We start from the raw sequence: 69,411 nt of genomic DNA, 5'->3' as shown, positions 1-69,411 counted from the left end.
AAAATAACTAGTGTGAAATAGCCTTACCGATTTCTGCTTCTAACAAACATTGTTGAGATAATAAATAAGCAATTTCATTGCTTTACTTCTGCCTGATTGAAATTGCATGCACCACTGTGGTGTGGTGATTAGCACAGCAAGAAGGTCCAGAGTTCGATTCCACCATCAGGCCAGGGCCTTTTTGTGTGAGAGTGAGTTCTCTGTTCTCTGCATGTCTGCATGGGTTCTGTCCAGGTACTCCAGCTTCCTACCATAGTCCAAAGACATGCAGTTAGTGGGGTTAGGTTAGTTGGTAATTCTAAATTGCCCTTAGGTGTGAATGTGTCTGTCTGGCAACCTGTCAAGGGTGTAGCTTGCCAGCAATCCTGAGCCAAAAAATAAATAAATACAAGAAAAATGGTGGCACACTACCAAGAACATGCTTGGTAGCTGGAAAACTCCTGAACCCAATAAAGTAACTCTGGAAAATCCTCAAAATACCTTTCATAGGCAACCTAGTTGAGCAATTTCTACAAAAGCCAGCTAAAAGAACAGTGTGCCAAGCTTGAATGATGAAGCTTGAAGCTGTCATTGCCTTCAAAAGTACTTAAATAAGTAATAATTTTTCTTGCATAAGAAAATTAGGTATTTTATATCTGTCTATTTGTTTTATTCATTTGGTTTGAATTGGAACAAGTCCCACTTTATCAACAAATTATTTTTTTAGATTAAGAATGAAAATGAAATGAAAATACTGCACGAATTTACTGTGTCAGTAAGGAAATTTGGCATATAAAATCCTACTAAATAGAATGTACTGATTACAGATTCAGACACCGATTATAATATGCTAATATGAATTCCAATTTGTCACACATTTTTCCGAAGCAAATGTTGAGCTATTCCTCTAACTGCCAAAACTGCTACCTATTTATGCTTCACAACGTGAATGGGCAATCGAATGGAATATAACGTTTGAGAGCCAAAATGACATGAATACACCATACATGTATTAGAAATTAAGAAACCCTTCATGAAATACTAAAAAAGTGAAATCTATTAATTTGTGTTGTTGGACAGGAAATTGTCTCCTTTCTTTGATTTGCATGAACAGACCAGGTGGATGAGTTATTTTGCTCCTCACATCATCAACCACAGATTGAGACCCACAATGAACCAAGAAGTTTTACACTTTATTACATTACTTATTATTTTTTTTACATTACGTAGTTTGCATTTAGGTTCATTTTTGTTCTTTGTTTGCTTTGGTGTTGAATCCAGTCCTTGGTTACAACAGATAAAACCTTTTTTCAAAGCTCTCTGTTTTCATGATTCTGGATTCAATTTTATTTATACAGCACCAAATCACCAAATCACAACAACAGTCATCTCTGTACCTTATAATGTAAGGTAAAGACCCTACAAAAATACAGAGAAAATCCCAACAATCAGATGACCCCCTATAGACAAGCACTTGGCAAGAGTGGAAAGGAAAAACTACTTTTTAACATGAAGAAACCTTCAGCAAAACCAGGTTAAGAAGAGGTAGTGATCCGTCACAACTGGTTTTGGGTGGGAGGAGGAAGACAATACAAAAAATACACACTGCAATTGAACCATATGGTAATAATAACTAATGATTAAATGCAAAGTGGTGTATAAATACATAATGAGTAAAAAAAGTGAGTGAAGAAGAATCAGTGAGTGCATCATGGGAAGCTGCCACCACCCTAGGTCCTTTACAGCATAAATAAACAAGGTTTTTAGGATCACCTGATCAAGATTAAAATAATCAGTTGTCATAACTGCCCAAGTATTTGAAAAAATCCTATTACAATAATTTGTTGGTAGTTTCCAAATGCCTTCAGAGTTGAATTCTAAAGACTTTCATTGTGATTGGTAGTAATTTATAGTGAAAGTTACCTTAGAACATGTGTTACTGCTGATTTTAATAAATGAAAGATAGTTCCATAGTTTAGGTAAATAAAGAGTTGAAAGACATGACACACTTACTCCACACCACCATAAGTACAAGTATAAGTACATAGGTATAAGTAAAACTGCAACAGCAAACTCATTTTTCTATTCTGGGTACTGTGGGCAACAAAACTATGGATGTTAAACTATTTGAATGTCATGATAAAAACAAGTCCAATAGCCATATGTTATACAGATACAATTGTGTACTTTGATCATTTGATCAAAAATACCAACCCTTTGGAAAAGAGTTTGGCAGTGTCCACATGTAAACTCTGCAAAGCATGACATCTGTAAAAAGTCCAGTGATGAAGCTGAAATCAAAGACAATAAGAAAATCTCATTGTCATGCGTGGTCACAAATGATGCTATTTATCCTTGCATGGGAAATATGCACTCAATAATATATCTGCACAGGACGTTCTTCGTTTTTTTCTGCATAACATGTGTTTCTGATGAGGCCCGCATCAACCATGTAGTACAACACTTGCCACTGTAGTCAGTCACTATCTGAATATATGTGAGTAATATGTGATTATAAAGTGAGTAAGAGTGAGTGACTGAATGTATGATCAATGACAATGAGAAATACAATGATGTCCATATACTGTAAAAACATTTAGTTATGCTAGCTTAGCCTGCAAGGGGACTTCACATGATGCACTAAGCATTTTTCTTTTCTCACCTCTTTTACTCAGTATGTATTTACACACCACCTCCCTCACCACCAACTGGTCACGGCAGAAAGACTTTCCCACATTTTAAGTCTGGTCTGCTTCCAGGATGAGGCAACAAACATCCTTGAGTACATCAGGAAAATGTCCATAACTGACCGTGTGCTTAGTGAATACCTCAGGCAGCAGTAATCATGGCAGCACAGGAGCTCTGAGTTCTAGCACAAGAGGTGCAGACTGTGCAAAGACGCCCCAAGACAATCCAGCACATAACAGCAGGATGCAAGATGCTAGCAGGCACAACATACATGGAACAACATAACCAAGTGGCTGGCATAGTATACAGGAACATCTGTGTCGAGTATGGCCTGAAAGTCCCAAGGTAATGCGATACGGCCCCCCGGGTGATTAAGAATGACCGAGCTAAGATCTTCTCTGACTTTCAGATATAGACAGACAAACTGGTGATGACTAACGAACTGGACATAGTATCTTAGAGCATAGAAGCTTGAGAAATATCAAGAGCTGAGAGAGAAGCTCCAGAAGATGTGGAGAGGGAGGGAGGCTAGCTCATGTAGTCTGCAAATGCAAGAGAGATTATAGGACTCTTTTTAAGAAATAATTTTGTAAAATTTACATTTAATTTATCACTGTCAAAAGATCCCTTAAGGTCTATTTGGTACTGGTACAGGTCCACACCACATAAAAAAGCAACAATAACACCTTGAGAACATTTCATACAAAGTATGTTTCAGAACCTGGGCTGAGTTGTGAATCAATTTGTTATGTGTGTGTACTAGAGGACAACACACACATTTTCTGTAAATTTTCAAGACATTTTAGCAACAAGAACAGCATAGTTACATATGTTTGGCACATGCAGATTAAATGCAACATGTGCATTGTTCCTCAAATATGGATCCAGTGAAGAAAACCGTGTCTGAGTGTTTGATCAATTACACAGATTGGGATAATTCATTGTTCCAAGCCCCAGACTTCCAAGTTATTCCAAGTTCCAAGTTATTCAGCTGTATTAGCACATTATCAGCCTGTACTTCAGCCAGTTGGCTGTCACTGAAACACACACAACATATACATACATATGCATACATACATACATACACACACATATATGTATATATATATATATATATATATATATATATGTGTGTGTGTGTGTGTGTGTGTGTGTATATGTATAGATAGATAGATAGATGAGTATGAACAGGACAATTCTGTGATGTTGAATGTTGAAAAGCACTTCAGTGGCTCTCCCTATTTCCCAGGAGGTCGCCACAGTAGATGGATCATCATGTTTGTATTTGTATTGATCAACATGTTTGTATTTGTATCTGATGGAAGCCATCATTCATCCAGACTAGAGACCGGCACTAGGAATGCACTAGTTTGTAAATCCCTAAGGCTGGATTTGTGCCTCTACCTGTTCTTTTGTATTTAAAGTAAATATGTTTGCCATTGTTGACACGAGGTCCGCAGACCGTCACGAGAGAAAGAGATAGCGATTTGCAGAGTGTTTTTCAAACCTAGGTAAGCGACTGATGTTGTAACTGATGTCAGACGCCGGAGATTTTGGCGGAAAATTAAAGCGAATGGTAGTTTACATTTGAACAAATCCCTTTAAGCTTCAGTATTACCAAATACACTTATCAATTGTCTTATAACTAACAACATTTGTCTAAATCATCTCCAACACCCTGGAGAACAACAGGGAGAGTTTAGAGGCTCTCCAACATTACATTGATCAGTGCTTCCAGGATCTCGTGATGAAGAAGGCCCAGAGTGCAGCTTCCCCCAAACCTGACACGCCGTCGTCGAAAAGACTTCGCCCGGCAGATTCCCCCGGCACAACATCGCCAGCCGGCAAAGATATTGTCGACATACTGGAGTCAATCGACCAACGATTGTCCAGTTTTGATGCAAGGCTGTCCTTGGTGGAGATTCTTCACCGGGAATTTAAATCCTTGCGAGAATCCCTGGAGTTCAGCCAGCAGCAGGTGGAAACGCTCGCTGCTGAAAATGCCACGCTAAAGGAGTCGGTGAAATGTCTCACAGACAATGTTACCCAGCTAAATAGAGAAAATAAAAAAATAAAAGAAACAGTTATTGATCTACAAGCTCGTGGCATGCGTGATAATCTTGTATTTTCTGGTATTCCAGAAGACGCTGGAGAAGACGCAGAGACTACGGTAAAAAGCTTAATCAAAACCCACCTAAAGCTGCCGGAGGACACGGTGAAGAACATCGCCTTTGATAGGGTGCATCGCATCGGCCCCATGCGGGCTGCGACCGGGAGACCACGTCCTATTGTGGCCAAATTCGGCCACTTCAAACAAAAGGAACAGGTGAAAAGCCGCGGTAGGGAATTAAAAGGAACGGACTTCAGCGTGAACGACCAGTTCCCCAAAGAGATCCTGGAACGATGCAGGGTCCTCTTCCCAATCCGACGCGGCTTCATCCAGAAGGGCTCCCGCACTGTCATTGCTATGGACCGGCTGTACGTGGACGGACAGCTTCACCGCGACCCCGACATCACTCCGTGGCTGTATTAACTTCACACCTATCCACTCACACTAACTTGCATTAACATCTGTTTAACTTACAGTATCAAATCGCATCTTAAGCAACTCAAAAAACTACGGGCAGATGTTGTCCTTTTACAGGAGACCCACAGACCTCTTAGAGGTTCGAATGAACTTAAAACACCTGAGTTTCCTAATGTGTTCTCAGCTTGTTATAATTCTAGACAAAGGGGAGTAGCAATTTTAATACATAAAAATATTAATTTCACAGTACTCGATAGTTATAGATCCAGAGGGCAGATTCTTAATCATTAAACTATCTATACGTGAGAAAAAGCTATGTATTGTAAGTGTATATGGTCCAAATGTTGATGATCCCTCATTCTTTCACGTTTTTTTCAGTGCACTCTCTGAACACTTAGATGGCACACTTGTTCTTGGAGGCGACCTCAACCTTCGACTAAATGAAGAAATGGATAGGCTCAACACAGCAGGAACTCAGCGCAATTGGCAATCCACAAATATAATCAAACAGTATATGAGCGACTTTGGTCTTTGCGATGCATGGCGCTCCCTTCACCCCAACAGTAAGGAATATACTTTTTTCTCACATGTTCATCACTCCTACTCTCGTCTGGATTATTTTTTGGTGAGCAGCTTACTGCTGAGTGGCATTTCAGACACTGAGATTCACCCTATAGCTGTCAGCGATCATGCTCCTGTATCTTTAATACTAATGCACAGGAATAATACTACGCCAAGTAAAAACTGGAGATTTAATACATCACTGCTTAAAGATGAAGACTTTATTAAATATTTTAAAAAAGAATGGACTTCATATTTAGACTATAATGACACTCCCGGAACTTCAGCATCTGTTCTATGGGAAGCAGGGAAAGCTGTGATGAGAGGTAAAATAATTTCTTTCTCATCACATAAAAAGAAAGAAGAAAACAAAAATATTCAGAAATTAGAAAAAACCATTAAATCACTAGAAGAAGCCTACGCATCCCACCAAGATCAGGAAACATTGAACAAAATACGCAAAACAAAACTAGAATTAAATGAGATAATTGATTAAAAAAAACAAAATTCTTAGTACAAAGACTACGCTTACAAAATTATGAACATGGTAATAAATCCGGTCAATTTCTAGCAAACCAGCTAAAAATAAATAAAGAAAAAACAACTATATGTGCTGTTCAAGATTCATCTGGGAACACAGTATATTACCCGAAACAAATAAACAACATTTTCAGGGATTTCTATAAAAGATTGTATTCACCACAAATAAACCCGTCTAAAAAGGAAATTGATCAGTTTTTAGACAACATAACTCTTCCAAAATGATTAGACACTCAAGCAATGGCACTGGATTTGCCACTGACATCAGGTGAACTCCAGGAAGCCCTGATAAGTATGCCCAATAATAAGGCTCCAGGTTCAGACGGCTTTCCTGCAGAATTCTACAAAGAATTCTGGACGATTCTAGCACCAGTTTTTTACAGAACGTTGTTGGAAATCAAAGAAAAGGGCAGACTTCCATCAAATATGAATTCTGCAAACATTAATCTCCTGCTAAAACCAGGCAAAGACCCTGTATATCCCTCAAGCTATCATCCAATATCCCTTATAAATGTAGACCTTAAAATAATCTGCAAAGCTCTCTCAAAGAGACTAGAGAAAATAACCCCCCTCTTAATTCATCCTGACCAAACTGGTTTCATAAAAGGTAGGCACTCATCAACAAATACACGTAGGTTACTTAATTTGATAGACTACTCATACAGTAAAAACCTTGAAACTACAATATTTTCTTTAGATGCAGAAAAAGCATTTGACAGAGTAAATTTCTATTTGCAACTTTACACAAATTTGGTTTTGGATCCTCTTTCATTAACTGGTTAAAAATATTATATAATTCCCCAACAGCTTGTATCAGAACAAATGACCAAACATCCTCCAGCTTCTGTCTCCTGAGGGGCACCAGGCAGGGATGCCCACTCTCCCCTTCACTGTTTGCAATTTTTATTGACACACTAGCAGCAGCAATTAGACAGAATTCAGTAATTAAGGGCATAAAATGCAAGAACGTGGAACATAAAATCAGCCTTTATGCGGATGATGTGTTACTTTTTCTCCAAAACTCACAAACCAATATATCTGGGGTGACTGAATTGATAAACTCTTTTGCAAGAATATCAGATTACTCAATTAACTGGTCAAAATCTACAGTCCTTCCGATTAATTGCTCCTTCCATAATTTTTCTTCTACACCACTGCAATCGGGAAATATAAAATATTTAGGTATTAATGTTTCTCCCAAGCTTGCAGATCTAACTAAATTAAACCATATCCCACTTTTAAAGAAGGTAGAAGGCGATCTGGCTAGATGGAAATGTTTACCCATATCACTCATGGGAAGGGTTGCCGCTATAAAAATGATGGTCTTACCAAAAATAAATTATTTATTCTCAATGATCCCAACTAAACCGCCACAAGATTGGTTCAGATCTCTAGACTCATACATGTCCACATTCCTTTGGAAAGATAAACCCCCACGTATAAGCTTAAAAACACTACAAAAGACCAAGGATAAAGGAGGATTAGAACTACCTAACTTTCAGCACTACTTCTTAGCCAACAGGCTTCAGTTTATCTCAGGATGGCTAAAACATACCTTCATGGATGAACCTTGGCTAGATGTAGAACAAGCACTTTGCAATAATCTAGAGATTTCAGATCTACCATTTATCAGCTCAAACATCCAACGACATGAATGCTTCAAAAGCGTCAACATCAGCTCTTCTCTGACAGCATGGTGGGAGTTTCTAAGATTGACGGAGTCTTCATTAATCCCATGCAAACATACACCTATCTGGAACAACCCTGACATATTACAAAACAATAATATGTTCTAAACTTTTCAGATTGGAGTGGTAAAGGAATCAAATATTTAGAACATATATTAGAAGGAACAGAATTTATTTCATTTGACAGACTAGTTACACAATATGGGATCAACAAGAAAAGATTTTTAGAATATCAACAAATGAAATCCTAGGTAAGTAGGGTCAAGTTGAACTACAAACACCACCAAGTGTGGTTCAATTTCTTACTCTTAAAACCCCCAAATTACTTTCCAAAATATACAGAATGCTTTCTAAAACAGATGAATCAATATCACTTCCTATTGCAAAATGGGAAGCGGATTTATCAGTTAACTTAGACCAAAACTTCTGGTCTCAGATTTGCTTAAAAACCTTTCATCTAATTAGAAATCCCAGTCTTCAATTAATTCAATACAAAATACTACATAGCGTGCACTATACAGGTCATCGGATGTTAAAGATGGGCATTACGTCTACCAACAACTGCTCACACTGCCAAACCAATTCACCGGACAATTATATCCACGCAGGAGAGCAGGAGCTCTCCTCTCTTCAGGAACTCACTCTGCAGGAGGGGGAGATACAGAAGAGGTGGAGGAAGATCTCAGCCTGGGCGTCTATTGTCTTGTGTAGTCTGGAAGATGAGTGGATGACGGGGTGGGTGCAGTTTTCTCTGTGGTGGGGTCGGGTGGGCTGTCCCGGGCTCTGTGGGGCCGGGCGGCGCTGCTATGATGGGCCCCGGTCCGGATGGGCCTGGGCCCCCTTTCTCTGGCGGGTTGCAGAGTATGGGGGTGCCTACTGGCCCCAGGGAGGGGTCACTTGCCCCTCCCTTCCTTCCCTCCCCATCTCCAGCTGCCTCCCTCTTCCCGCTCCACCACAATCACCCACACATGCAGGGCCTTGGGGTAAAGGTGTGTCACCAGGGTGCAGGGGAGGCATCCCCTCCCCTCTGTCACCTTCTGGCTGCCTGTGCCTCAATTTTATCTCACAACTTAGACATTCACATTACTCACACTCTCATAACACATACATATAGGATCTTGGGGGTGGGCACGCTACACGGAATACAAAAGACCATCACGGGCACGTCACTGCAACCCCCCCTGGCTTCTGCTCCGCGGCTGCTGAGTGACCCCTCATCTGGGACTCTCCTCAGCTCTTTCTGGGATAGTGGTGCGGCTGCCCCTCTGTTGGTCTTCCTTGGTCTCTTGTGTTCTGAGAGCCTCTGGATGTCTGGAGTTTTGATCTCCTCCATACCTGCTTCATGCCCTGGTGGACGGGGCTGTGGTACCCCACACCCTCTAGCAGATCATTACATGAAGGAACCTTTTAAAAACAAGCGCGTTCATGCTCACAGGTGTACACACGGGTGCTCACACACACAAAAACGACACCCTTTTTGGCTCCTACCTCAAAGCACACTGTGCGCTATCGATCTTGCATGCTGCACAATAATGTTTAATATTTAGTATTTACTGTTATATTCCCATATATCATCGTGATGTTGTTTATTCTATTGCTCTCGTTTTCTTCTGCTTTCTTTCTCAACAGGTGATCCAGGTGATTGATATATGTATTTTTTTTGTCTGCTTATTTTGTTGGTTTTTGTTTTTTGCCCTTTATCCCCGTCCCTCTTCTCTGCTGTTTTTCAAACCTGATGAGCAGATTATTTCCAGGGCAGGCAGGAGGACAGGCAGGTTTTTCCCTGCTGATTCTTGCAAAATGCGGAACAGGTGAGTTAGAGTGGCCAGGATCTTCCCCAGGGGCGGATCTGAGAAAACACAGGAGGAGACAAACTGGAGTGCACAGATTTAATATAAGAGGTTGGGTGGATGCATAAAAGGAAGCTGGCAACTTTAAGTTTACTCCACTTTGTGAGGGCCAAGTTTGCGTATCAGTGACTTTAGGGAAAGCAGCGACCCATACCTTTTGTCCCGGTAGGTACCTGGGAGTGGGGGTTCTGATGCAGTCTGCATAACAACACTGGTGTGGCCTCCAGCTTCTAATTCATCCGTTCCATTTGTCCATTGGTCTGGGGTTGGTATCCTGAGCTGAGGCTGTCTTGGGCTCCTAATGCCAATCAGAAGAATCTCCAAACCTGAGATGTAAACTGAGGGCCACGATTAGATAAGCTCTCCATGACAGCAAAGTAATGATATTGTTCTTCTCACTCAGGGGTGACAGGAGAAATGGGAGGTATGTATCCAATGAAGCACTGTGTCATATGCAGAGGCGGGTACAAACTGTCGACCAGACGGGAATGTACCTGGGTTGGGTCCCTCCTGGAGGGCCTGCTGGATAGTCTCCTAAATTCCCCAGATCACTGCGCCCACCTTGCAGGAAGTGTTGAGAATGTTGGCGGGCTCTGGGGCACTGATGTCCATGCCAAATTGGCAAGAGCGGGCGTTTGGTTTGACATTACTGGAACTTGGGCAGTAGGAGATAGAGAAGTTAAATTATGCAAAAAATAGTGACCAGTGAGCTTGATGGGCATTTAACCTCTTGGCTGTCATCGGGTATGTTAAATTCTTGTGATCGGTCCAGATCACGAATGGATGTTCTGTCCCCTCTATTAAGTGCCGCCATTCTTCCAGGGCCAGTTTGATAGCCAACAACTCATGTTTCTCTGGGCTGGGGAGAGGCAGCAAGAGAAGAAAGTGCAGGGTCAGAATTGGAAACTCTTAGAAATATGGTATCTAACCAGACGCTTACTTTGCATGCCAATACCCTGGCCTCCAGTAACACTGTGAGGAATCTTAGTTCAGATATTGGTTCTTAATCAGGATGTGTCCTTCAATATTAAACAACTATGTAGGAATGCTTTCTTCCGTTTGTACAGAATCTCCAAAATTATAAACATCCTGTCTCAGAGTGATGCTTTTCTCTCTTTTCTTTGTATCACCGTAGAGTGTTTACCTTACAATATTAAGTGCCTTGAAGCAACTGTTGTAGTGATTTGGCGCTGTATAAATAGAATAGAATTGAATTGAATTGAACACCAACTTGGTATATTTTCCTTTTTGCATAATAAACATGGGTAATGGGTAGCATGAAAATACTGAGGAAGGCTCTGGTTTAGTGTGACTTAAAGTGTGTTGTACTGATGTCCCTGAGTGACAGTGCTGTGGTTGAGAAAGAAAGTCTTCTTTTAGCTCCAACTGTGGGATAAAATTAGTGAGAAGACTGCTGCTGGGATGTGAACTGAAGGATTGTCAAATATCGCAGCTAACCCTTTTGCCATTGCAGCACACTGATCAGTGTATTTATGGTGTATAGCTAGTTGCATTCTGATTGGCTGACCCCCTCCCACCCCCACCCTGTTGGAAAAGTCAAAGCGTTCAATGTGTGAATTTGTGACTTGAGAGGGCGCAGTAGAGTGCTCGCATTCACTACTTTGAGAAGTTGTAAGTATAGTTGTGGTTGTAAGTATTACTAATTAAATAAAGAAATAAATATGAGTAAAATCTGACTTGCAATTTTGCAGCTCAGTATAATATCAATCTACACATTGTGGTCTGTAACTGTAAATTTAAAACACGAATGTGCCAAAAAGATTAAAAGTTAAAATGTAAAAATCCAGTTTCAGATTTCGCACAATTTGCAACATATTTATCTTACCCTCCCTAGCATCTGAGAGTCTCTGACCTCCGCCGCTGATATTTATTATCATAATAAATGAATTAATCGGCGATTAGCCAAGATTGGAATGTTTGGTTTATTTTTCTCAGGAAAGATAAAGCTTTTTTTCTTTGTTATTTCAATACAGAGAGTAATATGCGTATTACAGTTTCATATGCTGGTATATGAAACTGCAGCTGTGCGTATCTGTGTTAAAAGTGTTTATGGAATATTGTGATGTTTCAAGCAACTAAATCAAAACTGCATCTTTAACACCAATAGTTGATATTATCTATAGTAATAATCTATTTCCAGTGTGCCACCTTGGCCAATTTGGAGCCATTAGGCCTGTAATGATTTACTTCCAAACACAGAAACATCAAACGCTGGAGAACAATGAGGGTCTGGCTGCTGTCTCTTCTCTTTAATTCTCCATAACAAAAGTACAAAGGCTGAGACGGAGAACAAAGGGTTTAACCCTAAACACCGTTAACACCTCTCCGGGCCGCGGCGCCTCCGCGAGCCGACGCACACGCCGGCGCCCGTCTGGAGCGCCTGGGATAAGGGAGGAGAGGAGCGCTGCCCCGGGGATCATAGATGTTCTGCGGTGGGTGAGGGGTGGGGCAGATGAGACGACTGAAACACCTCATCATCTAGCTCTATCTAAACAGACCTGTGTGTAAGTGTGGTTTCGGGCTGCAAGTAGCATTTGTTGCTAGGGTTGATCTGAAGGAGCACCTAAAGAGATTTTTATTTTACACGGTGAACAAAACAACAACCGATGCGTAAGTAACTTCCCTTTAAAATAGATTTAAAAATTATATATCCATAATTTAACACTTGGTTTTACTTCGTTACACCCAAACTGTACTTTTAAGATGATAACAATTGCAAAACTTCCTCGTTAAATAGTTTTCTATATACCTGACCGAACTCTGCATGCAGGAGTCAAAGGATCGCGTGTTTAGGTCAGTTAGACTTCAGACAGTTCGACCTTCCTTAAGAGCTTTTAGGATAAATGTGGTTAGTAAATATTGTTTATTATGCTTGGCAGATGGAGTTCACGCCCTAATCAGAATGTGGGATTCACCGAAACCATATCAGCCCAAAAAGAGGTTATCAGTAATTCTCATAAAAGCACGAGAAGTCCGTGTTAATTATTACAAGCAAATAAGTTAATAATTCTGTCTCTGAGCTTTTAAAAGGAGACTGGGTTTTCCAGGACCCCTAAAACAAAGAAAGTTAACGGTGAGGGTTCTGCGGCGATTTATTAGACCCATTTGGGAATTAACAGGTAAGTTATTACTATCCTTACTGTAAAGTGTCCGACTGTGCGTCTGTATCTAAATGTCTCATTTCAGTAGCACAGGGCAGACAGAATCCGGTGGCTGGTACTGCGGTAGTGCACAGTTCCACCGGTAAAGAGCAGCAAGACTCACAGAGCATCCTGCTGGACCAAAGCCGACGGCATCGGACGGCGTTCACGCGGGAGCAGCTGTCTCGTCTGGAGCAGGAATATGGCAAGGAAAACTATGTATCCAGACCCCGGCGCTGCGAACTGGCTACTGCGCTCAATTTACCGGAGACTACAATAAAGGTACCGTGTTTAACTGCAGTCAGTGAAAATAAAGGGCCATGCCAAAGCCATATTTAACAAATAAGCTGTCTTTTTGTTCGGTCTATGCTACAGTTGTATAACAGAAATAAACTAAAAATATGGGGAATCTTACTTTTCCTAAGAAAATTAAACACGTTATGAAAGGTGAATGTAAATTATATAACAAACAGATTAATGGCTGTTAATCCAGCTGTTGGTGGCTATAGAGTGACATCACAGACCTAGCTATACGTTTATACCGGAAATAAATTTGCAAGTGCAATTAACCACTGGTGCTCAAAGATGTTTCAGGTCCACTGGGTGGCTCAAAAGTACTCTTTAGACTGGTTTGTATTGTGAAACAGGATATCCTTTTTTATCTGGCTTCAATTATCTTAACATTGACAATCTAGTTAAACAGTCACAAGAAGGTGGCTATTAACACTATATTTCATCAGAGGTATATTCTCGGGTTATAAGGGCAGCCGTGGGCCCTAAACAAGATCCTGGGGTGGTTATGTATTGAATGAACTGTTTTGCAAACTGGTGAAAGAAAATTTTAAACTGTTTACTTAAGGTAAAGCGATAATACTATTTCAGTAATTGTACTAAACCTTTTGCATCAATATATACTTACAAATTCGGAAAGTAAAAGTGCCCATTATGTAGAATCTTATGTGATTAGTGTATTATTGGGTCATTATTATTGATTACACTCATGTGGCTATTACTTGAATGTTGCCACCTAGGATGGTATCATTGGACACACCTTGGAAAGGACATTGGTTGTTATGGTAGATTGAGTAGTGATAAGTTTAGGGCCTCTACATTTAATGGAGATGTTCACTGCACCCAAGGCAGCACATATAATACACAATAAATACACTAACCTTTTGCCAACCAGTAGCAGTCTTTCTTAAAGAAAGATCAGGAATATAAGAAAAAGCCTTAAAATTTCACAGGCATCTGACATTTTAGAAGCACAGCCTTCTGCAATATTCTATGGGCTGGTAAAATAGTTGAGAACTGGACAGTGTCTAAGGCAGGGGTGGGCAATCTCAGTCCACTAGGGCCGGTGTCCCTGCAGGTTTTAGATGTGTCCTCGAACCAACACAGCTGATTTAAATGGCTAAATTATCTCCTCAACATGTCCTGAAGTTCTCCAGAGGCCTGGTAACGAACTAATCATGTGATTCAGGTGTGTTGACCCAAGGTGAGATCTAAAACCTGCAGGGACACCGGCCCTCGTGGACTGAGATTGCCCACCCCTGGTCTAAAGTAACTTGTCATTCTGAGCTTTGAAATAGAGAAAAGTAGTAATTAAAAGAAAATTAAGTGATGTGTTATGTAATCTGATTCAAAGTGTTAGTGAGACCCCTGCATTTATATTTTCATGTTTATAGAAATTGTAGCAGCTCCTCTCTAGGTATAGAAATGTTGTGATCCATTGGCTTTACCTTTAGTGTCACAGGCAAGCTGTGAAATGTCTCAAATTTTTTTTAGATGTTTTTGTTAAACCTTAATGTTTTTTAAACGAAAAGAAGGGATGCACAGTTGTTCCTCCCAGGGCCCTCTCTTAATTTTTCTAGTCTTTACAAAAAGTTCTTTGAGAGAAGTATTGTTGTGAAAAAGCACCATATAAATAAAATGTAATTGAACTGAATAATTCACTTCATCCTTCTAGGTATGGTTCCAAAACAGGAGAATGAAGGATAAACGCCAAAGACACTCCTTGCCTTGGCCTCACCCATTTATTGACCCGCTGGGGGGGCTTCTGATGGGCAGCACATCTCCTTCCTCCATCTTACCATACACCTTCATCCAAACCCAACTCCCACACCTCCCGCTCCACCCCTATGCTCCCCTGGCTCTCTCTTCGACTACATCATCTCACAGCCCATACAGTGCACCAATGAGTTCAGCAGATGCATTCCATCTCTCCCAATTCAACAAAAGGCCTGGGGAGCTGCCTCCAACAACAGTAGCACTCTACCCCTCTGTAAGCATAATGCACCACCCTACTTCATGCCCCTGTCCACTGTGCCTGCAGTGGGACCCAGAACAACTGTACAAAGCAAGAATGGATGCACTGGGACTGGGCCGGCCCCGCACTCTGAAGGCTAACACTCATTCTGCTAGTGTAGGGAAGACACAAGAGATGGTGTAAAACTAGATGAAAACATCATCAAACAAATGTTACTGCAAGAAAATTATACCATTTCTAGTGTCTTCTGTTAACACTAGAAGCTTGCCAAGCATCACCTGCAGCAGATGATTAAGCTCTCATATTTTTGTGTAAATCTTAATAGAAATAAAAAAAACTCTGCATCTTTACAATAGAAACCTAAAACACTGGCCTTGTTTAAAATAATGCAAATCACATTTGCAATTAACTGAAGGCATTGGGTTATTCTGTTTTGTTTTGATGTATTATATTTTTGTTGCTGTTGTTACATAATTATTTCAAGTAAGTTAAAAAACTATTCAGTAGTAAGGCCACATTTATGCCTATCAAAGCACACCAAATGAAAGCCTTAACCTTTTCTTTGTATTATTTTTAAAAGAGCACACTATTAATTGTACAGTCTGGTTACTGTTCATTAACTATTGCATATCCAGCCTCAATATTAAAACAACCTCTATTTCAAACTTGTTTTGGTGCATTTCAGCAGTTTGGACCAGAGCACTGCATTGTGACATCTATCTTATAGATTTCTTCAGCTGTCAGTGGTTTAAACATCATATTGCTGAGTGTATACTGAGCATACACCAAAATTAAGCTACTTAGAGCTGCCACAAGTGGTTAACACAGTGGGTAGCTCTATATGTTTAATTTGGGAGAATTGTAATCCGGATGGCCTTCATGACACAAACACAACAGGAATTTGTGTCTCCAAATGGAAATCAACCGCTATGCTATGGAGCACCCATAGTATCCAAATGAAAAAATTAAAATACTTGTCAAAACAAAGTAACTTCATTAAAAGTTTTAACGGGACATAGCACTATTATAAGGTGTAGATTAGGAAAAGTCAAGCAACTGATTTATTGTTTGGTTTACCGAAATTCAGAGTTCAGAAAGATTTAAGCCAAGCGAAATATCATCATGTTGTTTTACCTGATTGACAGAATTGGTATAGTTTTGCAAATGTGAGACAAGGAAGATTGTTACACTGGCTTTCTCTTTTATATTATACAGTTTATGACACTTTTGAGTTATTGTGACAGAGCCTTCCCCACTTCTGTAGTTATTACACAGAATTTGAAATGTTAAATTAGTTTCAATTCCAATGAGTTTAAGTTCCTCGGCTAATTAGATTAAATCCACATCCACCTCCTACTCTAACCTCTACATCTCTTTCATTTTCTGCTCATACACATAAGGCATGCACTATTTCCCAGTTTAACTCCTGAATACTACTTTGGGATTATATTGACTGGCATCAAATCTTCCCTTTCATATATTCCAAATACCTTCTTAATGTTAAAGGCATGTTTGCCTTATGATTGGAAGGCCAGGAGTTCAAATCCACCAAACAGTAGCTGCCCACTGCTTCAATGAGTGAATGGGTTAAATGTAGAGGATAAAGTATGTAGGTTTACCATTAAAATTTATCTCCACACTCTCCTGACCTCTAAGATTATTTAATCCTTGAATTAAACTTTTAAGGCTGATGTATTTTTGAAAGCTACTATTATCTTGGAGCAGAGACACAAAAGGTACATATTAGTTTGTGTCAGTTGGACTGATTTGATTCAGATTTAGCTTAGGTGAAGAAGTGACAGTATACTGGAGCTAAAAAACACACTGTAACATTCCAGAATCATAATTTGCCATATAATAATTAAAAAAAATATTGTTGTGGATATCTTAAATGTACCTAAATGTAATTAGTCAAGAAATAGTTTTAGTATTTAGGTCCTATTCAAATAACAACAAAGTTTTCTGGTTCTGTATAATTATACTTTAGAGGGGGTTAGGGTAAGCCTTTCACCCGCCGTCAGTCTTTACTAGAGATGGCACGATACCACTTTTTTATGTCCGATACCGATACCGATATCATAAATTTGGATATCTGCCGATACCGATATGAATCCGATATAGTGTGTTTTTAATCAATAAAACTTATTTTTTAATATCTTGCTGCTTTTTGTATAAGTTCATACTCAAGTTAAAAAACAAAACAAAACACTAAAGCTATTCTGTTATACCTGTATGCAAAAAATACACTGCACCCAAAATATTTCATAGTTCAGCAAAACTGATCAATCTAATAAACTTAAACCTGCACCATCCTCCCTATTCTGGTATTTTAAAGAGTAAGCAACCTAACTAATAGGGCTCTAAAACTCCCAGCATCTTTCTGGCATGAAGTGGGCCAAAAACAAAGAAGAGAGACGGACTCGCGACAGAAAAGCCGATCAGCTGATCATTGATCAGTTTCACGATTTAAGTAGCAGCAGGAGAGAGAGAGAGAGGCAGTCGCTCCATATATCGGTTGTTAAGCTTAATGCGGGAATGCTTTACAAACATTCAGAGATGAACTTACACACTTGCTTTACTTCTCTCTGGGATCACTTCCTCAGAGATGAAATGCGGGATTGCTAGCAAGGCTACAAATACACACAGCCGCTCTATCACGTGACACATACTGCTGCAACGTGCTACGGTTATGAGCCGAGTTACACCATGTAGCAATTTTTGTGAGGTTCTTTTCTGATATTTAATGGATCGGATTACATTTTTTATTTCCCTCCGATATCCGATCCAGTAATTTACGTCAGTATCGGACCGACACCGATACGTAATATCGGATCGGTCCATCTCTAGTCTTTACATTGACCAAAGCTAACACAAATGGTATTCCACCTGTGCTAAAAAATTAAGTCAGTGTTTCTTGAGTAACGACAGTGGCCACTTGAGGTCAGCTCCAAAAGCATGTTAAAGCACCCAACTTAATAGCAATAATGTTTCTCTGGTAACAACTGTGCAATGGTTATTTATTTATTTTAAAATTCAACTTCCACTTCTACAGTTTATTTATGGTTACATTTTTTTTTATCTTTATGCTCACTTTGATTTATAGGCATTCCAGCATATGAAACTATAGTCAATAGCTGTCAGCTAGGCCTCACTTCCTCTTATTCAACTTTTTGAACTAGACGTTTCTACTGTGACTATACTGAAGGTGCCTTGTGAAAACATTTAATTTAATTATCTGACTTGTATGGTTTGCTATGTGGTACTGAAGCCGTATGTGCTTCAGTTTATTAAGCTGTATGGTTTGTGGTTTATGGACTAGTGATGGGTCAGTCGCGAACGAAATGGCTCTTAGAGCCGGATCTTTGAAGTGAACGATGCGAGCCGGCTCCTTATTGGGAGTCATGTTTTTTTTTTCTTTCTCCTGCCATGTCTTTCACTTTTTTTCGCTTCACGCTGCAAGTAACGTATTTGCGCTGAGCAGAGACCAAACAGAGCCTTGCGTTTGCGCCCCTCCCCCCTCTGCTCAGCGCTGAGCTGAGGGGGCTGGGCGGTAGTTACACTCGCAACAGTAGTAGCACACAACAAGAGCAGGAGGGAGAGGGAAAAAAAGAGAGCCGGGAGCAACAACAAGAGACAACATCGTCACATTGGAAAGGTACAGTAAAGAAAATGAGTGACACCAAGAAAAGAAGCAAAGTCTGGAACCATTTCAATCTTATTGACAAAACAAAGGCAGAGTGTAGAGTCTACAAGAAAAGGATATCATATAGAGCCGGCTCCACAAACAACATGCACAGGCACCTAAGAACTGTCCACCCATCAGTGCAATGGGAAGATAAAACGCAGTCAGCTGAGTGTGATATTAATATTTCTAAAAAAAATTTAATTAAGGGAAAGGTATTTCCAAACTTTCCCTTAATTAAAAATCTGGGCGTTCTTTTTTTCCCCCTTTTCCCCCATATTTTAAGTTATATTTTATTGTGTTGTGGTTTGCAGTGTTTTGTGTTGTTTCACTTTAAATTTGTTTAAAAGGAAAAAGCTGAAAATTTAAGTAGTTAAAAGTTGAAATGTATGAAATGTAAATAGTTGGTTTTTGTATTTTATAATTTATTTATTACATTTTATGTGGAGTGAATAAATAAAAGTATATTTACAGTGGCCCCTAGAGACAAAGCACATACACACTCCAAAACATGTACAAACTCCGGAGCACGAACAAACTCCAAAACACAACGGAAGTGTTCCAGGATGCTAGGGGCTGTGTTGAGCTTTTGTTACCTAGTGGCTACACAAGCCAGGAAGTACCAACAATCGGATTGGGTGTATGGTAGTAACAGGTAAATGAAGTTTTTTTTATTATTATTATTATTTGAATATATATATATGAGTGTTTGTGTATTAATACAAAAACAATAGAAATATGAATTCGACTGTGTAATTTAAGTGATCTAGGTTGCTCTGTTTTGGAAGTTCAGTTAACGCTAGAATTGTGTTTGTACGTGCTTTGGAGTTTGTAAGTGTTTCGTCTCTAGGGGCCCCCATAAATATTTATATATGTAAACATACATAAAGAAACGTTTTTTTACATTATTAATTCCTTTTGTGCATAATTTTATATTGTTGTTGATAATTAATTAATTAAAGCAACAAAACAACCTGAAAGAGCCGGTTCAGAGCCGAAAGAGCCGGCTCTTTTTAGTGAGCCGAGCCGAAAGAGCCGGTTCTCTAAAAAGAGCCGGAAATCCCATCACTATTATGGACGACGCTGCTCTCTTGTCTACATATAATCAGTTCTGGCTCCAAAAAGGCTAAACCAGTGTTAGCCATTATTCTGCCTGACCTGAGTTATATTTTGCTCAGTATCACTGATTTGTTGTTTTACTTTTTCTGTGGTCTGAAAAATACACAAACTGCAGCTGGAGTAATACAGTTATTTAATTACTTAAAATTTAGTGTTATTGCTTTTGAAATATAGAACAATAAACACAGAGACTCTTGGAAAGTGTTTGAAATAAGACCTTAAATTAATACCTTACCTTAAATTAGTCATTATTTTGAATTCTGTGCATGTATGCATAACTGTGTCTTTTTGTACGTGCCCAGCTTTCTGTGTGTGCTTTGTGGTTGTAATTTTATATAACTTAGTGTAGCAAATAAATTCAGATGCTATTAAAGGTTTGTACAGAGAAGTCAGTCAGCCTGTTTGCTGGTGATTTTTTATAAAACTGGAAAAGCAGACATGTACACTGCTACTTAAAGTCTATCAACACTCTTCTTCTTTTTGACCAGATCTGCACTGATATGGGGGATTGCACTTTCAGAGCAGTCTTTTAGTGTCCTAGCTTTGTGTCCATCTGATCGAAAACACAAGCACATAAAGCTTGGGATCATAACATCATCAAAGAAATCAGAGCTGATCATTGACTAAAGGGAGGTAAGTACTTTGAGCTTTAAAGTTCAATTGTTGATGTTACAAACGTATCACAAGGGTGAGATTAGGTCGTTCTTACTTTACTTACTGTACTTACACAAACATACATGTGACCAGAATGGAAGCCCTTTATGGAACTGAGTAAGATTTTCATGTGGAGAAAAAAACCCCACCATAAACAACATTTTAAAAAAAGACGTGATCTGTAGCTGGTTGTTGCTACATGGTAGGATAACTAAAATCCAACAAATCTTTATGCTTTTGTTTTTTAAAAAAAGACAGTGATCTTTAGTGGATGCTATTGTTACACCTCTGGCACACAAGTGATGTGTCAGTCGCGAACGAAACAGCTCTTAGAGCTGGATCTTTGAAGTGAACGATGCGAGCCGGCTCCTTATTGGGAGCCGTGGGGTTTCTTTTTCTTTCTCTCACCCTCTCTCTCGCACTCTTTTTCCGCTTCACTCCGCACGCGAGCCTTGTGCTTTGCACTGGGAAGAGGGGGGAGGGGCGGTAGTTACACTCTCAGTACCACAGGAACAGAGCCGGAGGGAAAGAGAGAGAAAGAGAGCCAGGGACAACAACGTCACATTAGAAAGGTATAGTAATCATCCACAACTTCATCATTTAGCCTGGAGAAATAGTTTGCTGCTTTATAAGAAAGCCCTCCGCAAAGCCAGAACATCTTACTATTCATCACTGATTGAAGAAAATAAGAACAACCCCAGGTTTCTCTTCAGCACTGTAGCCAGGCTGACAAACAGTCAGAGCTCTGTTGAGCCAACCATCCCTTTAACGTTAACTAGTAATGACTTCATGAACTTCTTCACAAATAAAATTTTTATCATTAGAGAAAAAATTACCAGTAATCATCCCACAGATGTAATATTATCTACAGCTACTCTTAGTACCATTGATGTTAAGTTAGACTCTTTTTCTCCAATTGATCTTTCTGAGTTAACTTCAATAATTACTTCCTCCAAACCATCAACGTGTCTTTTAGACCCCATTCCTACAAAACTGCTCAAAGAAGTCCTGCCATTAATTAATTCTTCGATCTTAAATATGATCAACCTATCTCTAATAATCGGCTATGTACCACAGGCCTTCAAGCTGGCTGTAGTTAAACCTTTACTCAAAAAGCCATCTCTAGACCCAGCAGTCTTAGCTAATTATAGGCCAATCTCCAACCTTCCTTTCATATCAAAAATCCTTGAAAGAGTAGTTGTCAAACAGCTAACAGATCATCTGCAGAGGAATGGTTTATTTGAAGAGTTTCAGTCAGGTTTCAGAGCTCATCACAGCACAGAAACAGCTTTAGTGAAGGTTACAAATGATCTTCTTATGGCCTCTGACAGTGGACTCATCTCTGTGCTTGTCCTGCTAGACCTCAGTGCAGCGTTCGATACTGTTGACCATAATATCCTATTAGAGCGATTAGAACATGCTGTAGGTATTACAGGTACTGCACTGCAGTGGTTTGTATCATATCTATCTAATAGACTCCAATTTGTGCATGTAAATGGAGAGTCCTCTTCACACACTGAGGTTAATTATGGAGTTCCACAGGGTTCAGTGCTAGGACCAATTCTGTTTACATTATACATGCTTCCCTTAGGCAGCATCATTAGAAGACATAGCATACATTTTCACTGCTATGCCGATGACACCCAGCTCTATCTGTCCATGAAGCCAGATAACACACACCAATTAGTTAAACTGCAGGAATGTCTTAAAGACATAAAGACCTGGATGGCTGCTAACTTTCTGCTTCTTAATTCAGATAAAACTGAGGTTATTGTACTCGGCCCTGAAAATCTTAGAAATATGGTATCTAACCAGATTCATACTCTGGATGGCATTACCTTGGCCTCCAGTAACGCTGTGAGGAGCCTTGGAGTCATTTTTGACCAGGACATGTCCTTCAACGCACATATTAAACAAATATGTAAGACTGCTTTCTTCCATTTGCGCAACATCTCTAAAATTAGAAATATCCTGTCTCAGAGTGATGCTGAAAAACTAGTTCATGCATTTATTACTTCCAGGCTGGACTACTGTAATTCATTATTATCAGGATGTCCAAAAAACTCACTTAAAAGCCTTCAGCTAATCCAAAATGCTGCAGCAAGAGTACTGACAGGGACTAGAAAGAGAGAGCATATTTCTCCTGTTTCGGCTTCCCTTCATTGGCTTCCTGTTAAGTCCAGAATTGAATTCAAAATCCTGCTCCTCACATACAAGGTCTTAAATAATCAGGCCCCATCTTATCTTAATGACCTTGTAGTACCATATCACCCTATTAGAGCACTTCGCTCTCGCTCTGCAGGCCTACTTGTTGTTCCTAGAGTATTTAAAAGTAGAATGGGAGGCAGAGCCTTCAGTTTTCAGGCCCCTCTTCTGTGGAACCAGCTTCCAGTTTGGATTCGGGAGACAGACACTATCTCTACTTTTAAGATTAGGCTTAAAACTTTCCTTTTTGCTAAAGCATATAGTTAGGGCTGGACCAGGTGACCCTGAATCCTCCCTTAGTTATGCTGCAATAGACGTAGGCTGCCGGGGGATTCCCATGATGCATTGAGTTTTTCCTTTCCAGTCACCTTTCTCACTCACTATGTATTAATAGACCTCTCTGCATTGAATCATATCTGTTATTAACCTCTGTCTCTCTTCCACAGCATGTCTTTTATCCTGTCTTCCTTCTCTCACCCCAACCGGTCGCAGCAGATGGCCGCCCCTCCCTGAGCCTGGTTCTGCCGGAGGTTTCTTCCTGTTAAAAGGGAGTTTTTCCTTCCCACTGTCGCCAAAGTGCTTGCTCATAGGGGGTCATATGATTGTTGGGTTTTTCTCTGTATCTATGAAGCGCCTTGAGGCGACTTTTGTTGTGATTTGGCGCTATATAAATAAAATTGAATTGAATTGAATTGAACTATTTTCAGTTGCAGATGATAAAGGATTCAGAAAGTTTAGTCATGCAGGCCCATATGACAGAGAATATGCATCTTCTTTTGTTTTCATATTTTAATTTATATTTAATTGTGTTGTGGTTTACAGTGTTTTGTGTTGTTTCACTTTAAATTTGTTTAAAAGGAAAAAGCTGAAAATTTAAATAGTTAAAAGTTGAAATGTGAATAGTTAGTTTTTGTATTACATGATTTATTACATTTTATGTGGAGTGAATAAATAAAAGTATATTTACGGTGGCCCCTAGAGACAAAGCACGTACAAACTCCAAAACACGTATGAACTCCAAAACACGTACAAACTCCGAAGCATGTACAAAACACAACAGAAGTGCTCCAGAATGCTAGGCGCAGTGTTGAGCTTTTGTTACCTAGTGGCTCACATCACAGAAAACAGTGTGGGAATAGAATAGAATGGAACAGAACAGAATAGAGCATGGTGAGGTGAGGCTAAGGGGAACAACTGGCAGTTGTCAGTATTTTTATACTTACAAGCAAGTATCTCAAATAAGAAAAGCTTCAAATACAAACAAAGTTCTGGGTATTAGCAGTGTCACCCGTAACCAATGAAAGGAGTCAATTTCACATGTATAAGTGCTGTCAAAACCATAACATCTTCCATGGCCGTGGTATGGAACTGATGCGAGTGTGTCCTCATCTCCCAAGTCCAAGTTGTTGACTACAAACCTATGCATACAAAAATCTATTGGAAATGTGAACATCAGTGTTACGGCCCTGGCCATATTTTGAATCAAGGTGTCTGGATATTGTTCTATATGTGTGTTCTGTGCCTTTAAGTGTCTCTGCGGGTCCTATTTCTGATTGGAGAGCTGGCAGCTGCTGATTGGTTCCCATCATCAAGTGCCCCCTTTAAATACTCTATCTCTAGCAGTTGTTCCCTAGCAGCAACTGACAGCAGCAGCAGATTTGTCCTTGGCCTCCAAACCCTCATTGACAAATTTTCGTGTGTGCCTTCAGAGAACTGTTACATTTAGTATATAGTGTTGTAGATACTCTTTTCTTCTTTTAAATAAGCACTGAAGCAAAAGGGGGGAAACTGCCTTATCGTTTTCTGCACTTTTTCTCTCGGTTATCAAATTAGGGAGTTAAGGATTGCACTTGTCTTTTGTTTGGTTATTGTTTCACGCAGGGCTTAGGTAGCACCTTTCTTATTGGAATAGCTTGTTTTGTTTATTATTTTAGCCTTTTTTCACCCCGGAGTTAATGCTTTCAGTTTTTGGTAGCAATAAAACCACCTTAAACAGCAAAATGGCTATCCCTTCTTTAAGTGATGATGTAAATAGTAAATGGCCTGTATTTGTATAGCGCTTTTACTAGTCCCGCCTAGGGACCCCAAAGCGCTTTACACACCCAGTCATCCACCCATTCACACACTGGTGGAGGCAAGCTACAGTTGTAGCCACAGCTGCCCTGGGGCAGACTGACAGAAGCGAGGCTGCCATATCGCGCCATCGGCCCTTCTGGCCAACACCAGCAGGCGGGTGTCTTGCCCAAGGACACAACGACCGAGACTGTCCGAGCCGGGGCTCGAACCGGCAACCTTCCGATTACAAGGCAAACTCCCAACTCTTGAGCAACGTGACGCATTTTCCTTCCGGGCCCAAACTACTCTGCGTTTGACAAGGCTGTTGTCTTTTTAACAAATTTTAATGCTTTGTATCTTGTTCTATTTAATCTCCGCAAGCCCTAAAAACAGTCAAACCGCTCTCGGTTTTTCTTACTGCTACTCATTTTAAGACTCCGTTTTTAAAACCTTAAGATGTAACTACAGCCCAGCCTGCAGCATTATATTAATGACTAACCTTGTATTGTCGATGGATTATCTCAGTTGTTCTCCTGACTGAAGCTTCGTCCATTTACAGCACCCTGCCATGTGATTGCATTTATCCCTAACCATCAGGACCCCTCACGTTAACTTTTATGTAAAAAATTTACCGTTCATCCTCCAGCTTCACTGTGTTTATTTTATGCTAACATAGTGTCGCTAGTGATCACGTAGCACACATGTGTCAAACTCAAGGCCTGTGGGCCACATCTGGCGTACATTTATATCCGACTTGCGAGATAATTTTATATAGATTTATTATTATTGTTATGCATGGCCCGGCGATATGAGGTGCTAATAACACACAAAGCATGCGTCAATCAAGTCAAACTTCTGTTATTGCGAAGCTAGCCCCTCACAATGGCGAAGAGAAAAGTTGATTCTGAAAACAGAGCCTTTCAGCACAGGTGGGAGACTGAATATATGTTTACAGACATTGCTGGTAAACCCTTGTGTCTTATTTGTGGAGCTAATGTGGCTGTAATTAAGGAATTTAATTTAAGACGGCACTATGAGACAAAACATCAGGATAAGCTGAAAAACTTAAATGCAGAGCAGCAACTACAGAAGGTAGAAGAACTAAAGAAGAATCTAACATTTCAGCAGACCTTTTTCACCAGAGCAAAATCACAAAGCTGTTTTGTGAAAGCAAGTTTTATTGCAGCAGATGAGATAGTCAAATCAGCTTAGTCATTTACAACTCTGAAGAGCTGCATGATGAAGGTGTGCGACATCTTGTGTCCCGACAAAATGCAGATTTTGGCAAATGTGAGCCTGAGGAGAAATACGATTGCTGATCGGGTTTGTGAAATGGCCACTGATTTAAGAACACAGTTGTGTGAAAGAAACAAAAACTTTATTGCATACTCTCTTGCTGTGGATGAAAGTACAGACATGATGGACATTGCCATCTTCATCCGTGGAGTGGAAATATTGGACATTAAATTGATGCATGGGACAGCGACAGGAAAAGACATTTTTGAAAACGTATTTGACAAGTGTAACCGGCTTGAAACGGCCCTGGGACAAACTTGTTGGGCTTACAATAGATGGAGTGCCGGTGTTGTGCGGTGAAAAAAAAGTGGACTAGTTGGCAGGATGCGAGTAAAGATGCAGGAGGAGAACTGTACCGGTGAGTTAACAGCATATCACTCACTGCATCATACACCAGGAAACGCTTCGCGATAAAGTCCTAAAAATGGAGCATGTAATGATCACCATAACGCAAACCGTGAATTTTATCTGTGCTAAAGATTAAACTCTATTGGCTCTATCGTGGCCATTTTTGGCCAGTTGAAACCCATTATAACCACCTTTTTTGATTCCTTGTTATTGACAGTAGTAAATCATGCAATTTAGGTATAACTGCTTTAATTCTAAACTTAACACATGAAAATTGAAGTTTTTAATGTTTTTTACCAAATTACATCATTTACCCATTTTTGGCCAAATGCAGGTGCAGACAGTGCAACTGCTGTAAGTAATTTATTCTGGTAATATGGCAAGAAGGTCATCACTGCTTCAAGCACTGTCTATATGATCTAGTCAGAGAGCAAGGACAGCAAGCAGTCCTCTGACTGCTCTACAATCCAGTGCCCACTTGTATCAAACCAGGGCTCACCCTGTATGCAGTTTCCTGCATTAGCAGCCTGAGATCTACTTTTGACTTTTTTATAACAAAGGAGATCTTTTAGCTGCTGTGCACCCTTACAAACCTGCACAAGAGGCAAAAGTGTGAGGATTGGAGGATTATAAATAAAGTAGAGATGTGAGCCTACACCAGAATAAAGCAATACATAGCATGTTGGATGACAACACTGAGAGTTCTCAGGAAGTAAAAAAGGGCAAGGGGTTCAGACTCCAACTGACAGAGGAGCCCCAAGGACAACATCTTTACTTTGGTCACCTGGGCAGAGGAACTCCTCAGATGAAAACTGGCACAGGGGAAACAACCCAGAGCTATCTCCCCAGCTCCTCCAGTTGCAACAGAGGAAGATTTTGTTGTCTGTCCTTGGCTTCACCAAAACTACCACGGCGATATCCCACATGCCAAAGCAACGGAGGAATGTTCTTTTTTTGACACAACACACAGGGAACTAGCACTCAGTGATGGGGAATAGAGGAAGCCTGGAAGCAAGAAGCAATCCTGGACTACAGTGGGCACAAATACAGTTTGAATAACTTAGAGAGGATGTTGGCACCTCAAGTTGTTGAAGGAAAACTAACTGATGGCAGCTCGTTTTTTTCTCCAATTTCCTGGATGTCTTGGGATACAATGCCTTTGTCGGAATCAACTTCACTAAAGTTGGGGCGTCCTCTACAATCTGCAAATGAAGAGTGATCCTGGAAGAGCTGGGGCACATGCTGGTGACCTCAACAATTGCAAGACGGCCTTGTCCTCGATTCTCAGCTAGTTCTCCCATTGATCTCAAGATACAGCAGTTTGAACCAGAGTGTGACCCACATCCCACCAACAAAATGAGAAGAAGGAGCAAAAGGCGCACCTCCAGGATTGGAACAGCAGCCCCATGCACCAGGTGTAGAAAGTGTGCCTACAAAAACCCCTCTACTGTGGTTAGTACATCCTGCTGCTAATGAGGATGCACACAGAAGCACACACAGTGAAATATACATTTTGATCATTCTAGTGGTCATTTCACTGGTTATTTAGTCATTAAATTGCCTTTCTGGCCACTAACACACAATGTGTGATTTTCTTTTTGGCCATTTTATGCTTTTATCCCTATGTAAATCATTAAAATTATGTTATTCAACTGGTATTTAAAGGGTTAAAATTCTGAATTTCAATGAAATGTTGGTCTTTATGAACAGCACTGATGCAAATTAAAAAAATCAAGTCAATGAAAGTGGAAATTCTTCTTAATATACAGGGTGGGCCATTTACATGGATACACCGTAATAACATGGGAATGGTTGGTGATATTAAAGTCCTGTTTATGGCACATTAGTATATGTGAGGGGGCAAACTCCTCAAGATGGGTGGTGACCATGGTGGCCATTTAGAAGTCGGCCATCTTGGATACAACTTTTGTTTTTTCAATAGGAAGAGGGCCACGTGACACATCAAACTTATTGGTAATGTCACAAGAAAAACAATGGTGTGCTTGGTTTCAACGTAACTTTATTCTTTCATGAGTTATTTACAAGTTTCTGACCACTTATAAAATGTGTTCAATGTGCTGCCCATTGTGTTGGATTGTCAATTCAACCCTCTTCTCCCACTCTTCACACACTGATAGCAACACCGCAGGAGAAATGCCAGCACAGGCATCCAGTATCCGTAGTTTCAGGTGCTGCACGTCTCGTATCTTCACACCATAGACAATTGCCTTCAGATGACCCCAAAGATAAAAGTCTAAGGGGGTCAGATCGGGAGACCTCGGGGGCCATTCAACTGGCCCACGACGAACAATCCACTTTCCAGGAAACTGTTCATCTAGGAATGCTCGGACCTGGCACCCATAATGTGGTGGTGCACCATCTTGCTGGAAAAACTCAGGGAACGTGCCAGCTTCAGTGCATAAAGAGGGAAACACATCATCATGTAGCAATTTCAAATATCCAGTGGCCTTGAGGTTTCCATTGATGAAGAATGGACCCACTATTGTTGTACCCCACATAGCACACCAAACCATCACTTTTGTTGTTCCAACAGTCTTGGAGGGATCCATCAAATGTGGGTTAGTGTCAGACCAATAGCGGTGGTTTTGTTTGTTAACTTCACCATTCACATAAAAGTTTGCCTCATCACTGAACAAAATCTTCTGCGTGAACTGAGGGTCCTGTTCCAATTTTTGTTTTGCCCATTCTGCAAATTCTGTGCGCCGATCTGGGTGATCCTCGTTGAGATGCTGCAGTAGCTGGAGTTTGTAAGGGTGCCATTTGTGAGTAGCTAATGTCCGCTGAAGGGATGTTCGACTAACGCCACTCTCCAGTGACATGCGGCGAGTGCTATGCTGTGGGCTCTTGCTGAATGAAGCTAGGACAGCCACTGATGTTTCTTCATTAGTGACAGTTTTCTTGCATCCACATTTTGGCAAATCCAACACTGAACCAGTTTCATGGAACTTAGCAAGCAGTTTGCTAACTGTAGCATGGGAGATGGGTGGTCTCATAGGGTGTCTTGCATTGAAATCTGCTGCAATGACCCGGTTACTGCGTTCACCAGATATCAACACAATTTCGATCCGCTCCTCACGTGTTAACCTGTTCGACATGTCAATTGCTTTGAACAAAGAGAAACTTGTAAATAACTCATGAAAGAATAAAGTTACGTTGAAACCAAGCACACCATTGTTTTTCTTGTGACATTCCCAATAAGTTTGATGTGTCATATGGCCCTCTTGCTATTGGAAAAACAAAAGTTGTATCCAAGATGGCCGACTTCTAAATGGCCACCATGGTCACCACCCATCTTGAGGAGTTTGCCCCTTCACATATATTAATGTGCCACAAACAGGACTTTAATATCACCAACCATTCCCATGTTATTACGGTGTATCCATATAAATGGCCCACCCTGTATATTAGTTTTATAGCATTTTGGAAACGTAAACAAGGGGTGGCCATTTTTGGCCACGAACAAGCTGAGAGAGAGTTTTTATGTTTTTGCTCTCCCTGCACAAAAATAACAATGCATTATAATCAATATTGATGTGAATCAATTACTTGTCCCAGACTCTACTATTAATAATACAAGAAATTCCAGTAGTACTGCAATTATATAAAATTGTGAGATTTGAGGTTGTCTTCCAGCTAGTGCAGTGGACAAACAAACTGGTGTTTAAAGGGTTAAAATTTTTTAGAGTAATAACTATTTTATATTTATGAAAAGAACTGAAGTTAGTTAAAAGTTTTATGCAGAAAAAATGGCAAAAAAACATAAAAATAATACAATTTACAGACCTAATCTCTTGGTGGCCACTTTTGGCCACAAACAAGCTGAAAGGATAGTAATTTTGAACAAACCCAGAGGGTTAAATCACCGTCAATTTCAGTCTTTTATGTGGGAAATAGGTTGAGAGTTTGCCGACATTCCTTATACAGAGGTCCGTTGGCTGAGTTGGGGAAAAGTTCTCAATAGTTTTTGAGCTCAGCAAGGAAATCCGTCAGTTCATGGACATGGCATGTATGATGCGGTGAAGGCATTTCAAGTGAAGCTGTCATAAATGCACCAGTGTAACTTGCCTCACTATCCCTGTTGCCAAGTAATTTTGAACCAAGTCGGCGCAGTTTGCTGATAAACTGAGCGCAGTGCGCACTGAGTTTTCACGCCGCTTTGGTAACTTTGAAGCACAAGCTCCGTCTACATGCGGCTCAAACCTTGTGTATGCTTTAATTTGTTTTTTGGGGGTTTTTTTTGGCAGAATGTTCATGTTTCTAACTTGCATAATTTGGACAGGATATATTTTTATGAAGAGCAAAATATTTAAAGTTAAAGTTTATTTTTTAAGTTTATTTATTCTGGAATAATATTCCTGTCTGTTTTTATTCATAGTCTGTTCAATAAATGGTTTTCTTGTGGTCCCCTGTGCAATTGAGTTTGACACCCCTGAATTAAAATTCTGTCTGGGTCATTGGTTGATTAATAAGCTGGAGTGGAATATTGCTGCCACACCTCCTCCTCAGTCTGTCCTCAAGAATTCGGACAATTAGCATGTCTTGAGGGTGTTGATTCAATAAAACTAAGATATTCATCCTGCTGTAACCAGGTTTTTGTAAGCCATAAAAAACCAATGTGTTGATCGCTTATTAAAATGTACTAACAGGGACAGAAGAGATACACCTAATATTTAATAATCCATTTTTCACAGTTTTATTCTTTGGTGCAGTTGTGGATACAAGATTGTTCTTTCGTTGTGATATTTAAATTGTTTTCTGGTTGATTGATTTTTGGTTGTTTGGGGGCTGACACAGTCTCTAGGGGCATTGAGTTTTGGGGGGACAACAGGAGGAGAGAAGCTGCAGAGAGTTATGTAAGACTTCAACTCTGCTCCCTGGTCCCAACTCTGGATAGTCACAATTGGGTGTTTTTTTAATAAATTTGGTTAGATTTCTGAAAATGAGAGCTGCTCTATCCACATGTCACTCCTGGCCCGGTTGCGGAGGGGACCAGAGAAAACTGCTGAGTCCGACATTGTTTTGGCAAAGTTACACACTGATTCAACTTAAATTTTTGTGACCTCCGCTTTTGTGACGTAACTGGGTGTCATTACTGCCGATGTGAATTATAATGTTACTGAATTTATGTTTGCCCTTAGCCAGCAGTTTTAAATATCCCGCTTCACATGTCTTAGAACAGAATCAGCAATTACCAGAGTTTGATCCCCGGCAGATGTGCTGCCAAGTGGGGAAAACTGACAGTGAAGACATATGAACAGGTTGTTATTGCACTTGGGTTCCATCCAAACTATAATACAAAAATTACAATAAAAATTCTCAATAAAACCTGGTGAAAATATAAATAATATGTAAACAACTTAACAATCCCCAAAGCGTCTAAGTCACGTCATGTGACAGCGCAACATCTGAACACAAGAGGGGGGAGGGGAGCAAAGTGTGCCAGTCTGCGCTGACACAGAAGCAGCGAAACCAGCGACCTGGCTGCTTTGTCTTTGCCGAAAGCACAGCATTGCAAACAAGAGTGGAACTTAAAGTAAAGAATCTATCTCACCAGGCTAGTATCGATCCAATACCGATGCCGACTTGGTATCGATACAATTGATATTTGGATCGATCCACCCACCACTAACTCACATGTCACGGCCTGGGTCTGTGACCCAGCATTTTAACGTTATTATATTTGGGTTTCTAGGCATATTGTAGCATATTGTAAGGAGGTTTAGTTCTTGTATTATCAGGCTTCTTTGAGTTATAGATTTAGTTTAGGTTACTCTATGCATTCTGAGTATGTATCTGTTCCTGTTCACTACATGTTCTCCTCCTCAGTGTCCTACTCTCAGCTATGCCTGTGGTAGGTTCCCCTTGTTTTTTAGTTTGTCTACCTGTCGTGTTTCAGTGTCTGTTGTGTGTTTTCTTGTCGTCAAGTTCATGTCATGTCTGCGTTCCTGTTTTATTTTGAAAGAGTTTGGTGGTCTCTGCTTATTGCATTTGTTTTACTAAATGTGTTGTCATTATGTTTTTATGTTTGTCATTATGTTTCCTTCTAGTCAGCGGTGTCCTCATGTGTCTCCACATGAGGACACCTTGTGCTCTCACAAGGTGATTAGGGGAAGCCCTAATTACCTTGTGAGAGCACATTGTGGAGAAAAGTAAAAAGGTTCTTAATATCATGAGGTGTCTAGCAAGGTTGTCATGGGGCGCCAGTTCTGAAGCAGTGGTGTATGGGGCAGCAGCTAAAACTTGGTTAAAGAAACTGGATGTTATCCAAGCTCGTGCGTTGAGGATTTGTTTAGGGGCGGTTAAAACAACGCCAGTATGTTCTCTTCAGGTGGAAGCAGGAGAAATCCTCTGCATATTAGAAGCCAGCAGTTCATGGCTAACTATTGGGTTAATTTGAAAGGTCACAACGACAATGTTAAGAAGGTGTTGGAAAATTGTTGGAAAAGAGGTAAGGAATTCAAAAATAGTTTTGGATGGGTTGGGGATGATAGGGCAAGAGCGGTTAAGGTATATGACAAAGAATTCAGTCAGACAGTGTTGTGGCCTTTAATGAAATCCCATGCCCAAGTGGGCCTTAAAGTGGATAGAAAGTTGGTGGATATCAAAAAGAGGGACAACACAATAGATCTTTGTCAAGAATTTTATAGTACAGGGTGGGCCATTTATAAGGATACACCGTAATAAAATGGGAGTGGTTGATGATATTAAAGTCCTGTTTGTGGGACATTAGTATATGTGAGAGGGCAAACTCCTCAAGATGGGTGGTGACCATGGTGGCCAATTAGAAGTCGGCCACCTTGGATGCAACTTTTGTTTCTTCAATAGGAAGAGGGCCATGTGACATATCAAACTTATTGGTAATGTCACAAGAAAAACAATGTTGTGCTTGGTTTCAACGTAACTTTATTCTTTCATGAGTTATTTACACGTTTCTCTTTGTTCAAAGCAATTGACATGTCGAACAGGTTAACACGTGAGGAGTGGATCAAAATTGTGTTGATATCTGGTGAATGCAGTAACTGGGTCACTGCAGCAGATTTCAATGCAAGACACCCTACGAGACCACCTATCTCCCATGCTACAGTTAGCAAACTGCTTGCTAAGTTCCGTGAAACTGGTTCAGTGTTGGATTTGCCAAAATGTTTATGCAAGAAAACTGTCACTAATGAAGAAACATCAGTGGCTGTCCTAGCTTCATTCAGCAAGAGCCCACAGCGTAGTGCTCGCCACATGTCACTGGAGAGTGGCATTAGTCAAACATCCCTTCAACAGATATTAGCTACTCACAAATGGCACCCTTACAAACTCCAGCTACTGCAGCATCTCAACGAGGATCACCCAGATCGGCGCACAGAATTTGCAGAATGGGCAAAACAAAAATTGGAACAGGACCCTCTGTTCACGCAGAAGATTTTGTTCAGTGATGAGGCAAACTTTTATGTGAATGGTGAAGTTAACAAACAAAACCACTGCTATTGGTCTGACACTAACCCACATTTGATGGATCCCTCCAAGACTGTTGGAACAACAAAAGTGATGGTTTGGTGTGCTATGTGGGGTACAACAATAGTGGGTCCATTCTTCATCAATGGAAACCTCAAGGCCACTGGATATTTGAAATTGCTACATGATGATGCGTTTCCCTCTTTATGCACTGAAGCTGGCACGTTCCCTGAGTTTTTCCAGCAAGATGGTACACCACCACATTATGGGTGCCAGGTCCGAGCATTCCTAGATGAACAGTTTCCTGGAAAGTGGATTGGTCGTCGTGGGCCAGTTGAATGGCCCCCGAGGTCTCCCGATCTGACCCCCTTAGACTTTTATCTTTGGGGTCATCTGAAGGCAATTGTCTATGGTGTGAAGATACGAGATGTGCAGCACCTGAAACTACAGATACTGGATGCCTGTGCTGGCATTTCTCCTGCGGTGTTGCTATCAGTGTGTGAAGAGTGGGAGAAGAGGGTTGAATTGACAATCCAACACAATGGACAGCACATTGAACACGTTACAAGTAGTCAGAAACTTGTAAATAACTCATGACGAATAATGTTACGTTGAAACCAAGCACACCATTGTTTTTCTTGTGACATTACCAATAAGTTTGATGTGTCACATGGCCCTCTTCCTATTGAAAAACAAAAGTTGTATCCAAGATAGCCGACTTCTAAATGGCCACCATGGTCACCACCCATCTTGAGGAGTTTGCCCCCTCACATATACTAATGTGCCACAAACAGGACTTTAATATCACCAACCATTCCCATTTTATTACGGTGTATCCATATAAATGACCCACCCTGTAGATTAGAGGGCAAGTACAGTGGCTATGTTGGGTTTACACAGATGGATTGAAAGATCAAGTGGTTTGGCAGTGGTAGTTCCGGAATTAAATGTTAAGTTTGGGAAAAGAACATCAAACTTTCTGAGTGTTTATGCAGTAGAGCTGTATGCTATATTGATGGCCTTAGATTGAGTGGAAGACAGCAGAGTTCTGAAAGTAATAATATGCACTGATTCATTGTTAGCTGTGTGAAGTATGGAAAATGGGAATACAAGTAATTATCAGAACATTCTGTATGAAGTTATGTTTGCTCACTATAGAGTGTGTGAACAGGGCAAAAGTGTAGTAATAGTGTGGACACCAGCTCATATAGGCATTATGGGTAATGAAAGAGGAGATAGAATGGCTAAGGAAGTTATTAAAAGAGTAGAAGTAGAGGTACAGATACCATTTTCTAAATCTGAAGGAAAGTGTATAATTTGGAATGAAAGTAAGAAGTTATGGAAAATGGCGTGGGATAATGAAACTAGAGGGAGACAATTGTATAGGGTACAAAATATAGTAGAAGTTAAAAGAAATAAAGGAATGAATAGGCAGGAGGAGATTGTTATGTGCAGAATAAGAACAGGGCATTGTTACCTGAATCGCACTCTTTTTAGGATGGGGAAACATCCTAACAGCCCTTATCAGGGCTATGTAACTGGTGTGGTGTTATGGAAACAACTGAGCATGTATTTATTAACTGCAGAAGGTATGGTAACTATAGGAGATGAGGGTAGTAGTGATGGGATTTCCAGCTCTTTTTAGAGAACCGGCTCTTTCGGCTCAGCTCACTAAAAAGAGCTGGCTCTTTCGGCTTTGAACCGGCTCTTCAGGTTGTTTTGTTGCTTTAATTAATTTATTATTAACAATAATATAAAATTATGCACAAAAGGAATTACTAATGTAAAAAAAAGTGGTTTTATTTATATATGTTTATATATAAATATATACAGTGGCCCCTAGAGACAAAGCACGTACAAACTCCAAAACACATTTCTAGCGTTAACTGAACTTCCAAAACAGAGCTACCTAGATCACTTAAATTACACAATTGAAAGCATATGTGTATTGTTTGTGTATTTATACACAAGCACTCATATATATTAAAATAATTAAAAAAAATGTTCATTTACCTATTACTACCACACACCAAATCCGGTCGTTGGTACTTGCTGGCTTGTGTAGCCTCTAGGTAACAAAAGCTCAACGCTGGGCCTAGCATTCTGGAGCACTTCTGTTGTGTTTTGTATGTGTTTTGGAGTTTTTACGTGCTTCTGAGTTTTTACGTGTGTGTTTTAGTTTTTACGTGCTTCAGGGTTTGTACGTTTTGAAGTTTGTACGTGCTTTGTCTCTAGGGGCCACCGTAAATATACTTTTATTTATTCACTCCACATAAAATGTAATAAATAAATCATATAATACAAAAACCAACTAGTCACAGTTCAACTTTTAACTATTTAAATTTTCAGCTTTTTCCTTTTAAACAAATTTAAAATGAAACAACACAAAATGCTGCAAACCACAACACAATTAAATATAAATTAAAATATGAAAACAAAAAGAAGATGCACATTCTCTGTCATATAGGCCTGCATGACTAAACTTTCTGAATGCTTTATCATCCGCAACTGAAAATAGTTGTGGATGATTACTATACCTTTCTAATGTGACGTTGTTGTCCCTGACTCTCTTTCTCTCTCTCTCCCTCCTGCTCTGTTCCTGTGCTACTGCGAGTGTAACTACTGCCCCTCCCCCCTCTGCTTAGCGCAAAGCAGGTAAGAGAGGGTTAGAGAAGGAAAAAAAAACCCCACGGCTCGCGATAAGGAGCCGGCTCGCGTCGTTCACGTCAAAGATCCAGCTCTAAGAGCCATTTCATTTGCGACATCACTAGTCTCCATATTTACCCCCATGTTTTCCTCATCAAGGTTGTAGTTTAAAAAGTCATAGTTCAAAGTTGAATCTTGTTTGCCGTTTTCTTTGTTTATTCTTTCTTTCAGCCAAATAAAGGCTTGCTTTATCTTTGAAACTTTTGTCTCCACAATGTCTGCTTCTGGGTCCACCTCATCTTCTCACTGGCACACCCCACCGTGGCATCACATTAATGACTTTAATGACCTTGTAGTACGGTAACACCGTACATCAACACAGATGATGTAAAATTCCTACAGGAATGTATCGTAAACCCAAAAACACTTTTTTTTTTGTTTCAATCACAGTAAATTTTTTGCAAACTATTAAAAAGAATGTTTTTGTTGTAGTTACAACATCAATGTGATTATTTGATCATAATCAAATGTATTTGTTAAAACTACAAATATATGGAACAAAAACAGAGAAATACTGTAATACTATACCAATAACAAAACAATTGTGGTAATTTGGCATGCAAATATTGTAAAAACTATGGTTTTAGTCAGTTGTTTTTAAAAATACAAGAATTATATGTAAGTCACTTGACAAGTTTATACTGTAAATTGTATGTTGTACCGGACCTTCTTTTAACATGATATATGAAATGATGCAAATTCAGGTATAAGGCTAATAACAATGTTTTCACAGAATATGTCACTGTGAACCTGAGAGGTTGCCTCTCTATTTATTTATATAATGTACAATTATAATGACATTGTGTGTTCTTTTTAATCATTCAGGCTGGTTGCAGCCTATTGTACAGTAGCCTATTAGCAAAGGTGGAAAGTAATGAATTGCTTTACTTGCGTTACTTTACTTGAGTAGTTTTTTGTGTATTTGTACTTTTTAAAGTCGTTTTTCAAGTCTGTAATTTTAATTCTAAAGTATTGTACTTTGCTACGTTTTCAATCACACCCGTTACTGAGTAAAAAACAACAAAAAAGCCATTGCGCTTCGGAAAAACTGCAGTGAATGATGGGTAGTAGAACAAATTGGCGCTAAGGTCACGACAAAGATGGAGACGTAGTCTGACATCGGTAGTACGGATCCAGTGAAAAAAGAAACCCCGTCAAATTCTAATGACACTGAACTCGAAGAAAGCGATGTGAACCCCTGGCCGTATTTAAGGGACCATTTTGGATTCAAGTGCAAGAAGCTTTATTATGCAGTGTAAGCTGTGTTTGCCCAAGTTAGCGGCTTTTAAAAATTAGAGGTAAGGTAAATTGAACTTGTACCGTTGTGGTGGCAAAATGGCTGTGCTCACGTTTTTCACATTAAGTTAAGACATCTGTAAATGGCACAGCTAACGTTGGTTGGTACTAGCAACTTGCTATTGTCGGGCACGTTGTTGTCCACGCAACTTAAATTTTTCTTTACTGGATTGATAAATTGCCCAAAAAAATTTGTTTACTTACAGTTTTCCTCTTTGTTAATTATAATAATTAATTTAAAAAATAATGAAATTAACCTCCTAGGACCTGGCGTCCACATATGTGGACATCACATTTTGGGTTATTTAGACTAAAATACTCACTTCTGCTCTACATGGGCCTGATATCCACTTACGAGGACATTATGCTGCTACTGTTCTATCAAAATTTAAAACGAATATCCTCATATGTGGCTCTTATTTTTCTTAAAAACAAAAATAACGTAAAAAAAAATCTGGTAATTCTTTGTTTTTACATTCATCGGGCCCCAATATGCCCAAATATCAAAGAGAAATAAAAAATGCATGCCATGGAATAGTTTGGGTCTTAGGAGGTTAAAGAAAGAAACGGCTACTTTCTTACTTAACCCACATAAGTTCACACTGCAGGCAAAAATATAACAGAGCACTCATTTGCCTTAGATTAGTCAAAGACACCTGACTTCTGTTACTCGCCAGTAACCAGAGGTCTGTGGCCTGGTATAATGGCATCTAAGAGTATACCAAATCAAATTAAATCAAAATTTATTTATATAGCACATTTGAAAAACAACAGTTTTGATCAAAGTGTTTCACAAGTTAGGAAATAAATAAAATAAGACAAATTTACCAAACAACAACACAAGGCGAGACAAACATAGAAACCAACCAAATGATAATCAAACTATTTTACGTCAGAGGCAGAGTAAAAAGATGGGTCTTTAAACGAGATTTAAAAGACTGAACAGTCTCAGAAGGGCAAATGGCAATAGGGAGGTTGTTCCACAGTCTAGGAGCTGCAATAGCAAAGGCACGATCACCTCTGGTTTTCAACCTAGACTTAGGTTGCATTAAGAGCATCTGGTTAGAAGATCTTAGTGCTTTTTTAGGATTATACATTATAGCTAGGGGCAGTGTTATTTAAGATGTTATAAGTGAGTAAAATAATTTTAAATTCAATGCGAAATTTCACAGGAAGCCAGTGTAAGTTAGCTAAAACTGGAGTAATATGTTCATGCATTCTGGCACCCGATAAAAGGCGTGCAGCAGCGTTCTGTACTAATTGCAAACGGTAAAGAGAGGAGTGAGGGAGGCCTAAATAGAGGGAGTTACAATAGTCCAGTCTAGAGATAATGAATGCATGAATAAGCTTTTCAAGGTTGTAGAATATATATGTACTGGAAGTGCTGGGTATACAAGTCTGGCCTAAGTCTTCGGTCAGAAAGACTGCAGCAGTCCAGGAGTTTAGTTCTCCGTCTTTAATGAAGCTTCACAGAAGAACTGGTTACAGCAGGGCTTGCCATGATAAATCCAACTGTGATACAGCCAGATATGCACTTATAATTGTGGCAGATGCAGTATAGGTGACTATAAGCATGGTTGTCTGGAAACAGAAACAGGTAATACTATAATTAGCAGGGTCAAAGATAACTAAGCAACAATCAGAACACATCATCTGCTTAGACACAGCAATATTTTACAATGTCCACAAGGGGTCGCCGTAAGACCAGAAGTTGGCTAAATAGCACATATCTTCCCAGTTGCTAGTACTAAGGCAAGAATGTGGCAAGCTAACAACAGTTAAACTAAACAATAAACAACAGAAAAATCCTTTAACCGCGGGATGTAATCATTGGAGGAGATACTGGCCACTGGTATTAACTTAGTGCAAATTAATTAAATAATTAAATAAACCTACTAACGTGATATCAGTGTACCGGGGCATAACTTTAGCTTTAACATGCACAAACAACTATAACTATTATCATACCAGCTAAACTGTCAAAAGTAAGAACACTTACAGTTTCATTAACGCACATGGAATCACACAAACTGCGTTACAACTGCCATGCTCTGCCGCTGCCTTTCGCCTCTCACTCTCCCTCTGCGTGATGCGCACATGACCACTGATGCGCTCATTTGGGTGCGCTTGATTCTTGCCTCTAGACATCCTGAGGCCGCGTCAGCAGGGAATTTGCACAAAGGTCCTAGGGGGAGAGAAAAGGCTTAGCTTTAGAAATTTGACGTAGCTGATAGAAGCTGGATTTAACCACAGTAGATACTTGTTTCTCTAATTTGAAGGAGCTATCCAAGAGTACCCCAAGGTCTCTTACAATGTGGGAGAGGTAGCTAGCAAGTGGGCCAAGGGTAACGGTTAGTTGGTTCAAAGGGATATGGCTGTCAAAGACAATAACTTCAGTTTTACTGTCTTTCAAAGTAAGAGAGTTTTGAGCCAGGTTCTCACATCATGAAGACAGTTAAACAATTTATGCAATGGATCTGTGACATTCAAACTCAAAGGAAAATAAATTTGAATGTCATCGGCATAACAATGGAAAGAAATATTATATCTTTGGAAAATAGATCCCAAGGGCAACATGTACAGAGAGAATAACATAGGGCCCAAAACAGACCCCTGGGGCACACCACAGAAAAAGGAGCAGCAGAGGAGGAGGAGTATTGCCCCATAGCAGGGGCGATTCTAGGATCAGAGCTTTGGGGGTGCTGAGCACCCAGAGAGCTGCCCAGCAAGGCAAGATAAACCTGTCAGTCCCTGCATCCTTAAATGTTGTCCCGAGTTCTCTCTGACTGTCACTTTGGTGCATTTAAACCCCTGTTCCTCCCTGTCCTCATCGTCTGTTGTCTTCGTCTCTGTTATCAGTCATCATAATTTTACCATCTCTGTGCAAGTCTGCAAATTTCTTTATTAAATCACAAGAGTCTTAAATTCATCAAGTCTCTCTGTGCCTGGGTCCTCGTCACAAAACATGACATCACTGTTTTGTACATTTTAACACAATTTAATCCCCACATTTGTGAAAGAAAAGCAAAACACTTTTTTGAAAAGTCTGTAACAAAATCATCAAATCTGATCAAGGTTATTTAAACGCTGCAAAAGAAGAATGGATTGGAATAAAAAAAAATACATATCCTAACCTTAATTACTGGGGGAGAATAATGAATGATGCTCATAGTGAGTAAAAAGTAAACTGAGTGCATTTTTTGGACAGAGATGCACTTTTAATGTGTATGTATAATATAATAAAGATACATAAAAACACTCCCAAAACAGAATAAATTATTACAAATAAATTATTACAAAATATTTAAAAAAAAAGAATATAAAAATGGAGGCAACTTTGCCTGTGGTAGAATGTATACAATGTATGAAAAAATCTTTACTGCAGATACTAATTTTGTGTTGTAAGATTTATGAGTTTCATGCTTTCATAGTGGTACTTAGGAGAGCTTGACATTTTTCTCAGGTGGTACACACTGTAAAAAGTTTGAGAAACGCTGATAAGTGTGTGTGTGCTTTTGGAAAACATTTAAAGCTGCTGTACAGAATCTTTGAAACAAGCTTAAAACATTTTTAGAATATAAACAGAGCATCTGCTTCTCTTTACAGCTCCTCACTCCACCAGGGCACCGTTTGGCACTTTCGGATAGTGTGCAAATGTGATGTACGTACTGTGGCAGTCATACAGACAACTGGACGGTCCAAAAGTTGGCCTACCTATGACTGGCTCAGGTTTTAGTAGAGTTGTGGCTGAACCACATAAAAATATATCATTCATTTTAATCTCCCCAATCCATTATAATGTTATGTTGAAATGTTGTTAAAGAGGGTCAAAAATGTTTCAACCCAGTTTGTTTTGCAGATTCTTTATAGCAGCTTTAATATAGGGAGAACACAACTTCCAGATTGTGTGAGTAAAATCAGGTTTTTTCTCTTTGTCAGTTTAACAGTTTGTGTTGTGCCTGTCACTGTTCCCTGTCTGTTTTCTTACCTGGTTCTTCCTGACCTTGTACTTTCTCTTCACATTCCCTCTTTCCTCTCTCCCTCTTTGGACTGACAATCATACACAAATAGATTGTATTCAATTAGATGAAAAATTACATTAATATGAAAAAAATTCTATTAAGATTGCTAACAAAAAGTCCTCTCTCAGTGTACTTTCAACCAAAAGGCAAATAACCAAACCACATGAACAACCAATAAAAGATATAAACATTGAAACACTGATCCAACATTATTCTTGATTGATGGATCATTTGATTTTACACTTTTACCTGAATGTGGCTCCTTTTTTTGAAAAAACTTCCTTATATCCATTATGAACCTGGCTGTCTCTCTGTACACAAACACACACACACACACACACACACACACACACACACACACACACACACGCACACACACAACAGGAGTTATAAGGTTAATGGGCATCCAGTCAGTTAGCTAGTTAGTATCCATTTCAAACAGGACAGTGGTAACAACAGCAGGCTACGGACAATTTAAAGTTTTAGATTTTAAATAGGCTGTATACATTTCAATGGGAGCAACAGGACGGTCAGATGTCGCTGATTTTACTACAGAGCAGGACGGATTGTAGAGTAGCAAACATTGTCAGAAAACACGTTTTCAACACAGCAGGTTACCTGGTGTAATGTTTTTCAGCTAAAAAGAAACATGGTCTGACTCCTACCTAACTATATAAAGAGTAACTGAAGGTTAAATGCAGCTAATATGTCCTGTTTTAAGCCAGACACTAACACCTCCGCTCCGTTGCGTCTCAGCCACCATCCTAGAGCCAGAGCAGGGGAGAGGCGAGCTGGAACAAACCATTTTGGGAAGGGGGTTATCTATACTTTTGTTGTTAAAATGTTACGTCTCAAACAAGTACAGTACTGTATGCTTTTTATATTTTTAGTAGTGTGTCACACAAACAGCAAATATTGTCAAAAAAAAGTAAGAAATCTTTGGGGGTGCTTTGATTCATTTTAGGGGTGCTGAAGCTGAAGCACCCCCCAAAATGGGCTAAAATCGCCCCTGCCCCATAGTGATAGAGAATGACCTCTCTCACAGATAAGATTTAAACCATGATAAGGCTGTGCCCTTAAGACCAACTACTTGATCTAACCTTGATAATAGAATGTTATAATCTACTGTGTCAAACGCAGAAGTCAGATCCAGTAAGACTAGAACCACAGAGCAACCTGAGTCAGTGGTTAAAAGAAGATCATTAAAAACTCTTAACAAAGCTGTCTCAGTACTATGTTGAAGCCCGACTGGAATTTTTCAGTAATACCATTGGTATCTAAGAAGGTCTGAAGTTGTTTACAGACCACTTTTTCCAGGATCTTTGACATAAAGGGAAGCTTAGAAATCGGCCTATAATTTGAAAGAACACTAGAGTCAAGACTAGTCTTCTTAATAATGGGTTGAACAACAGCATGCTTGAAGGCAGACACAGCCTGAGGACAATGATGCATTCAATATTAATAAAATACAAGGCCCAATAGTATTCAACGCTTCCTTAAAAATACGGGCAGGAAGAATATCGTGTGAGGAATTAGAGATTGTTAAGTGGTCAATTATTTCCTTTACATCCAAAAGAGACACAGGCTCAAACTGCTGAAAGACAGCAGAGCATTTAGAAACTGGAACTTGATGTGGGACTACTGATAAAACGGGGCCCTTAAGGTAGTAATTTTTTTCAATAAAATACCTTAAAAAACTTTCACAAAGGGCCGGAGAAGCCTCCTTGTGTGCGGTAGCACGAGGATTAATCACAGAGTTAAAAATGTTAAAAAGAGCGTGGGGCTTGCGGCAGGTAGTCAAAAAAAGACCTGATAGGAAGGGAGATTTAGCAGCTTTCACAGGCTTCTGATATTTTGACAAACAATTATGGAGGATTTCCCCTGACACTTCGAGTTTGTCCTTTTTTCCACTACCTCTCGGCACAACGGCATTTGCACCTGAGAGCACGGGTAGTTTCATTCAGCCAGGGTTGGCATAACAACTTAGTACGCTTAGTCTTTGGTGGAGCCACAGTGTCCAGAATAGAGGAACATGTGGAATTAAAAAGGTTAGTAAGCTCATCAACCGATAAATCCACACGACAGACGAAGTCAGGGAGGGCAGAGTTGGTAAAAAGAGTAGAGAAGTTAGTAATGGTTTCAGAATTAATCGAGCGTATCTGGCGCAAGGGACCCTCGCCGTTAAGCTCCATATGTCGTAGCATAACATTAAGCATAACCACAGAATGATCAGAAATCCCAGACTCCTTGATACGAATATCCAGACCATAAGAAGTGAATGACCTTTTAAATGTGTTGGTTCACTTACCCACTGCGTAAGATTAAAAGTGTCAGTAAGGGCAAGGAAATCCTTTGTTAGTGTGCTTGCCTCACAACAGACATGTGTATTAAAATCACCAACAATTAAAACACAGTCGTAGCATAAAAACAGGCTCCCTAGTAGGTCAGCAAATCGAAAAGTAAAATCCTTAACAGATTTCGGGGGTCGATACACCACAGCACAAGGAATGGGGGGGGGGGGGAGGCAGTTCAGTTCTAGCAGCTGCACCTCGAAGTTAGTGTAAAAGACGGGTGGTAGGCTGTCATCTGCGCTTATGTGGCAGTTCAGAGTACCCAGCCTTCTTAGAGTCCCTGGGTGGGGTGCTGGAAGGTGCTCCACCTGGAGACTCTGTTGTCCTGTTGGGAGACTTCAATGCTCACGTGGGTAACGACAGCAAGACCTGGAGGGGGCGTGATTGGGAGGAACGGCCTCCTTGATCTGAACCCAAGTGGTGTTTTGTTATTGAACTTCTGTGCAAATCACAGTTTGGCCATAACGAACACCTTGTTCGAACATAAGAGTGTCCATAAGTGCACGTGGCACCAGGACGCTCTAGGCCACAGATCAATGATCGATTTTTTAATCGTATCACCAGACCTGCGACCATATGTTCTGGACACTCGGGTAAAGAGACGGGCTGAGCTGTCAACCGATCACCACCTGGTGGTGAGTTGGATCAGGTGGCCGGGGAGGACGCTGGACAGACCCGGTGAACCTAAACGCGTAGTGAGGGTGTGCTGGGAACATATAGCAGAGGCCCCAGTCTGCGAGATCTTCAACGCACACCTCCGGCAGAGCTTCAACAGCATTCCGAGGGAGACTGGGGACATTGAGTCCGAATGGACCATGTTCAGCGTCTCCATTGCCAAAGCTGGTGCATTGAGCTGCGGCCGCAAGGTGTTTGGTGCCTGCCGTGGTGGTAATCCCTGAACCAAATGGTGGACACCAGAGGTGAAGGGAGCCACCAGGCTGAAGAAGGAGTCCTATCGGGCTTGGTTAGCCTGTGGGACTCCGGAGGCAGCCAACAGGTATCGACAGGCCAAGCGGAATGCGGCTCGGGCAGTGGCTGAAGCAAAAACTCGGGTGTGGGAGGAGTTCGGAGAGGCCATGGAAAAAGACTTTCGGACTGCCTCGAAGAGATTCTGGCAAACCGTCAGGCATCTCAGGAGGGGAAAGCGGTGCTCTACCTGCACTGTGTATAGTGCTTCGAGGACCTCCTTAATCCCACTGACACGTCTTCCGAGGAGGAAGCAGAGTCTGGGGATGAGGGGAATGACCTGCCAATTTCCGGAGGCAAGGTCACTGAGGCAGTTAAATAACTCCTTGGTGGCAGAGCCCCTGGTGTTGATGAGGTCCACCCCGAGTTCCTCAAGGCTCTGGACATTGTAGGGCTGTCCTGGTTGACACGATTCTACAATGTTGCTTGGAGATCAGGGGCAGTACCCCTGGACTGGCAGACCGGGGTGGTGGTCCCCATCTTTAAGAAGGGAGACTGGAGGGTGTGTTCCAACTACAGGGGGTTCACTCTCCTCAGCCTCCCTGGGAAAGTCTATGCCAGGGTGCTGTAAAGGAGAGTTCGTCCGCAAGTCGAACCTTGGATACAGGAGGAACAATGCGGTTTTCGTCCTGGTCGCGGAACACTGGACCAGCTCTTTATCCTCTCAAGGATACTTGAGGGTGCATGGGAGTTTGCCCAACCAGTCTACATGTGTTTTGTGGACTTGGAGAAGGCATTCGACCGTGTCCCTCGGGGTGTCCTGTGGGAGGTGCTGCGGGAGTATGGGGTGTCTGGCCCTTTGCTACGGGCCATTCGATCCCTATACAACCGTTGCAAGATCTTGGTTCGCATTGCCGGCAAGAAGTTGGACTCGTTCCCGGTGGGTGATGGGCTCCGCCAGGGCTGCCTTTTGTCACCAATTCTGTTCATAATTTTTATGGACGCAGCCAAATTTCACTTCAGTGGCCTCAAAATCTCAGCTCTGCTTTTCGCAGATGATGTGGTTCTGTTGGCTTCATCGGGTGAAGGCCTCGAGCGTGCACTGGAACGGTTCACAGCCGAGTGTGAAGCAGCGGGAATGAGGATTCGCACCTCCAAATCTGAGGCCATGGTTCTCAGCCGGAAAAGGGTTGAGTGCCCACTCCGGGTCGGGGATGAGTTCCTGCCCCAAGTGGAGGAGTTCAAGTATCTCGGGGTCTTGTTCGCAAGTGATGGGAGAAGGGAGCCGGAGATCGACAGACGGATTGGTGCTGCGGCTGCAGTGATGCAGACGCTGCACTGGTCCGTCGTGGTGAAGAGGGAGCTGAGTGTAAAAGCGAAGCTCTCAATTTACCGGTCAATCTACGTCCCTACCCTCACCTATGGCCACGAGCTGTGGGTAGTGACCGAAAGAACGAGATTGCGGATACAAGCGGCGAAAATGAGCTTCCTCCGAAGGGTGGCCGGCCTCTCCCTTAGAGATAGGGTGAGAAGTTTGGCCATCCGGGAGGGGCTCAGAGTAGAGCCGCTGGTCCTCCACATCGAAAGGAACCAGCTGCGGTGGTTTGGGCATCTGACAAGGATGCCTCCTGGGCACCTCCTGGGTGAGGTGTTCTGGGCATGTCCCACCGGGAGGAGGCCCCGGGGTAGACCCAGGACACGCTGGAGAGATTATATCTCTCGGCTGGCCTGGGAACGCCTTGGTGTTCCCCCGGATAAGCTGGAGGAGGTGGCTGGGGAGAGGGAGGTCTGGGCTTCTCTGCTTAGGCTGCTGCCCCCGCGACCCGGCCCTGGATAAAGCGGATGAAGATGGATGGATGGATTGATTGGTACCTTGCCTGTGTCTCAGACAAGATGGATCTCTACTAACTTTGAACATCAACTGTTCCTCAAAATTAACAGGAAGTTCAGAGAGTAACACTCTAAGATGGACACAAAGGAACTTTAATCTAGAGGCACAGTAGGACAAGGCCAATTTAAAAAAATTAAATAACATTCTTATAGCAGCTGCCATACAGTTCAGTTCAGTACTTGTTCTCTTATTTGACAGTTTAGAACACATTCTCATGTAAAAGAATGATATAGTTTTGTACTGAAAACATTGTGATACCTGACAGTTTGGTTGGCTGGTTTGTTTACCATTATCCATTTTGATGTATAGATTTGCAGTCTAATTGTCACTGCACTTTAATTTGTAAAGTTTTTCTTTTAATTAAAAAACAACTACTTTGAGATTTATATCCCATTGTCTTTTTTTGCACTACTCAGAAGAGGCTGTCCTCTTGCTGACAAAAAAGTAACTATGTAACTTGGGAGTGTGGTCGCATGTTATTTACCTGATGCCGTTGTTCGCAACGGGTCGTTGGGTGAATGGTTTGTGTGCAAACTTTTCTGTTGACCGTCATTTTAGCACGTCAGTTAAAGCATGTGCTATTTGTTTTGATTAAAAGTGCAAACGTATCTTGTTTTGTTCTTAAAATAAATACGCAAAATACGAGTACGACTCTGTATGGATTATTGGAGACGCGTCACAGCAACACAGCCCACTCGGCAGGCCGTGGCTTTACTTATGGATGGAAGTTGCAACATTTAGTCAACAGAAAATGTTTTTCATCACATGCATCAGAACAATGAAGAGGATTTGTGGATATACGTTTTGGAGTCACGGAGCTTTCAGATGGTCAGACGCAGTTCTCAAATGAGTTTTTGGAAATGGCACCGCCACACTGGCACGGAGGAACGCAGTGCAACATACACATCAGAAGCTGTAGGACAAGCGGATTCACACTGTGTATTATTGAATGTTTTGAACACAGTTTGTAAGTGGCACCGCTTGTCCATTGGGGACATTGGTTTGATTTGCGTTGTGGGCGTGCATGTGCTTGATTTGGCAAGCTGGAAGACGCTGCTCTGATTTTGATTTTGACAGCATGTGACGCTGTGGATACTGCGAAAAAAGCCAATGCTTTTGCATGGAAGAAAAGCATTGGCTGTGATCTGTCTCTCAAACTGTGTATAATGTTTTGTTTGATGCATGTGAAAAAGTGACAATGAGTGAAATAAAAGAAGCCAAACATGAACTTGAAGAAAAAAGATCTGCAAAATTGATGGCTAAAACACTTGCTTATAAAATGGAAACTTTGCAGAAAGAGCGAAAATCCCACATTAACAAGATTAAAGGGTAAACATGTGATATTAAAGAATTGATGAAAAATGATGACAATGCTATGCAGCTCAGCTTGGAAAAACTGATGATTTGTATCAAAATCCTAAAGCAGTTCATGATGCATTCATTTTATTGATTCCTAAAGAATAACAAGACACTCATGTCGATTGGTTTGGACGCATAACAAAATGTAATGATGATTTTGTTGAAGATGAAAAGGGTTAAAAAGTAACTTATGTGTTGAATACTAGTCCTGGTGATCCTGTACATGAAAGGCAACGTGCATATCTTTAAGGAGCATAATGTTGCAGATTCACAATCTCTCTTAACCGCAGGCAGGGTTCCAACTCAACCACAGACTCCTTCTTAAGATCCCTTGACATATCAATCAAACATTAGAAATTCAGATGAAAATAAATATGTGCCTTCTCAAGTTTCTAGTCATGAAGAAGACTGTAACATCTTATCTGTCATTAGTAAGCAAAATGAACTCACTGCTTTATTAATCCAACAGCATGGTCTTTCTTCATTACCTAAAAAGGAGATCGTAGTTTTTGATAGAGATCCACTTCAGTACCAGACTTTTATCAAGTCATTTGAACACAACGTTGAAAGCAGAAATAAAAACCCTGGAAACTGTCTTTATTATTTGGAACAATACACAAAACGACAACCAAGAGAACTTGTGAGGAGTTGCCTACACATGACTTCAGAAGCAGGATTTAGAAAAGACAAAGTCTTTATTACGGTAGCATTTTGGTAATGAACATAAACTTGCCAGGGCATACATGAGCAAAGCTCATTCTTGGTCTTCAGTAAAAGCAGAGGACACGAAAGCTCTTCAAGCTTACACAGTATTTCTTAGAGGTTGTTGTAATGCTATGGAAGATCTCAGTTATATGCAGGAGCTTGACACGTCTTCCAACATGTTAGCTGTAACAAAGAAGCTACCCTACTTCCGGCTAATGGCAGCTTGGTGTGAGTAGTGTTTTGGTGAGCTCCTGCAGGGTCGACCTTTTTTTTAAATAATTATTGGGTACTTTTTGTCTGACTCAACCCCAAGCGATATCTAACTCGTTTTAAAATAGTATACTTTTTCATTTTGGTCACTAAAATGCCACCACTAAAGGAGGAAGCTCGATCCGGCCTCACCAGTGGCCTGCTTCTCCTGAGAAGCCCTTGACCAGTCCTAAGTCGGGGACTGTGGCCCAAGCCGCCACCAGTAGCAATGTCGGCGCTCTCAAAGCGGAGCTGCTTTCGGCTCTCTGCAAGGACTTTGCTGCTACACTTAAAACGGGGTTTCAAGCTATCCTTGGTGAAAGCCTTTCCTCCATTAAGTGCGTCCACGACTGCTATTTCACGGTTGCTTAAGGAGGCCTTTGACCCCGCTGAGGAGCAGCTGCTAGACTGTGCTCACCGTACTCTGGCCCCCAAGCCTAAAACAGGTGAGCAGCCCTGTCCCATTGTAGCTAGGCTACACTACTACACTGACTGTGTTAAAATCCGGTTGAGGGCAAGGGAACTTCAGCAGATTGAGGTGTTTTGTTTTTGTTTCTTTGTTTTTGTTTTGTTTCCCTTTGGGAGGGGGGTGTCTACTTACTTCTGCTATAAATGACTGATCACATGTCCCGAGATATCCAAACCTCATCAAGTTCTTCCTCCGTTAGATTTTTAAGTTGGAACATCAAAGGCCTTAACAACCTGGTGAAGCATTCCAAAATATTTTCACACTTGAAGCATCTAAATCCAGATATATAATTTTTACAAGAAACATATCTGCAGGATACACATCATTGCAAGATCAGCTCAGGTATTCATGGTTTGGGAGACCTTTCATTCAACTTTTAACTCTAAAGCCAGGGGAGTAGCTATTTTAATTAGTAAGAAGGTTCATTTTACAGTTTCCAAAACAATTAAGGATAAAAATGGTAGATTTCGTATAATTGCTGGTAGACTATTTCATACTCCTGTTTTGTTGGTCAATATTTATACACCAAATTTTGATAACCCTGATTTTACAAACAATCTATTTAGCACTCTTCCTTTTCTTGACACCCATTTTTTAATTCTCGCTGGGGACTTAAACTGTGTAATGAACCTGACACTAGACCGCTCCTCACCTCGTGTCTTTACTCAGTCCTCTATGTCCAAATCAATCTCTGACTTCATGTCTCAGAATGGGTTTGTAGATCCTTGGAGGACGCGTAATCCACAAACAAAAAAGTGTGTGGACTTTTTCTCTCAGGTACACCAATCTTATTCCCGTATAGATTATTTTTTTGTTGATGGTTCTCTGATGCTTAAAGTCACATCTTCTGAATACCACCCAATCGTTATATCAGACAATGCTCCGCTAAGCCTGGATATAAATTTCATTGGTAGGCCTCGCTCCTGCCCTTCTTGGAGGTTCAATACTCTCCTACTATCTGATGATTCATTTAACCAGTTAATTCTATCAGCAATCGATGACTTTCTTGTATTTAATAAAAGCGATTCAGTCTCCTTCTCATTATTATGGGAAACACTGAAATATCTGCGTGGCCAGATTATCTGTTATTCAGCTAATCTTAACAAAAATTCCAAGGCCAAGTTAGCAGAAATTTCGGCAAAAATTCAGGATGTTAACAAACAAAATGCCATTAATCCATCACAGATGTTATTGAAGCAATGACAGGATCTACAGACTGAACTTGATCTCCTCACAACAGTTGATGCTTTTTTGATTCGATCCCGTGCTACCTATTACGAGCATGGTGAAAAGCCATGTAGACTTCTGGCGCACCAACTGAAACGTAGAGCCAGCTCTCGCACAATTTCACAAGTTAAAGACCAGGCTGGCAATCTGGTTTCTGACCCTGTATGTATTAGTGGGATTTTTAAGAGATTTTACTGCAATCTCTACAGCTCTGAATCACAGTCAGTTTCAGATGAGATTCTTGCATTCCTCCGGAATTCAGACCTTTCCACAGTAAATAAATCAGTGTCTGATAAGCTTGATACTCCTATTAAAATAGAGGAAATTTTTGCCTCAATCAAATGTATGCAGAGCAGTAAGGCCCCAGGCTTCTTTCAAAAATTTAAAGACAAGTTAGCCCCTCCCCTTCTTGATGTATATAATGAATCACTGAGAAATGGCCGGCTGCCCCTCACTTTAACGCAGGCATTTATTTCAGTTTTACTGAAGAAAGGCAAAACCCTACGGCCTGTGAGTCCTACAGGCCCCTATCTCTCCTAAATGTAGATTTTAAGATTTTGGCAAAACTACTTGCAATTCGGCTCGAGGCCGTTCTTCCACAGATTATTTCACAGGAACAGAATGGATTCATCAAAGGCCGTCAGTTGTTCTTTAACACTCGTACAGTGCTAAGCACAATTTTTTATGCTCATTGTCCCATGTCTCCTGAGGTGTTGATTTCTCTAGATGTAGAGAAGGTGCTGCTAAAACTGGGGCTCTGCATAGTAAAGTCTTCACTGACTCAAAAGCAGTTTGGCACGCTGGAGTCCATATGAAGGGTTTGGTCGGGCTGACCAGGTTAGTCAAGGGAGCGACTACGGAGGCAAAATTTTTACAGAAACCTCGGTAGTAGCCATACATTCCAGTTTGTGGAATCAGAAACCCAATACTAGTCTCTACCTTCTCGGTCACAGGGCACACTCTCCCTTGACCCACCTGCTTTCCGAGGTAGGTGATGGTTGCTTTTCCGAACTCACATTTGGTCAGATTTACAGTGAGCGATGCTTCCTCAAAACGCTTAAAAACAGTTAAGAGGGTTTGGAGATGATTGCTCCAAACCACTTCTGATGGGTTTTGTACATGTTTTGGAGTTTGTACGTGCTTCGGAGTTTGTATGTGCTATGGAGTTTTTGCGCGTTTTGGAGTTTGTACGTGCTACGGAGTTTGTACGTGTTTTGGAGTTCGTACGTGCTTCGGACTTTGTACGTGTTTTGGAGTTCGTACGTGTTTTGGAGTTTGTACGTGCTTTGTCTCTAGGGGTCACCATAAATATACTTTTTTTTATAAACTCCACATAAAATGTAATAAATAAATCATATAATACAAAAACCAACCATTTACATTTTAAATTTTAACCATTTAAATTTTCAGCTTTTTCCTTTTAAACACATTTAAAGTGAAACAACACAAAACACTGCAAACCACAACACAATTAAACATAAATTAAAATATGAAAACAAAAAGAAGATGCACATTCTCTGTCATATAGGCCTGCATGAATAAACTTTCTAAATCCTTTATCATCCGCAACTGAAAATACTTGTGGATGATTACTATACCTTTCTAATGTGACATTGTTTTCCCTGGCTCTCTTTCTCTCCTGCTCTGTTCTTGTGCTACTGCGAGTGTAACTACTGCCCCTTCCCCCTCTTCCCAGTGCAAAGCACAAGGCTCACGTGTGGAGTGAAGCGGGGAAAAAAGGGCGAGAGAGAGGGTGAGAGGAAGAAAAAAAAAAACCATGAGCCGGCTCGCGTCATTCACTTCAAAGAGCCGGCTCTAAGAGCCGTTTCGTTCGCGACCGACACATCACTAGTAGAGACAGGTAGAGTACACAACATCATTCAATAACATCTATTTCTGGATCTGTTAGACTATAAGCATTTAATAGATGATAATGATGGTTTGATAATATTTCTTGATTTTTATTGGACATTTGACTCCATTTCTCTTTATAGTTGCAGCTGAAATGCTCTATTTTTATCTCATAAATTCAGACATTATTCCATTGGATGTTCTTGTGTGTCCAGTAGTCATTAGCCAGTTAGCTGATGACACAACCATTCTTATGAAATTAAATTCCAAAAAATAATATTTTCTCCAAAGCTTGTGGTCTAAAAATAAATGTAAATAATTGTGAACTGATGTCAATCCATCCATGTCAGCTTACAGAGACATACAATATTCTTGTTGTACTTCTGTCCTGGACAAGGGCAGAGGTATTTAGTCAGTGTTACTGTCAAACAGTGGAAATTTGTGTTTTTATGTTTTATGTTGTTTTGGATCATACTGTGTATTGGTACATAGAGTATTGATTTTATTTGCATGTTTGTATTTTGAGATACAGTAGGCACCTGTGGAGGTGGGGGCGTTCCCCAAGGTGGCCTATCAGCCGGCAAACTGACCTGTTAATGGGGATGGTGAGCGCAAAGACAGGGGGAATGAGACGCATGAAAAGTGCCTGATTGTGGGGTGCCAGGTCAGCGATGGACCGGCCAGTGGAACATGGCAATCCAGTCCCGACAGCAGGAATAGCGACAGTGGGAGGCAACGCGTGAACTCAACAGCAGGGTAGGGGTGTGCCTCTGCCTGCACCTGGCGGTGCTAAAACCAGCCCACTGAAGGAACAATGGGCTGGGAGGTCAGTTCCTTAATCTTAATTATGCAAATTCTCATGACCATTGATCAACAACCACTGACCAAAACCCACTGATCAAAGACCACTGATCAATACCCATGAGTACCATTCACAGAGAGTTGGGGAATGGCTGCAATCACAGCATTGTAAGATGGCGAAAGATGTACCCTTAGGCCCCCTCCTCGATTCAGAGATGGTCTTTCCCTTTTCACGTAAATGGCCTCCTTGACTCCGCGCTCAAACCAGCGTTCCTCCCTGTCCAGGATGTGTACATCCTCATCATTGAAAGAGTGTCCACTGGCCTGTAGGTGTAAATAGAGTGCAGAGTCCTGGCCTGACGAGGTAGCTCTTCTGTGTTGTGCCATCTGCTTCGCCAGAGGTTTTTTTGTTTCCTCGATGTATAAATCCTGGCAATCCTCCTGGCACTTAACAGCGTACACTATGTTACTCTGTTTGTGTCGGGGGACCCGATCCTTGGGGTGGACCAGTTTTTGGCGCAGCGTGTTTTGGGGTTTAAAAGCCACAGAGACCCGGTGTTTAGAAAAAATACGTCTCAAATGCTCCGCTACTCCTGACACATACGGGATCACTACAGGTTTTCGCTTAGGCAGCGGTTGGCCTTCTCTCCTGGATCGGCTGGAGCTTTCTTTAGGTGCTTTTCCACCTTTGACAAAAGTCCAGCTGAGATAACCACATTTACTCAGGGCCTTCTTGATGTGCTGTTCTTCTGCCTCCCTGGCTGCTGTGTCAGTGGGGATAGTGTTCGCTCTATGTTGTAGCCTCCTAATGACACCCAGTTTGTGCTCCAGTGGATGATGAGAGTCAAACCTTAAATACTGATCCATATGTGTAGGTTTACGGTACACGTCAGCAATGTGGTCTATGTTTGCAGTAATTGAGGGCTCAGGTGTGGAGTGTGGCTGGACTGTGCGGTGACGCGCCGTCAGGAAGAGAAAAGTCTGCAACAGGAGCTTCCTCCATGGTCTTCTGGCTGGCGTGATTTCCATCTCAGAAGAGGAATTCTTCTCCTGTTTTTTCAAATAAGGAACATTTGCCCAAGCAGGGCTGGACTGTGGGATTATGGGACTGTGGGGGGGATTTTAGGATAGTGTATTGTAGTATTTTTTTTGGATAGTGTATATTTATTTCTGCCAGCAGGGTTTGTAGCATACTTGATTTGATTTGATATACCTTTATTAGTCCCACAAGGGGAAATTTCATAAGGCTGCCGACCTATTGCACACAATGGCGGCACCATCTTACCCTCCGACCATACATACATTACACAAAACATCACATGGGGAAGACAGGTCAGAGAGGTATAACAATGGAAAAATGCACCACATGAGGAAAGATAAGGAGAAAAAAATAACTCCCCCCAGACTGAGCTCCAACAGGGAGATCAGTTTGAGAACAGAAAAAAAACACCTCTGCACATAGCACATAAAAAAAAAAAACTCTTAATGCACCAAAGAAACACATGACAAGCAACAGGGGTGGGTAAAGGGTGAGAGACAGCCGATTTAGACAGTACATCCGGGCCTGCAGCCTGTGCGCTGGTCTCCTTGATCCACCGTCAGCATCAGAAGGGAATAAGCGTCGAAGGCGTTTGGAAAGGGAGGGGGGATGAGTGTGTGCATATCACTGTATATGTATGTGTTTGTGTGTCCAGAGTTCAGCTGAGACAGTGTCCTTCGCCCTGCTAGGCTAAGTAAACAGTCTTCCAGCCAACCCAGGTGGCCTTGCATGGAATGGGAAGGAACAGTCTAAACACAGTCGTTATCAGGGTGTTTTTGTTCGGCTCCAGCCTTGCGACCGCAGCTGGCGCAAAGAGGGTATCCGCATGAAGTGATGGTGCTTTTTACTTTAGTGCGAACAGCTCATATGAATTTCAAAGCAGTTCTACAGTCCAACACTGGTCTCTCAATCTCCCGTTGGAGAGCCGCAAGCTTCGCCATACTTGCGTTCTGTGATGTTGTAATTTCTTGTGCTCAAGGAGCCGATTCTGAGAACTCACGACAGCGTGCTTCCCCAAGATGTCATCCAATTTGCGCTCAGAGATGTTATTCCGAGCTAGCCCTTCCGAGATGTAATCCAGTCTGCAGTCAGAGATCTTATTCTGAGTATTCACAGCAGCCGTAGCCTTTCCAAGATCTTATCCGTGCTGCACTCAATGAGCCCATTTTGATTTCTTCCCATCGTTTCAATCCCAGCGGGCAGCCTTTTGGGGGTTTGAACAGCCGGTTCCGCTTTCTTAATTCTTCGATAAGTCAGGGCCAAGCCAGCTCCGATCAGCAAGAACCATGTGACCATGGTTCTGAATAGGTAGATATCTTCAGCACTCAGGCTCACCCAAGCCCAAACTTCTCGTTGAGAAAGGGGTGTCAATTTCATTTAGGGACCAGTTGATCCAATCCATAATTCCATATTGAGAACATTTTTTTTATTGTATAGGGGTACTTTAAAATTGTATTTTTAATTCTGGTTTTGTCTTTTTCCACGGAAATAAATGGTGTGTTTAAGGCCAACTTAAACAGCACTCAGCACTCAGAGCTGGGTGAGTGCTGACCAACTCACTTCTCTTCTTCTTGTATGTGAATGGACTTTGTGGTGAAAATTTAGATCCACCAGTCTTAGCGGTTACATAAAGTTGGCGATTTTGTGTGGACTACAGAAAGTCGAATGCAGTAACGCATAAAGATGCTTTCTCACTCTTCCGGATTGAAGAGATGCTTACCAGTCTGACCAGAGCCGAGTGGTTTTCCACACTGGATCTTGCCAGTGGATACTGGCAGGTAGAAATGGGTCCCAAGGATCGAGAGAAAACTGCTTTTACCACCCCTTTAGGTTTGTTTGAGTTCGATCGCATGCTCCCTTTGGGCTCTGTAATGCCCCTGCCACATTCCAGCGCCTGATGCAGCAGTGCCTAAGTAGCAGTGTTGGGGAGTAACGGAATACATGTACCGCCGTTACGTATTTAAAATACAAAATATGAGTAACTGTATTCCGTTACAGTTACCGTTTAAAAATGTGGTATTCAGAATACAGTTACTTTGTTGAAATAAATGGATTACACAGCGGTACTTCCCTGTTTCATATTGTCGTGGGTCAGGACTGTTTGGGTTCTGTTTGACAGCTGTGTTCTGTTGTTCCAGGCGGCAGTGTTACGGTTGCCATGGTTACAGGGTGACGCTCTCTCTCTGCGTGTTTCCTGGGTGAGAGAGCCCTTTTTGTTGTTGTTGTGCTAAGCTAATAGGTATAGCTCTAAAGAATGTAGCATCATAGGCAGTGTAGTCTGTGCTGCAGGGAGAATGGACTGCCATACCCATTATGTGTCTGTGAGCGAGGGAGGGAGATAAAGGAAAAGTACGAGCTGTCATCGAGCAAAAACGGGAGCTGGAAGCATGTAAATATAATAATAACCACTGCAGCCAAGAAGAGTGCCTGAGGAGCCCAGGTGTAAGTAAGCTATTAAGACTCGACTGTACGCTGTGTTCGTGTTTTCCTCCGAAACAATAAGTTCCGTTGGGGCAGCCTTTCAACGCCTCTCTCTGTCTCTCGCAAGCAAAGTTGACCCAGACAACAAAGTAAAGCTATTTTTCGGCTAGGAGCCCGACACAGAACCCACCGTATTAGCCAGAGGTCCCTTTACTACGGTTCGGAGCCGCGGACCTTCAGTAACAGTAATAAATCACAGCAATAGTACATTCACATAGTTGCAAACAGCATGATAATATATTAAGTAATCCAAAGTATTCAGAATACGTTACTCTCATTGAGTAACGTAACGGAATACGTTACAGAATACATTTTGGGGCATGTATTCTGTAATCTGTAATGGAATACATTTTAAAAGTAACCTTCCCAACACTGCTAAGTAGTCACCTTTCTGAATCCGCGTTGGTATATTTGGATGATATAATAATCTACTCACTTGAGTACTCTACTCACCTACAGCAGTTGGACAATGTCCTGCAGAAGCTGTGGCAACATGGGCTGAAGCTGAGGCTGGACAAATGTAAGCTGTTTTCGACCAACAAGGGGTAAGACCAGACTCTGAGAAAATCCAGGCGGTCCAGAACTGGCCTGTTCCCTCTACCACTCGTCAGGTCAGAGACTTCCTCAGCCTGGTGTGCTACTACAGGCGATTCGTCCCCGGATTTTCTAGGTTAGCTCGACCTTTAAATGCTTTGCTATGTGGAAGTTCCAGCAGATCGAGTATGCAGGTCCAGTGGTCTGCTGAATGTCAGGAAGCCTTTGACTATTTGAAACAGGCTCTTATTGAGCCCCCTATTCTGGCCTATGCAGATTTCGTGGAGCCATTTGTACTCTACACTGATGCCAGCAATCAAGGCTTAGGTGCCGTGTTAGCCCAGGTGCAGGACGGCATGGAATGGGTGACTGCATATGCCACCAGGAGCTTACACCCCACTGAGCAAAATGACAAAAATTATAGTTCCTTCAAATTGGAACTCGGCAATTACTGAGAAGTTCAAGGACTACTTGACAGGCGCCAAGTTTGTCGTGTATACGGACAACAGTTCTGTTGCCCACTTACAGAGTGCTAGACTGGGGGCAACAGAGCAACACTGGGTGGCACAGCTGGCTTCTTTTGACTTTGAGGTTAAGTACAGAGCTGGAAAAGAGAATACTAATGATGATGCTCTCTCTAGGTTCCCAGCAGAGTGTCAAGCAGCCTACATAAACACCACAAGGGCCCCACCAAGTCACCCACCGGGGCTGTTGCCTCAGATGAACGACTGGAAGGATGTGCAGGAAAAGGGCGTAGACCTGTAAATCCTGCGGGAGTTTGTGGAACAGGGAATCCTCCCTGATGCATCAATAAGGGCATCACTGCCTGGCCCAGTACAAAAGTGAAGGCTGCAATTCCGAGAGGGTATGCTGTGCAGAGAGGTAAGGGACTCTAACACTAATGAAATGTACCTTCAAATCCAGTGTCCTGAAGAAAGAGACAAGCAGATGTGGAAGAAGTATCATGAGGCAACGGCCCATGCAGGGATGGAAAAGACACTATCCAGTATATGCTGCTTCTTCTATTGGCCCGGTATGGAAGATGAGGCCTGCCACTGAAGGACCTGCTCAGTGCAGTGAGCACAAATATCTTTCAACTGGAGAGCTAACTGCCATTCTTCATCCTCATGGTTTTGCACTTTGTCACCAATCAAAACTGGCAGCAGTTTTGAATGGCTTGCCCTGATAATTTGGCTCCGTCAGGTTTGACAGTACATAGCTTTGTAAGTGCTTTGGATATTTGAATGTTTGATTTCTGGTTCCTAATTTTCCCTGATGCCAAGGAGAGACAAATCTGACTCTTTAATTTGGTCACAGATTTTAGTGACTGCTTCATCTGATAGGCTCATTTCATTTTTTAGTAAACACCTTATTTACCTTATTTATTGTGTAGGCTTGACCCCATTCATGCACATTCTGCATTTCATCAGCAATTGTCTGTATAGTAGAGGCAGGAATTAGCAGCTGTCCTTGCAGTTTAAGGTAAAAGAGACACATGTTTCTGAGGTAAGACTGATTATTATTCTCTGGCACATCACTGGCCGAACTAGCAGATGACATGTTCCCCAGATGGTATTGATGACATGTACAAGAAATCTCACCCTCAACTCCCAAATGGCAGTACAGATTATTCAGAAAACACATACAGTGGCTTGCAAAAGTATTCGGCCCCCTTGAACTTTTCCACATTTGGTCACATTACAGCCACAAACATGAATCAATTTTATTGGAATTCTACGTGAAAGACCAATACAAAGTGGAGTACACGTGAGAAGTGGAACAAAAATCATACATGATTCCAAACATTTTTTACAAATAAATAACTGAAAAGTGGGGCGTGGGTAATTATTCAGCCCCCTGAGTCAATACTTTGTAGAACCACCTTTTGCTGCAATTACAGCTGCCAGTCTTTTAGGGTATGTCTCTACCAGCGTTGCACATCTAGAGACTGAAATCCTTGCCCATTCTTCTTTGCAAAACAGCTCTAGCTCAGTCAGATTACATGGACAGCATTTGTGAACAGCAGTTTTCAGATCTTGCCACAGATTCTTGATTGGATTTAGATCTGGACTTTGACTGGGCCATTCTAACACATGGATATGTTTTGTTTTAAACCATTCCATTGTTGCCCTGGCTTTATGTTTAGGGTCGTTGTCCTGCTGGAAGGTGAACCTCCGCCCCTGTCCCAAGTCTTTTGCAGACTCCAAGAGGTTTTCTTCCAAGATTGCCCTTTATTTGGCTCCATTACGGACTACAAAGCCAGGGACACTGCGCCGATCAACGCCGACTCTGCATTCACCAACGAGCTGAACCAGTTCTACGCCCGTTTTGAGGTTAGCCAGGCGGCTAATGCTAACTACCGCCTGACTACTGAGGACAGTTACGTCATCAGCGAGAGAAGTTGATCAGCACCGCGGAGCACGACGTCCGAGTGGCACTGAGGAGAGTGAACACAAGGAAAGTGGCGGGGCCAGACGGCATCACTGGCCGTCTGCTGCGCAGCTGTGCTGACCAGCTAGCAGGTGTGTTCACTTCCATCTTCAACGAGTCCCTGGCGAAGTCTGTGGTCCCCACATGCTTCAAAAGATCCACTGTCATCCCTGTGCCCAAGAACAGCAAACCCTCATCCCTGAATGATTACTGACCAGTTGCACTGACTTCGGTAGTAATGAAGGTGTTCGAGAGGCTGCTGAAAAACATCATCTCCTCCTCCATCCCAGACACCACAGATCCACTCCAGTTCACCTATCGACCCAACAGATCCACAGAGGACGCCATCGCCCACGTCCTGCACACCACCCTCAGCCACATGGACAAGAAACAGGGTAACTGTGTGAGAATGCTGTTTGTTGATTACAGTTCAGCGTTTAACACAATAGTGCCCAGCAGACTGTTCACAAAGCTGAGGGATCTGGGACTCAACAGCCATCTATGTGCATGGGTGTTGGACTTGGAACTGGTGGTGGACTTCAGAAGGAGTCAGCACAGAGACTACAAGCCCATTATCATCAATGGAGCTCCAGTGGAGAGGTTGCAGTCCGTCAAGTATCTCAGTGTCCACATCTCCTCAGACCTGACATGGTATGCCCACATTCAGGTCCAGACCAAAAAGGCTAGGCAGCGCCTGTACCACCTACGACAACTGAGGAAGTTCAGGGTCTCTCCAGAGATCCTCAGGATTTTCTATACTGGAGCTGTGGAGAGCATCCTCACACAGAACATCACATCCTGGTTTGGGAACAGTGATTTGCACAGAAGTCCAATAACAAAACACCGCTCGGGTTCAGATCAGGGAGGCCGTTCCGCCCAATCACACCCCTCCAGGTCTCGCTGTCGTTACCCACGTGAGCATTGAAGTCTCGCAGCAGGACAACAGAGTCTCCAGGTGGAGCACCTTCCAGCACCCCCCCAGGGACTCTAAGAAGGCTGGGTACTCTGAACTGCCACTCGGCAGATAAGGCCGACCCTAAGGCGCAGGGAATAAACCCTCTCATCCACCGAGAAAAACCCCAACGTACCGGCAGCAAGCCGAGGGGATATTAGAATACCCACCCCAGCCCGCCGCCTCTCACCAGGGGCAACTCCAGACTGAGACAGGGTCCAGCCCCTCTCCAGGAGACTGGTTCCAGAGCTCAAGCCATGCGTAGAGGTGAGCCCGACTATATCTAGCCGGTACCTCTCAACCTCACGCACTAACTCAGGCTCCTTCCCCACCAGAGAGGTGACATTCCATGTCCCTATTGCCAGTCTTGGCAGCCGGGGATCAGTCCGCCAGGGCCTCGGCTCCTGGCCGCCACCCGGCACACAATGCACCCGACCCCTATGGCGCCTCCTGCGGGAGGATGGGCCCATGCCTCCTCTTCGGGCTGTGCCCGGCCGGGCCCCATGGACTAAGGCCCGGCCACCAGACGCTCGCCCTCGGGCACCCTCCCCAGGCCTGGCTCCAGGGCGGGGCCCCGGTAACCCTATCCCGGGCAGGGTAAACTGTTCCCTCGATGTTCTCTTCATAAGGGTCTTCTGAATCGCTCTTTGTCTGGTCCCTCACCCAGGACCAATTTGCCATGGGAGACCCTACCAGGGGGCAAAAGCCCCCAGACAACATAGCCCCTGGGATCCCAGGGACACACAAACCCCTCCACCACGATAAGGTAGCGATTCACGGAGAGGAATGTCACTAACCTTTTCTTTTAATTTTCTAGCTCCGGTGAATTGACACATGGAAGTGTGACAAAAGGGGGAAGTTGAGTTTTAACATCAAACAATGGTTTTATGAATATTTTTATGACTTTATTTGTGTGTTTAATAATTTAGGGATGGTAAAACTTAAGCTTATAATGACCCAAAAGCTCCCAGACATTTTTAGAGAACCAGTGAGAAGCATAAATCATCATTTTCATGTTTAAGCATTAATGATTGAAATAAACTGAATAGTGTTTAGAAGACAAAATTCCTGTGTTATTGAGGAGCTGAGTATCACACTGGAGAGGATACCGTGGGACAGCAGGCTGAATGAAACACATGATGTTTGTGAAAAGGGGGGCAAATGTTAGAATTAAAAATGGTTAATTTGTTTTTGATTGATTTTACTAAACTATGCGGTTATAATCATTTTCATACACACATTGCAAATGTGCTCATAATGAGTTGGCACTCAGTCTTTTGAAGGTCATAAGCTTCGTTCGGCGTGATGGTCCGGACTGATATATTGTAGGTATTGACTTTGAGTGCAGAGGATGCAAACATGCTTACACACATAGATTATGATTAGAATAAGTCTCGGGGTCAGAGAGTCCTGAACATGATATTCAAAACCAACTTTGAATCACTAGAAGAACAATGGATAACAACATTAGATTATCAAGGCTAGGTAGAGAGGTGTTTTGGTTTTTTGCCTTACAAAGGAAGGAAGCGACACCAGACGAGGTCACGGAGATACGAGGATCCTTGCAGCAGAGACAGACACAGAGACTGCCAAGACAGCAACTGGGGTGAAGTGTCATGGTGTTTGAGCTCCGACTAGTCACCTCAAGAGGATGGATCCCATAAACACAGCAATAACCATGAAAGGGGTTGGCAGAAATCCAGGAACACCAGACCAACGAGGTTCGAGGGGCTCTTGGTAAAAAGGGGGACACGGCTGTGACCCCAGAATACACAGATCTTTGTTTGAAATAGGGGCAGAATAATCCCCTGATCTGTGCAACGACTGAAGGGTGGTCTAACCCCTGAGGTCGAAGAAAGAAGAGGAGCGGAGAATCACCTGACTGGAAGACACTGGTAGCTGCAGAAATAAAATAAAGGTTAAAAGCTCCTCGGACAGAGGTTCTAGTCTGAGTACATTTGAAAGGTACAAGGTAGCACCAAGATGAGGTTGGGGAAAACGGGAGCACCAAAATAAAGCTGTGGGAGAACTGGAGAGTGATGGGAGTGTCATCTGTAACTACTGTTGTTGTTGTAATCATAGTTTTTCTTGCATCTGAACTGCGCAAACACAGAGGTCATCCAACATATGGTCCACCCGTTAAAGGGGGACAGAGGGCCTCAAGGGCAAGAATAAATGGACCTCGTAATGTTGAATTGCAAGATGTAAGAGATCTCTTTAAAAAGAGATCAAACGGGGAATTGTGAGATTAAACACTTAGATTTAACACTTATGCCATGTTATACCCCTAATTAAAGATTGCGAAATCATTATGTAGCTTTAGTTTGCATTATTCTCCTGACTTAGAAGAAGGTGATAACTATTACAGTTATTAAACTGATTTGTATTACATTAGACTGCTGATTTATTGTGAATGAATGATATTGTTTTATGATGCATTATACTGCTGAGGTATAAGAAATACTGTTTTCAGAGAGTCACCACCTTATTTGTCTGATTAGAAAAGAACAGAACATACCAAGGTCATAACTTAGGCTCACTGAGAGAGAGAAAGAATGTGGATGTTTAGGTTTTATGACTAGGTGGAGGGGGGCTGAAGCTATAAGAATGTGAGGAACGCTCAGACGCTTCGAGATCAGGCGGACACCCTCCCGCACTCATCTCCCCTCCGGATGGTTTATGCTCATAAAGTGTTGAATTGTATGGAATAAAAGATTGAGCATTTATACACCGAGTATTGTCCTTCCTTCAGCCCAAAGATCAAAAGAATTGGGAGGATTTAACACTGGCACCAAACAAAAACAGAAACCAAACCGTGAAAACACAAACTGGAACACACAGGCAGGATCTGAGGGTACGACGTGACAGACAGCACAGGAATACACAGGGCGGTAATCAGGGAATGGGCAACAGGAGGGAGACACAGCTGGGAGAAATTAGACTAACGAGACAGGGGGAGCGAAGCTGAACACACTGACATAAGACACAATCCTTCAAAATAAAACAGGAAACAATACACAGATCACAAAGACACAGACTTGACACTGAGAGGCAGACAGAAAGAATATAACACATGGAAGTCAAACTATACTAAACATAAGACACAACCGAAGAACTAATCCCTCACCCAGAATAAGATATATATATTTATAATAATAATCAACACACCAGAGAATAAGAAAATAATCCATAATGCAAAAATAAACCAAAACATGAGAACTCAAAATGCTGGGTCAGTTCTGACCCAGAACCGTGACATGATGACATTAGAGCTTGGGAAGATGATTGAGGTTTCAGCATTTCAGATATGTACTGGGGAGCTTCCCAGATAGCAAGGAGACATTGAAACAATCTTTAGTCAATATCAGGTGATTCTATTGAATCAACGTTGAAATCTGACATTGATCTAACGTCACTCTTGCACCCTTTTTTAATATTGAAACAACGTCAGGTTTTGATATTGAATCAATGTTGAACACTGACATGGATTCGACGCCAAATTTTCAAACACTGTTAATGTTGAAACTGTTGGGTTTATATTTTATTATTGTCATTTGTATTTAGAAATATATAATAATTTATGCTTAGAAGTATATAATTGTTTGTAGATTGAAAGAATGTCTCACCCTAGGAGGTCTGTAAAAATCCTGTGCTGTGTTGCGTGAAGAGGGGAGTACGTTCACTCCTCTTCAGTGTTCTGGCATAGATCACACACCTCCTAGGGTCATGAGAGAGGTTGTATCTTCTCTTGCTGATATATGGTATAGCAAACACACGTATATCTGTTTGAGTGTAAGAGCCTGTTGCTTAAGTGAACTGCTGGACTCCCTGGTGCCAGTAGGTGTGGGGAGTCTTCACAGGGTCACATCTTGACACCCCCCCCTCCCTCATGTATGCCTATGTAGGACGTCGTATGATAATGAAATTAAGCATATTCATGTAACCTCAATAAAGAACAGTGTTACAAAGGAGCAGACGAGAGCAACTGGGGTTCGAGCGGAAGGAACGGCGCTCGTCACAGTTCTCTCCCTCGTGCACGAGATCAAACAAAGAGACCTGCTTGGTGTCTAATGCTTTTTGCTGTTGCAGTAGAATTGTCTCATTCCAGCGGTGGGTCTGTGCCAGACAGACCCATCAGAAACAACGTCAGATTCTGATATTGAATCACTGTTGAACTCTGATGTTGATCTTCCATCACTTTTGCACCCTTGGTTACTATTGAAACAACTATAAGGTCATTATTAAAAATCAGTACTTAACAGGTATTTGTATCAATACTAAACCACTGCAAATTACCAGCAATACTTAAACCTGCAAAAAAGACAATTGTGTATGATCCACAAATAGGAAACCCATTATATGCTGGACATTGTCTTACAATTTGTCATATCCATAATAATATCCCTATAATATGAAGCATCTGGCATTATGTGATTAAAAAAATGACAGACATCTCTGTATCAATAACAAAGTAATTTATTATATTAAAAAAAAGTTTCTTTGTTTTTTTTTGTTTTTGTTTTTGTTTCCAGCCTGTCCCGTTTGGTTCTTTTGCCATCAGAATTATTGTCTAAAGGCAAGAAAAGATACCCAACGGATTTACTTTACCAAATGGACCATCCCGGCCTTGCTGTATTGGTCTATTTGATTCACCTTCTCTTTTATTGTTTATTTTATTTTATTTTCACTTGCTACACATGGGACAGACATGACTGGGGGAAAGAAAAGGGAGAAAGAAAGAGAGGTAGGGAAAGAAAAACAGCGGGGAAGAGGAATGGTGATAAAGGGCAAAAAAACAAAAACCAACAAAACAAACAGACAAAAAATACATATATCAATCACCTGGATCACCTGTTGAGAAAGAAAACAGAAAACAACAAAAAAAAGAGAGCAATATAAAAAATAACATCATCGCAATAATCTATGCGAATATAACAGTAAATACTAAACATTGAATATTATTGTGCAGCTCGTAGAATCGACAGCGCACAGTGTGCTCTGAGGTAGAAGCCAAAATGGTGTAGTTTGTGTCTGTGAGCACCCGTGTGTACACCTGTGAGCATAAGCGCGCTTGTATTTAAAAGATTCCTTCATGTAATGATCTGCTAGAGGGTGAGGGAAGCCATAGCCCCGTCCTCCAGGGCATGAAGCAGGTATGGAGGAGATCCAGGCTCCAGACATCCAGAGGCCCTCAGAGCACAAGAGACCAAGGAAGACCAACAGAGGGGCAACCGTGCCACTCTCTCAGAAAGAGCTGAGGAGAGCCCCAGATGAGGGGTCACTCAGCAGCCGCTGAGCAGAAGCCAGGGGGGGTTGCAGTGACGTGCCCATGAGCTCCGCCGGCAGCCAGCTGTGCCAGAGTGACCGAGCCCCAGGCCGAGAGGCCGAGAGCACCCCACCCCCGAAGGGGCCCGAGCGAGCCCCAGGCTCCAGGCCCTGACAAGCAGCTACCAGGAGTGAGCCGGTGCATACCTGGACGCCCATCCCCGGACACAAAGAACCACCAATGCACCGATGTCTGAGAGCGTCTGTCATTGGCAGGGGGGGTGGTGGGGGGAGATAGGCCTCCATACCTTGGAGGACCTGAGATGTCCCTAGAGAGGTGGAGTCTGATACCCGACCTGACATATAGACACAGACAAACAGGCACACACAGATACAAACATCCATTCCCACCCTCATGCTCTTATATGCAATTGCTTAATACTCACCCAACTTGGAGACAGACATAAATAGACACTGTACACACAATCACACTCCCCAAGCGTACTCTATACCCCAGGTCTAGGTACCCTTGCCCTTGGAGGGGGAAACTGCACCCAGACCCAGGTAGTGTTACCCTCTTCCTTGGGGGGGGGGGGGTGAGAAGCAGACCGCCCCAACTCCACAGCAGCAGGGAGGCCCCACATTTTACACCCCAATTGGGCGGCCAACTGCAACTGTGGGGGTAAAATTGAGGCACAGGCAGTCAGAAGTGGACAGAGGGGGAGTGCCTCCCCCGCACCCTGGTGACACACCTTTACCCCAAGGCCCTGTATGTGTGGGTGATTGTGGTGGACTGGGAAGAGGGAGGCAGCTGGAGATGGGGAGGGAAGGAAGGGAGGGGCCCCTCCCTGGGGCCAGCTCCACGCTGACCCCAGTAGGCACCCCCATACTCTGCAAACCACCAGGGCAAGCTGGTCCAGGCCCATCTGGACCAGATGTTACATGTATTGGTTACAGGTCACTTGTTTTTTTTAGTTTACTCGGGGATCGGGCTGGATATCGGGCATCCTGCACCACCCATGTGATCTGGAGCGTAGCGGAGACATTTCTGCACTGCAGAAAGCAAACTCAGAAACAGCATTTACCCCCACCTGCTGAGTCGGGCCATCTAGGCCACAAACAAACACAAAAAGAAGAAAAAATGGCCAAATTAGAGCTTAAATATGAATAACCTTTTGTCAATTGTCTTCAGCAGGGAGAAAGCATCTACGCTATTAGGCTGATTAATATGAAAGTCACTAGGCAGAAATCAGCAAACTGCTGCCTCACTTTGATTAATTCACTAGCGGGGACCACATCCTTGGTAACAATGGGCGATGAGGGATGAGGAAGTGTGAATAGTGCTGCGGTTTGGAGAAGGCCTTGAAGGGGACTGGCGATGGCTCTCGGGCCGGGCAGATCCCCCAAGAAGGCATCCCCTACAGGAGCGAAGACTGGGCATTACGGAGGTCTTGAAGATTGTTGTGAACGTATAACAGGTAGGCTTGTGATGACCATCGACCCAGGAGCTTGATTAAGTTGTTGGGGATTCCTTTGCGGGAGCCAGAAGTTGCTGCGCCGATGCGGAAGGAATGGCCAGAGAAGAGATTTGGAGGAATCCCGGAGGACAAGAGCACTTGACGAAAGTGTGAGAGGAACCATGTCCTGGTTGGGGCGTGGCCAGATTCGGTGATGAACAGAGGATCTGAAGGTAAGGCGTGCTGAGATTTTCTGAGGTCGAGGTAGTGGGTTAGTGATTCGAAGGGACTTAAAGGTGAGTTTATTTTGAAGTAGTATATAGGCGTGGGGCTGCCCGATTGATTGGTTTTGCTTCGTTTGAGGAAGAAAATGAGGCAGTCTTCGAGACTGGGTGGATGTCACTCAAGCACGGGTGAAGAGTCGGATGGAACTTTGAAGATGAGGAGGTGAACTCGGAACAGCGTAAGAAGCCGAAGAATGCGAGCAGGAACATGGCTTCGAGTGTGCGTGCCAGGAAGTAGTCGCTATACTTCAGCCGGAGGGTAGAGATGTAGCGATGTAGATCTGAAGTTAGGGGTAAGCGGTGTAGGGTCGTGGCAGGTGACTGACGCTGGAGACCTTTGATAAGTAGTGATATCTGGGATGACGTAATGGTTGGGCATGGTGAACCTGTGAGCAGTTTGGCAAAGAAATTGATGCCGCTGAGGTATGTCTTTATGGTGGGAATTTTGATGCTCAGGAACCGGAAGGCATGAGATATGAAGCTGGAAACTGTTGCGATGTCGAATGACGGGAAGGGCAGGTTGAAGTTATGATGGAATGAACGGAATGTGTTCCAAGCGGTCCAATAGGAGGACAATGTGCTTGCTGCAAGGCTATTTATAATTGCTTCTTGGGAGATGTTGATGAGTTCTGCGATGCTGGGATTTAGATCTCAAATGTCGTGGCGGAAAACGGAGGAACTGGGGTCGGAGCTGCCTCTGCGTGGGTCGCCAAGGCTCTGAATGTCTGGAGGGAGAGACGAGACAGGGAGTCAGCAAAGGAATTGAAGTGGCCTGCAATGTGTTCTGCTCTGATTAGGAACTGATGGGTGACTGATAGCCACGTGAGCTGCCGCATGAAGGAAGGAGAATTGCTTCGGCCTTTGTTGATAATGTCGACTACGGTAAAGTTGTCGGACCGAATGAGGATGGATTTTTTTGACCATTTGTGGCCCCACAGTAAGGCTGCGATGACTACCGGGTAGATTTCGTAAATGGCTGATGAAGGCAGGAACCGATCGTGGATATATTCACGGAACTCAGGAGGCCAAGCTGAAGAGGACCACCTTCGGCCG

At 42.0% G+C, this 69,411-nt stretch overlaps 1 protein-coding gene and 1 pseudogene across 1 annotated transcript; one reads left to right on the top strand and one right to left on the bottom strand.

The window, feature by feature from the left end:
- Positions 1-9,783: 9,783 nt before the first annotated feature.
- Positions 9,784-15,443, top strand: eve1 (even-skipped-like1). Its single transcript, XM_084924722.1, has 5 exons — positions 9,784-9,794; positions 10,292-10,454; positions 10,656-10,725; positions 13,041-13,276; positions 14,961-15,443. The coding sequence occupies exons 1-5, from the start codon at positions 9,784-9,786 to the stop codon at positions 15,441-15,443; spliced, it is 963 nt and encodes a 320-aa protein (XP_084780848.1).
- Positions 15,444-69,002: 53,559 nt separating this feature from the next.
- The window catches only part of LOC146389149 (uncharacterized), a 1,310-nt pseudogene continuing 901 nt past the window's right edge, over positions 69,003-69,411 (bottom strand).

The sequence above is a fragment of the Perissodus microlepis genome, chromosome 4, assembly GCF_051167445.1.
Source record: "Perissodus microlepis isolate ML-2025 ecotype Zambia chromosome 4, ASM5116744v1, whole genome shotgun sequence".
NCBI lineage: Eukaryota > Metazoa > Chordata > Actinopteri > Cichliformes > Cichlidae > Perissodus > Perissodus microlepis.
Note: the sequence above shows the minus strand (reverse complement) of the source record. Positions and strands in the feature narration are given on the sequence as shown.

What these genes read in the sequence shown, in the direction of transcription:
- eve1 (XM_084924722.1), top strand. An exon ending in CTGATGTCCATGCCAAATTG is followed by an intron (nt 10,455 to 10,655) that starts GCAAGAGCGGGC and finishes CCATTCTTCCAG; the next exon opens with GGCCAGTTTGATAGCCAACA. An exon ending in TACCGGAGACTACAATAAAG is followed by an intron (nt 13,277 to 14,960) that starts GTACCGTGTTTA and finishes TCATCCTTCTAG; the next exon opens with GTATGGTTCCAAAACAGGAG.